The sequence below is a fragment of the Rattus norvegicus genome, chromosome 16 (assembly GCF_036323735.1).
Source record: "Rattus norvegicus strain BN/NHsdMcwi chromosome 16, GRCr8, whole genome shotgun sequence".
NCBI classification, from domain to species: domain Eukaryota; kingdom Metazoa; phylum Chordata; class Mammalia; order Rodentia; family Muridae; genus Rattus; species Rattus norvegicus.
Window position 1 is genome coordinate 13,156,593 of NC_086034.1, and position 72,089 is coordinate 13,228,681.

Sequence of the window (72,089 nt, forward strand, 5' to 3'; positions counted from 1 at the left end):
ACTGTTCTACTTCTAGTTGAGCACTCCACAGTCTTATTCCCTGCACATTGATTGTGGGTCTATGTCTTAATAGCCCTGTAGCATAAAAAAGAAGCTTCACTGCTAAGCTTTTAGAGATACAACAATGTATGAATATAAAAATAAGAACTTAGGATGGTTTATTTACTTTTATTTAGATAGTTCACTTTATGAACCTGGCTGTCATAGCACTCACTATGTAGACCAGGCTGGCCTTGAGTTCAAAGAGATCCACCTGTTTCTGCCTTCTGAGTGTTGAGATTAAAGCTATGCATACCATGCCTGCCTGTCAGTTTATTACATTGTGCATTTATGAAAGTAAACAGTATTAGGTTTGTCCCTATGGCCTATGACCTGGCTATCCATAAGTGTTTGTCCTAACTAGCATACCAGAAATGAGTTCCACCTTATGGAGTAAGCATTAATATAGTTTAAATAAAGTAGTTAGGTTACCCCATAACATTCTAGCCACTGGTGCATCAGAGGGAATATCGTTTCCAGGACACTTGTTATTGTAGCTTGCAGGGTTCACAGTTGGGTAAGACTGTAGATTACTATCCCCAGTATAAATAGAATCACCTAGCACCATGAAAGATAGCCAGTAGCAATGAAGCTTCTAAGTTGGTACCAGCATGATTTCTCTATGCCCTGTGATTCCACTCTGGGGTCTTTTCAGTAATAGTTTTTTGTATTTTATTTGTTTTAGATTCATTATATGTGTGAGTGTTTTATCTGCATCTCTCTATGTGGACTATTTGCATACCAGGTACCTGCAAAAGTCAGAAGAGATGCTGCATTTCCTGGGATTGGAGTTATAGACTTTTGTGAGGCACCACATGGGTGTTTGGAATTAAATATGGGTCTCCTAAAAGAACAAAATCTCTTAACCATTGAATCATCTCTCCAGCCCCAAGCAATAGGATTTTACCAGGAAGCTCTGGGGAATAACTAAAAGTAATGGCAATATCCTGTAATGTTTTAAAGGCAGATTGGTCTATGACATTGATCAACAATTGTAAAAGAGGTAAGCCATACCTGGAATTAGACTTTTCATTTAATAACCTGTGCCAGAGGCATTGTATTTCTGTTATAGGTAACTCCATTTAGAATTTGTGTGTGTGTGAGTGTGTGTGTGTGTGTGTGTGTGTGTGTGTGTGTGTATAAAATCTATCTATCTATCTATCTATCTATCTATCTATCTATCTATCTATCTAATCTATCTATAGAGACGTATATAAAAAGTTGCTTGAAACCCCATAAAAACAACAATGCCAACCAACCAGAGCTTCCAGGGATTAAACCACTACTGAAAGACTATACATGGACTGTCCCAGGGCTCCAACTGCATATGTAGCAGAGAATAGCCTTGTTGGGGCACCAGTGGAAGGGGAAGCCCTTGGTCCTGCCAACGTTGGACCTCCAGTGCAAGGGAATATGGGGGAGGACAATAAGGGGGATGTATAGGAGGAATACCCGTATGGTGGAGGGGGAGGGGAGGGAATTGGGGCTTATGGACAGAAAACCAGAAAGGGAAATAACCTTTGAAATGTAAGTAAAGAAATATATAATAAAAAATAAAAAAAAAAGAAGTTGCTTGAGATAGAACTGGAGTGTTGGCTCACCAGTTAAGAATGTCTGCTGGTGAATTTCACGAATCATTGTCTTTAATAGTCAAGTAGTCCTTCATTGTGTAAATAAACCACATTTTCTGTATCCATTCCTCCATTGAAGGACATCTGGGTTCTTCCAGCTTCTGGCTATTATAAATACGGCTGCTATGAACATAGTGGAGTATGTGTCCTCATTATATGCTGAAGCATCTTTTGAGTATATGCCCAGGAGTGGTATAGTTGGGCCCTTAGGTAGTACTATGTCCACTTTTTTGAGTAATGGCCAGAGAGGTTGTATGAGCCTGCAATCCCACCAACAGTGAAGGAGTGTTCCTCTTACTCCACATCCCAGCCAGCATCTGTTGTCACCTCAGTTTTTGATCTTAGCTATTCTGACTGGTGTGAGGTGGAATCTCAGGGTTGTTATGATTTGCATTTCCCTGATGACTAAGGATGTTAAACATTTCTCTATGTGCTTCTCAGTCATTTAATATTTCTCAGTTGAGAATTCTTTGTTTAGCTCTGTACCCCATTTTTAAATAAGGTTATTTGATTCTCTGAAGTCTACCTTCCTGAATTCTTTGCATATATTAGATATTAGCCCTCTATCGTAAAAATATTTTCCCAATCTGTTGGTTGCCATTTTGTCTTATTGACAGTCCTTTCTTTGCCTTATAGAAGCTTTGTAATTTTATGAGGTTCCATTTGTGGATTCTTGAGTATAAGCCATTGGTGTTCTGTTCAGGAAATTTTCCCCTATGTCCATGTGTTTGAGGCTCTTCCTCACTTTCTCTTCTATTAGTTTCAATGTATCTGGTTTTATGTAGAGGTCCTTGATCCACTTGGACTTGAGCTTTGTACAATGAGATAAGAATGGATTGATTTGCATTCTTTTCCATGCTGACCTCCAGTTGAATCAGCACCATTTGTTGAAAATGCTATCGTTTTTTCACTGGATGGTTTTAGCTTCTTTGTCAAAGATCAAGTGACCATAGATAAGTGAGTTCATTTCTGGGTCTTTAATTCTATTCCACTGATCTACTGCCTGTCTTTGTAACAATACCATATAATTTTTTATCACTAATGCTCTGTAATACAGCTTGAGATCAGGGATGGTCATTCCCCTAGAAGTTCTTTTACTGTTGAGGATAGTTTTCACTGTACTGGGTTTTTTGTTATTCCAAATGAATTTGAAAATTGCTCTTTCTCAGTCTATGAAGTATTGAGTTGGAATTTTGATGAGGATTGCATTGAATTCATAGATTGCTCTTGGTAAGATGGCCAATTTTACTATATTAATCCTGCCAGTCTATGAGCCTGGGGGATCTTTCCATCTTCTGAGATCTTCAATTTCTTTCTTCAGAGACTTGAAGTTCTCATCATACAGTTCTTTCACTTGCTTGGTTAGAGTCACACCACAGTATTTTAGGGAAATGAATGGAATTAGAAAATACCATCCTGAGTGAGGTAATCCAGTTACAAAAGAACACACATATTATACACTCAGGGATAAATGCATATTCTCCCCAAAACTCAGAATACCCAAGATACAATTCTGAGCCCACATGAAGCTCAAGAAGAAGAAAGACCAAAGTGTGGATGCTTCAGTCCTTCTTAGAAGGGAGAACAAAATACTCACAGGAGGGAATATGGAGCCACGATGTAAAACAGAGACTGAAGGAAAGGCCATTTGGAGACTGCCACACCTGAGTATTCATCACATTTGCAGTCCCCAAACGCAGTCACTATTGCTGATGCTAAGAAGTACTTGCTGACAGGAGCTTGTTATAGCTGTCTCCTAAGAGACTATGCCAGAGCTTTACCAATTCAGATGTGGATGCTTGCAGCCAACCATCAGACTGAGCATGGAGATCCCAATGGAGGAGTTAGGGGAAGGACTGAAGGAACTGAAGGGGTTTGCAGCCCATAGGAAGAACAATATCAACCAACCAGAACCCCCAGAGCTCCCAGGGACTAAACCACCAAGCAAAGAGTACACATGGAGGGACCCATGGCTCCATCTGCACCTGTAGCAGAGTTGGAGATCAATGGTAGTAGAGGTCCTTAGTCCTGGGACAGCTCGATACCCCAGGGTAGGGTAATGCCAGGGTGAACAAGCAGGTGTGAGTGGATGTGTGGGGGAGCACACTCGTAGAAGCAGGGGGAAGGAAGATGGGAAAGGGTGTTACTAGAGGGGAAACTGGAAAAGGAAATATTTTTGAAATGTAAATAAATAAAATATCCACCACCCAAATGTCTGCTGTTTTTATAGAGGATCTAAGTTTGATTTCCAGAACTCATTCCTGACTGTTTAGAAACATCTTTAATTCCAGCTTCTGGGGAGTTGCTATCTACTTCTGCCCTCTATGGTCATCGGTATGCTCATATACATATATCTTATCTTATACATAATTAAAAACTTAAAAGTAAATCTTTTAAAAAAATAAAATTTTGAGAGAAATGTAGGTAGCTAAGATAATGTTGAAGGGGAAGAGTAAATTGAAATTTGCACAACTCCTTTTTAAGAATTCACTGTAATCAAGAGTGATATTTGCCAGGAATTAGCTGAATAGAAGATCACCTAGAAAATATAGAAACAGGCCTTTACATTAATCTCTTCATGACACATGATAAATGAATGGCACCAAACAGGAAGCAGGTGATGTATCAATTAATCATTCTAGGACAAAAGGCTAATCATGTCTGATTTGTGGAGAAGGGAGAAGAGAAACTGTGTACTGTTTTTACAATTGTTTAAAAATAAAATCAGGGAATATAACTGAATTATGAAAGGAAAAACATCATTTTAGGACACAAGATATTAGAATGTTATCATGGGCCAAGTATGGTGGGAAATGCTTTTAATTCCAGCATATAGGAATCAAAGGAAGGTGGATCTCTGTGAATTTGAGGTTAATTTTTTCTGTATAGTCAGTTCCAGGACAGTCAGGGTTTCACACAGAGATTGAGAACATTGAGCATGGCTATGATTTTAAAACATGGAATATAACTTCCTCTAAAATTTAAAGCATACATACATTTTTAAAAATTAAAGAGAAGTCATGTAGGGATTCTTATGCAAAGTATGTTCATAAACCCAGGAAAAGATTAATGAGTAGAAGGAAAAATAGACCAAAGTATATGAACTAACACCTTACGGGGTGGGGGGGGGTAAAATAACAAAAGGAACAGCAACACAACAACAAAAAAGACAGCCTCCAATAACAAATGCTGAACCTCAGAGAAAATCAAGAAAATACATATTAATACAGAAAAATGAAATGTAACTTCCTAAAAAAATTGGCGAGTAACATGTTTGATTAACACTTACAGTAGAAGAATTCTGTACTGCTAGTGGAAATGCAGACTAGTATAAGTAGTTCAGAAAACAATTTTCTAATTCCCAAGGAACTTGAAAATACATGTATCCTAGGAGACAGCCATCTTCTTTCTTTCCCCCAAGACTCTGGAGGGAGTAAACAAATGGCACAAACCTGCATGTTCATTTTCGTGCTATAAATATCAAAGTAGGAAAATGGATAGATAACTAAATGAGTTATTCATCCAGTGGTATTCTATCACTACAAAGCCTTCGTCTTTATAAACAATAATGCAGAAGACATGGTCAAAGGTTTCAAACTGCAGTTTTCGAACAATATAGAAGTCAAGGCACCAAAGGTGGGGATTATGACATGCCTAAAAGTTAATATCAAAAACTAGTGCTGTGTGTGTGTGTGTGTGTGTGTGTGTGTGTGTGTGTGTGTGTACATGTACATACTTGCTAACATGTTTCTGTGGCAAGCAGTACTACTGTTTTAGGAATTTCTAAGAACATAGACACATCAAGAAGAAAAAACTCTAACTAAGAGAAGCTTGACATTTAACAATTGACTTGATCAATCCTATATAAAGTCATATTTCATATTGGCTGGTCATATCTATTGATTATTTTTTTGGAAGGGGAAAGCCAGTGAGAAATATTGAGTAATGTCTGTTCACTGAGCTAATATCTAAGAAACATTGTGTAAATTATAAAGTTCTATACACATCCCTGGAGAATTTGGTCTTTTAAAGCAAATAATCAGCCAGAATTTTCTCCTCAAAGAGAATAGGACGTTGGCAAACTTCCCCTCAGCTCTTGCCCCACAGACCCTGTGGAAAAGTGCCTTAACCCAGTGGGTTGGACAAGATTAACAATGCTGGTTCCTCTGTCAGAAGCTTAGCAAACAAGCATTGCTTTTCCCACTACGTTATTAATTGCCTGAGTAAAAGAACAAGGCCAATCTAGGTCCCCAATTTCACCAGGGAACCTTGAGGCTTTGCATGAGAGGCAAATGGCATAGGTTTCAATTCCAGGAGTTTGAAGTTGGCTCCCAGCTTACCACTGCTAATGGAAGGCAAGCGTCCCAAATCAGATTAATTAACGTGGTCCTGGGAGAGCTCCAGGGTGGTTAATGATTTTATTTCTTACATGAAAAAGAAAAAAAATAATCGAAAGAAAAAAGCAGTTTCTGCAGTGAAAGAGCAAGAGAAGAATCCGACTTCATTTTTCTCTCCTGTGCTGTGGATGTAGATATATTCTGAGAGACATTCTAAAGGCCAGTTTCCAACTCACCTGCATTTTGTACATTTGTAGACAGAAATAGGACATTTTCATTTTGACTGACTACCTCCCACCAACCCTTAGAAATAGCTTAAAAAGTCTCAGTCCTGGCTAGTAGTCCCAGGGAACTGTTGGAATTACATGGCTTAAAATAGAGCAATTCTCTTGCAAGTGATCTTCAGTATTACAGACCTCTGCTTGTGTTTTCTGGAGAAACAAGAGGATTCTTACAGTCAGGGAATGAGCCTCATAGCTGCTCTGCTGAAAAAAAATATGGCTAGTATCGTCTGGTGGATCTTAACATAAATATAAAGGATTTGATTGCTGTCAGTGCTGGCATCTGCACAGAACTAAGTAACCCGACGACTGCCTGTTTGTTTGTTTTAAATCTACCCCTTCTTAACAACTTAGAGCCCTTAGTGTCATTCTTTGCCACTAACACGTATTTTGAAGACAACCATGGTCTGAGCTCTGGAGTAACAATATATTTCTTATCTAACTTTCCCCACAAAGGGTAATAGGCACTGTCTTTGGGACCTAAATGAAGGCATCTTCAGGCAAGGGTACGTAAGTCTAGATCCCACTGAGTGAAAGCAGGAAGTACACATATTGATATCTTCTTCGCTGGAAGTGTGCAGTTTCTGAAATTTTTTTTCTTTCTTTTTTTTTTTTTTTTTTTCCGGAGCTGGGGACCGAACCCAGGGCCTTGCGCTTCCTAGGCAAGCGCTCTACCACTGAGCTAAATCCCCAACCCTCTGAAATTTTTAATATGAGAAAAGAAGGTGATGTCATAGGCAATCATGGCTGGGCTCCTTCAGGCATCTTCCTTTGTTTTTTGTTAGTAAAGTAATGGGAATAGTACATTGTGAATAGATTAGTCCTTTGAAAGGATCTAAAATGTTTTGCATCTTATGATGAGTACACGACTACATCATCTCTCTTGGACCCTAGTGAACTCTACATATATAAAATACATGTTATATAAATTATAGAAATAAAGAAAAATGATGTTTCCAAAGGTTTCCCGTATGGGAGTAGAGTGAAGGCATCATTAGGAGCCAGAGACTGCCGTATTGAATTATTTGTATTTCCATATCTGGGCACAATGAGACACATGCTAGTGCCCTTACATTGTTCATCAGTGGTCCATCAAACAACATCATGAATAGATTCTGAACAGAGTGTAAATAGTTGTAGCCTCATGAGAAGTGATCATCCAAAGAAGGAAAGGTAGACATTAGGTCTAAGTTTGGAGAGCCTGATACAGTAAAATAATCATACCAACTACAGATTTTCTCTCTAGTTATTTGCTAGCTTAAAAATCTGGAGGACAGAGCCAGGCAGGAAGGGCATGAAGATTTGAGAGGTTAGGAGACCACGGGAATGCAGACCTGAAAGAATGATGTAGTATACCTGTTCTGGCAACAAAAACAAACAGGCAGTCGTCGGGTTACTTAGTTCTGTGCAGATGCCAGCACTGACAGCAGTCACATCCTTTACATTTATGTTAAGATGCAGAGACGGCTCTGCATCCTCCATTTCCTCCCTCAGGATGTCCAAGCACCTCTGCACATAAGGCTGGAAGTAGAGGGGAGGGGATGTCTGAGGAAGACCTTCTCTGAGTATTTTAGTACAGTTTATTTTTTTAGAGCAAAGGCTATATATGAACCTTAGAAAGTGGGAAAGAGTTTTCAGAATGAATGTAAAATCATTTTCCTAGAGATTAAAGTATTGTGAATACCTCATTTGTATGGAGGGATATTCTAGGAATCTAAGGTACTTGCTGGGCAAATATTTATTGGGAAAGAAGAGGTCGAACTTGGATGTTGGCCAAGGACTATGTGAATTTCCTCAGGTAGAAGATTGGGGGTCTATCTCCCCAGATTAGGCAGAGAATAGGGAGCCTCGCTAGGGTAAGCGAGTCCTCCATTTTACACAGAGATGCTATCTGGACATGGCGGACTGCAACCTTAGTGAGGTGCAGCAGGGTTGTGCAGAACTGAGGGAGGAGGTAGAAGAGACCCTAAAAGAAGGAGTTGGGGGTATAGTTACTGATGGAGATAAGCAAAGGTGTGTGGGGGAAATAACAACCACCATGACTATAACTAAAAAAAAACCTGAAGAAAAGGATTGAAAGAGAAGAGAAAGGGAAGCAGAGTCTATAGTCCTTGGAACTCATGTGTTGTAGTGACAGGTTGCATCCTCCATGCTTGCAATGGCATCCCTCTTTCCTGATAAGTGTGAAGGTATCATTTCAGCTGGTGTTTGTAAGTCTCCAATAGCAGAAACTCATGGTAGAGAGTGAATGTAAATTCCAGTGGAAACTAATGCCAAATGAAGTCCATGTTCTGTCTCAGAAGGAAGGCGGTCCCAGGCAGCCTCTCTTGAAGGCCTATCCTTTCCAACCTGAGGCTAGTGCTCACCTGGCCATGTGTAAAGTAGGTGAGTTCCACATTGACTTGGCTGCCTAGAACATGACAGTGTATGCATTTTTCTACATCTTAGTACCTGTGGGCTATTACACTTGCAACTTGATGAGCTTGCTAGATGTCTGGCCTGAGTACCAGTCCATTTGTTAGGGTATTTCTCTACTGTTTGATGGTCCCTACCTCTTATTCTTGGCTGAGATTATCATACCAGTTTGTATGTGCCTTGGATCCAGAACCCTCTTGCTAGGAAACAACAGTGGTTGTTGACCTTCTTCTCATTAATGCTGTCTTTCACCCAAAGCCAATGCTCAGGGAAATATCCTTGCCAAGCTAGTCTCTTCCCTGTGGGTGAGCATTGGTATATAGAAGCCACCCATCTCTTTAGGGTAGTTTTATCACTGAATGAAAACTACCAAACCAACATGCAAAACCTCATCTTCTGTTAGCTCTGTTGGAAAGCTAGAAGGGTCTAATACAGGGTATTCTGAGAGAAGGAGGAGTGTAAAGTTCTACTTAGAATTTAAAATCACTTTCAGTGTTTACTGAAAGACTGTATGAAGGTATTTTCTGTGGTTGGAGTGCTTTTAAGAGCGTATCAGTTTCTCTAGACTAGAAAGCTGGCCATTGGGAGTGAGATGCGGTTGAAGACACTGTATAGGTTCCAAAGAGCTTTGGGACTTGTGTCACCTACTCCCAAACCCTCTTTAGCTGAGTGGACGTCAACAGTCAGTGTTCAGCCACTCACCTGCTGACTGCACTACAGTAGAGCACAGGCCCATTCAACCACTATTGCCTGGTAATTATACCCTTATAGACCCCCACAAAGACATACTGTACTAGGATTGGACTATGTTAGACACAATGGCCTAACATCTCAGCGATTAAGTTCTAAAAGAATAGACTCTATCCCTCCCCCTCTCTTCCCTTTCTCGCTCTTCATCTCTGTTCCATTTTTGTTCCTGGATTCATCACCTTGTGGAGGCATCAGTGGTCACTGCAACAGAAGTAAAACCCATCATTTCTCATTCGTTTCAGCATTGCACAAGGGGTGGAAACTACAGGTCCAAGCTCCATAGAGAGCTCCATAGCCTAGTGGCTCAGAATGGTAGCTTCTGCCTTTCTGACTGAATATGGAGCAGTTCCACTAGCTCTGACTTCTGCTGGATGAGAAGCTCCTCCTTCCTCCCATTCTTCCCTTGACTGCTTTCATTCTGAGCTGCCTCTTCTAATCCTATCAAGACCTCACCCGCATCTCTTGAAGGCATTTGTATGTTAATGAAAAACTTCTATAATTGAAGATCATTTTACTTTCTCTGTTTTGTTTTAACAGATGATTGTTTATCTTGTTTGGGCTTGAACAGAGAAAAGCACCAGCAAGGCTCTTGTTGAAAAAAGTAATCTTTTTGCTGGTGCCTCACTGCAAGAAGTAATTAGCTCAGCTGCTGGTGCTGTTCAAATGACAGCAGAAGCAGCAGCAACATCTCTCCCTCTCACTCTGGTTTTTTCTCTGTGCCCTTTGCGCAGCCCTCCATGAGACTGTTATGATTTATAACTGTTGAAGCCGACTTTAAAAATGTCATGTAACACCCCTCCCAGCCAGCGTAGTGAAGAATCACTCCCAAGATGTCAGAAGATGGAGTCAGAGTTCCAATCTTCTCTTCTTTGAGGTTTCTTTGGCCATTCAGATCCCAGTATCATTATTTTTGTCTTAAATTGTACATGGATCTTTCCTTTTTTGCTAGACATATACAGGCATGTTAAATTGGAACGAAGTTCTCCCTGCCTGTGACAAATCATTCTAGAGAGAATGGCAACTTCAAGTAATACTTCTTAATGATTTCTAATTGAAACTTTTCTTTAAAAAGATATTCCTGGGATCCATTGGACATTTTCACTATGATATCCACCTGCCGCCACCACCCAAATTAATTCCATAATAGGTCTTTGGTACATGTAGAAGAACACACATTATATTTTGATTCTCTGCTGACTCAAATAAACAGGACATACAGACTTCACATATCTTTGAGAGAGGGCCTAACTTCTCATTTTGAGCAAGGTGCCTCGCAAGAGTTTGTGTTCATTAAGTACTTTTCATATGTCTATGAGCTCTGAAAACTTTGAAAGTATGTCCTTTTGTTAGTTTTGATTTGACCCTTATCTGTCTCAAGAGTGGAATCTTGTAACATGTACTTTCTTTCCTGTCACTGGGGTTCTGTTTGTGACACCCTGTGTGATAGTTCAAATCAGTAAAGGTTCTATTTTCAATAAAAGGAAAAATATAAAACACCAAAAATTAGTTATTTGCTTCATATTGTGATATTAATCTCAATGTGCTACCTTGGGGATAAGTGAGAAAGAAACAGTTCTAATTGAAAAGTGAAGTGTTTGTATGTTAAGATGACCAGGGGTTAGTTGTGCTTCCTAATTTTATGTCAACTTGACACAATTTAGAATTGTTAGAGAGGAGGCAGCCTTAATTGAAAAATGTCTACAAAAGATACAGCTGTTGGCAAACCTGTAGAAGAATCCTTAATGGCTTCTGCATCATCTCCTGCCTTCAGTTTCAGTTCTGTTTGACTTCTTGTCCTGACTTCTTTTACTGGTGAACAGTGATGTAGAAGTCTAAACCAAATTAATCATTTTATTCCCAATTTTCTTTTGTTTATGCTGTTTTAACTCGGCAGAAATAAGTTTAACCAGGATAGAAAATGTTTGGTTGTTTCTGTAAAACAGGACATAGTTTGTTCTTTTCTGACTGGAGTCTAATATTTTAATATGAAGAATAAAATTGTTGCAGATATTGACTAGTTATGAACTAGTGGGAATAGTTACTTGAAATTTCACTGATGTCGACAATGGGAGCAAATGGAGGTCACTCATTTCTTCCTCTTCCTCTTCCTCTTCCTCCTCCTCCTCTTCTTCTTCTCCCTCCCCTCCCCCTCTTCTCAACACTATTATCATTTAGTTATCATTATCATCATCAATAGCTTTTATTGATTTCACTAAATCTTCTGTTAGTCTGTGTCTTTTTATTGAAAAATTGATACCATCGAGGTTGAGAGATATCAATGATGTATCATTGATGTGTCAGTGTTCTATTGCTGTAAAGAGACACCATGAACATGGTAACTCTTATAAAAAAGAGCACTTAATTGGAGCTTGCTTATAACCTTACGGATTTAGTACATTATCATCACGTGGGGAGTATGACAGCAGGCAGACAGACATGGTGTTAGAGAGATACCTGAGAGTTCTACGTGTAGATCTGTAGGCAGCAGGAAGAGAATAACTTGGGTTTGGAATGGGATTTTTGAAACCGCAAACTCCATTTCTAGTGAAACATGTCCTCCAACAGGGAATGATAACACTCTCTTTGACTGGCTATTTAAATCTATGAGCCTATGGGGACCATTCTTATTCAAACACCACCAGTGACTGTCAGTTCTTTTTATGTTGTTGTTGCTGCTGTTGTTGTGTGTGTGTTTGTGCATGCATGTGCTCCCTTTTTTGATTTTGCTGGTCTTAACATTATTTATTCCCTGTGTTTTCTTGGATTTAGTTAACTACCTTAGGTGTTCTACTAGAATCTGCTTGTTAGACCCCGGGGATGGGGGAAAATTGGGGAAGAGAATGTGTACAGGCTACAGAAGGTCTGGTCTGCTATAGACTTGGCAATGAGACTAGGAGATTGGACTTGGAGAAATGGAGAGAGAGGTAAAGACCTGAAGTTATTCTACTTGTTTTCCTATTCAGCTTGTGGGTTCCACGGGAGTGCCTGCTGTAGTTGGAGGCTGGGATGATGGAATGGGTATCATGGGTGGGGGTAACTCATTTAGAAGAGGAGATTTGTATAATCCGCTGGAGGTGGGGGAAGAGCAAGGAGAGACACCTCAGCACGTGGTTTGTGGTCTGATGCATAAGAATGAGACTGGAGGCAGCTATGCCTCCCTGTCCTCCACTCTTCTCAGGCATGGAATATCCACTCCTCCACACTCTCCCAGCATGGTGGATCTCCTTCTCCTCCCCTCTCTCCATGGCAAACCCTGGAAATTCACAAGGCTTTTCATCCAGCCTAGCTGTTGGCTGCTGACATCTTTATTTACCAATCAGAAGCAACAAGGGCAAGGTTCCCTCTGTCTTACAATCAGACACTGCTGTAAGCAGTTTGGAGGGAACGTAATTAGCATTCGTAATAGACGCAGTTATAAAGAACCAGGGCACTGGCATAATCAGATCAAAGGAAAACCAAACTCCAACTGGGTCAGTGACTCAGTGTCTAATGTCTGAGATCCAATCCCAACTTTCAGGGCTCTTCTAAAGCATTTGGATCACTTCTGTGCAGCACACACAGACTATCTTTTAGGCACTTGGTGGCTCCACTCTGTCAATGCTGGTGGTTGTCACACGGTTGTTTCATCTCCTGAATGCTGGGGTCTTCTGTTTAAATTGAACTGCATTTTTACCACTGCTTCTCTAGGGCCTTCTTCATGGTGCCAAGCTCAACTTTTCTGCCTGATACCTTTAATCTTGGGCCCTAAACTCCACTGAGCTGCATCTGTGCCAATGACCTGTCCTGGTCCCTCTCAGTGCCAAGCCTCAGCTGCTCTCCATGATCCTTCATGCTTCAAAACCAGTACCATCTGGGTAACTCTTACACTATCAAATTTGGCTATCACAGCAAGGTACAGATATAGCCTCTTCTGGAACACGGTTTCTGGGCATTACCTCGTGGTGAACGCGTCTCAGAAGATTTCATCTCAATGATGCTTGTCTCTTAATCACCATTAATTTTTCAATTCCAGCTAACTAGCAACAATTGTTCCGGGAAGGCAAAGGTTTCACTTGAATGGTGTTTATCTCTTGTTAATTACAATTGACTCTGAAGCCCTAGATGACCAGATGCTACAGATTCTTCACACAATGTCCCTGTAATCTTTACTTCTCTCTGAAACATTACAAGTGAGGCTGTCAATGTCTGCACTGAACTCAACATTTTTGCCTTCCATGTCCCTACAGAACATCTTACTGAGCTCTCAACACACAGTGGCTTTTCTAGACCAAAATTCTAGTCATTTCACAATCCTCTCTCATACACACATGCTCAGGTCTGTCTTAGCGAAACTCCATTGTCCTGGTACCAATTTCTGTCTTAGGGTTACTATTGCTGTTAATGAAACACCATGACTAAATCAACTTGTGAAGAAAAGGGTTTATTCAGTGTATCTTTCCATATCACAGTTAAAAAGAAGTCAGGACAAGAACTCAAGCAGGGCAGGGACCTGGAGCTGGAGGCTGATGGAGAGGCCATGGAGAGGCGCTGCTTACTAGCTTGCTCAGTTTGTTCAGACCACTTCCTCATAGAACCCGGGGTTAGCAGCCCATGGATCACGTACCACATGCACTAGCCTACATCAATCACTAATTTAGAAAAGTGCCTTAGAGTCTGATCTTACAGAGACATTTTCTTAAGTTCAGTTCCTTCCTTTTGAAAGACTCTAGATAGCTTTCAACCTTCCTAATGCTATGACCCTTTAATATAGTTCCTCAATTTATGGTGCCCCCAACCATAAAATTATTTTCATATAAGAACATATGAAGAAAAGTGTAATTTTGCTACGGTTATGAATTGTGATATAAACATCTACAAATTTCAATGGCTTTAGGTAACCCTTGTAAAATGGTCATTCAAACCCCAAGGAGTTGTAACCCACAGGATGAGGAACACTGCTCTAGATTGTGTCATGCTGACTATCCAGCACAGCATACAAGGTCAGACAGCCAAGCAGTATATTTAGCACAGCCAAGCATCAGTAGGTGAATACAGATATATCAAATGACTCCTTTTCCTCCAGTGCAGGTGTGAGGACACTGCCTTCATCATTTGATGTTCTCCTGTGGGAAAAAGCCCCCTTTGTCTCCTGCTTACATCATCCCAGTGCCACGTAGTGAGTGTAGGCCTAGAGATATTTCACGCTCTTGTCATCGTGACATTTCTTAAAACTTTTACAAGACTGAGTGAAATGTTGCTGAAGTGTGGATTGGGTGAGGACCATGATTCTCCTCTTCACATTTGCAGTTGATTTTTTTAAAACATACTTTAAGGGACGTAAAATAAAAACTTCAAGTATTGTAATATGACAAATAACCTAATTGAGTTTATATTAAAATGACAAACATGAGTTTGCTGCTTGTCAACAAGTTAAAAAAATAAAAATAAGAATTTGATATCACAAGCTGAGTGCTGAGCATTTAAACAATGAGTCTGTGTAGACATTTCAGATTTAAATCATAGCAGGTAATGAAAACTGGGCCAATAATGGCTACCCGTGGTTGTCAACTTGATGACACGCAGCTGGGTAGACTGTGAGGGATTTTCTTAATTTATCGGAAGTGGGAAGTGCCGCCTCCAGTCTGGCTGTTTTGAGGTGGACACATACACCTTAATGCTGAGCCACACCTTCTGGTGTCAGCTCATATAAAGGATATGGAAGAAGAAAGTGCTAGACTTTTGGCTGCATGCCGTACCTCTCACTGGCAAGTTAATTCCTTCCCTGGCTTTAGAGCATGCTTCTTTGTGATTCTGTTGTATACTGATGATGGGCTGAGACACTCAGTCTTGTGAACTGAACAACTACTGGATTCTTGGACTTTCTGTTGGTCAGCAGCCATTGCCGGCACAGTCTGTAAGCCAATCTAATAAATCCATATTTGTGTGTGTGTTTCTGTGTAAAAACACACACACACACACACACACACACACACACACACATATATATATATATATATATACACATATGTATATACATACATATGCATATATACACATAAACACACACACACACACACACACACACACACACACACACACACACACACACGCCCACACCAGTTCTGTTCCTCTGGAGCACTCTAACTAATACAGGGACGATGGTGCTACTATTATTCTCTGAGACTCTAGGGAGGCCCTTTTATGTTCTAGAAATATGAACAGTGTGAGTCAGGGAGAACACAATACATTGTGAATTAGCTTAGTAGACTCAGGAAATTGTAGCCAACAACATACCTGTTCTGAAAGCTTTTTTTTGTGAATATACTGTCTGACTTTGTTATTATACATACAAGTGTTTCTCCGGGCCTCCTCTTTCCTTGGATTTCTCTTCTACACAGTTGTGTTTGTGACCTTGAATTTCATTGTTGTCCTTGCTCCAGGCTTACTGTGATTGTCCTTTTTACCCTATGCGGCTTTCCCCCCACCCTCTTTATCAGAGAGCCCTGTGGGGAGGCTACCTGCTTCAGATACTGAAGCCACTTAAGTCCTGATTTTGGAGAGAGGGACTGCACCAATCCATCTCATGGTGATTTCAGCTCATTTGTTATTCCTTGTAAACTAGATGGTCACAGCATGGTCTCAACTCAATTCTCTACCTCCTGATTATTGAGATGCTTCACAAGGTACAGATTCCAGGAGTGCAGTTCAGTTTAAAGACATGTGCTCAGATGACCTAGAGTTTTACTCTAGATGGAATTCCAGGCTCATTTCACTTTTTGACTTTTGGTGACTTTGGGACCCTGCTATTAATTTGGTAAGGCTTATGGAAATTACTTTCTATATAGACTAAGGGCTTCAAGAGATATGAGCATTGGGAGGTACAAAGGGAAAGTCTTAGGAGGACTGGACAAAGAGGGAGCATTTAGTTTGGATTTCAGGTCAATTCCTAACTAGCTTGGTCAAAATAATTTGCATCCTTTAACATTTACTTGCTAAATAAGGGTATAAACTTCTTGAGCAAGTGCACTGATCTGCATTTAATAAGGAATCCTACAGGATGTAAGGATAGGTGGTAGATGAAATGTGCCTGGATCATGGCAAATGCTACACAAAAAGCCCAATCTTCTTCCTTTCTAAGCATACAATAGTGCTTTCCTGTGTTTGGACAGAAACATCAAATAATGGTGAATGTCATAGATTAATGGCCTCTGTTATAAACTCTGGCAGGGAAATGACAGAGACTCTGCTTATACCCAGAGCATTCGCTTCTACTGACACAGAACGTTAGCAGCATTCAAGTCCCTATGTCTGTCTGTTTGGACAAGATGCCTGCCAGCTGTTATGGTTCGATAACAGGGTCTTACAATGGTATGTGGCAAGCAGGAAGCAGATATTGTGGCATACAGAAGATACCCAATGAGTTATCATTCTTTCTGTTTTTATTGAGAGCTGGCATGACATGGGGCCAGGTAGACCTATAGGCATAACTAAGAGAGAAGCCAGAGGCTGCATTATGCCTCTGTGTACTTGTCCTATGGATCCCTGGGCAGAGGATGAGAGGATGGCTGTGGCATGCAGTTGTGGTGGGAGGCTAGTTCCAGCAGATGTCTCTCTGACACAGCCATCCTCTGGCACACATGCAGGCTTTCAAACTGCCCTGTGCATTCAGGGAGCACCAAGGCCAGCTGTGACATTTGGGCACATTGTCTGCCTAGGGGATGTTTACAGAGGCTGAGATAGGCTTTAGTACAATGAGTCCTGGAGTTTCAGTTATATTAAAGGACAATGAATAAAGAAAAAAGACAGTCTCTTTTTCTCCAGGAAATAGAGAAAATTTGTATCTCAAGAGCAGAGCTGGTGACTAGAAAAGAACACTTTTTAGAAGAGGCCATACTGATCCTGTCTCAGAGTCCATGAATGTGGAAAACATTCAAATGGACAGAGTTTTTGACAATAAACTTCACACCCTTTCGCCTATGATAGTAGTCTTTTTATTCCACCAGAAAAATCACACTGCATGTTTTGGTGCTTTGTCTTGGCTCTTTATAAAGAATTAAGTACAGCTGGGCTCAAGTGCTCTCTTTAAAAGAGGGAATTCTTTTTTAAAAAGGAGGGATGTGTGTTAAGAGTTCCAACATCTACTTGAATCTTAAATACCTCCTGGCACATAGACAGACTATTGGACATTGTAGGTGCTACAGTTAGGATATTTCCAGGTCAAGGCCACTGTGGGATGTCACTGTGGAAAAGACTAAAACTATGAAGAGAATCATGGAGATTTTGTGTCAGGGCCAACAGGATTTTGTTTCTATTTCTACCAGGGACGTGATAGATGCAGATTTGCGCACTTCTAACAAAGCATCTTGCCTAGTCCTTTGTCACCACCAACCAATCACTGAATCTTAGTGAGTCTTTGCCATAGGCTCAGAGCTGTGCAAGGCTAAAAGACATAAAGGAGAATGAGGCAGACTTCCTATACTTAATGTGCCACCATCTTATTAGCTTCTTGAAGTAATTAGTAAATGGATTGGCATGTGGTTAAAAACCCACTGAGGAGATCTAAGCTTCAGTTAAATTAGCTGTGAGAATCATCCATGCACTGGGGAGCTGGACATGGCCTGAAAAAAACTCTAAATGCCTGAAAGGAAAGCAAAACAAGGCTTAGGTTTCGAAAACTATTTGGGTTTGTAGGTGGAAAATAATGATGAAAGTTTTCACAGGTGGAGGCAGACTGTCTGAAAGAGGTAGGAAGCAGCCATGTGTGTGTGAACAAGCCCTAAAACAGCTCTGTAGAGCCACTGGGTGTGGGCTAGAGAATATAGTTTACATTAGTCATGAGTAAAACTAAGTTCCAAGTCCCAGATTGAAGCCAGCCATCATACTTTCAGAAAGTATGCAGTCACTGCTCTCCAGAATTGCTCTGTTATGTTTCCAGCACACCCAACAAAGTACTGATCAACACAAGAGGAGCATAGATTCCTGAGTCATTCTCCTCTCACTGACTTTAATCTGTACCAGTGACCAACTGTTGACTCCAAATGATACCAGGCAATGTGGGCAGGGCAAAGGGCAGATAATAAGAATTGAAGTGGAATCAAGGACACTGGCAGCAGGTTAGGTATTCGATGACTTAGACATGCACCAGAAGATTGAGATTGACTGTAAAGAACTAGTTTGGCTGCTGGTAACAGAAATCAGAACCATGTATAAGAAAAAGGACTGTATTATAGAGCTAATGCACTCTCATTGTCAGAAATATTATTTTCTCCATTTTATATATTTTATGGGCTACAGGAGATAGACTTTTGTTCATGAACTTGAGGACTATTGAGGGAAGGAAGGGGTGGTCTAAGACCAAACTGACTGGCTTGGTCCTTGGCTTCCTGAACAATGGGAACTGAAGGGCTACCAGTAGTCCTTCATGTAAAGAGAAAGACAGTGGGAAAACATTTGAGGTAAGGACAGTGTCTGATCAAAACTGTGAGATGGAAGTGAGCCCCTGTGTGGCTGGATTTGAGGGTCATGAAATAACTTTAGGGTACATCTACTACTCGCTAAGGCACTCATCTTCAGGCTCACACAAAACCTGTATAAGTATTCAGTATCAAGGAGATCCAGCTTCCTCCTTAAAAATGGGAAGTAATCAAATTACTGTACTCTTGGTTGCTTGAGTGCCTTAGGGAAGGTCTGGGTAGAACCTAAAATGATCCAACTTCTACTTTGATTGACATTGGACATCTGTTTGACAGTCTTTCCATGCTAAGTTAGAGAATTATGGAGCCTACACTTGCACATTACCATCAAGTTAAAGGGCTAGATGCACATATATCCTTTCATTTCCCACTGGGAGGGATCATGCAGCATGCAGAAGTCATCTGGTAACCAGCTTCTTGAGAGCAGGCTTTTGGAGGGTAAGGCTGGCTTAAAGCATGGTTACACCTTTCAGGGTAAACTGAGAGACTACTTCCTAGAAGACGGACAGCCTTATACTTAAAAGAGAAGCCATAGTCATATTCAGTAGGAAGAAAGGAGAGGGAAATAGCAGAGTGACTATAGGCTGACTAAGCAGAAGGGACAAATAGGTCTGCTTTGGTTGTTCCAGCACCAACTCTGAGAGAGGCCAGTGGCTGATTGACCCCTCTGGTCCTTGTTTTGACAATGGCACTTGTAAATACCATTGCCTTGTTCAGCTGGGTGAGCTCTGCTAAGCTCAAGCCTGGTGGCATCATTTTTACAGGATGACACACGAGCAGATATGTACACACTCCACCTTGTAGGATCTGCTCTATTTCCAACCTGTGCACTTGCAATGCGCTTTTCTTTTATAGTCTCAGCTCTCTGAGGTTTCTTTTACCTAAACTTATCTAACTTGCATTTACATTTCTCTCTGAACTTTCTAGACTAATCAGGGGGAAAGTTTTGCTAATGAGGAGGCTGTTGTCATCACGCCTCGGCTATGGTCAATACAGGTCATTAACAGCTTGAAGTAAAACCATGTCTTACCCTCCACATCACATTTGTGAACCTCTTCTCATTTTCTTTCTCCCCTTCTCTTTCCCTCTCCCCTCACTACCACTCCTCCTCCTCCTTCCTTTTTCTTTTTCTTTTTCTTTTTTTTTTTTTTTTGGACATGGTTTTACAGTGCAGCCCTGGCTAGTATGAAACCTGCTATGTAGAGCTCTGTTCTTGAGCTCACAGAGATCTTCTTGCCTCTGCCTTCTGACTGCTGAAATTAAAGGTATGTACCATGCCTGACCCATCCTCATTATTTTTGTTGTTTTTTGCATATGTATGGATTGCTGTCTATATGCAAGTGAAGGCAGGCACTAGATAAGGCCTGTGACTGGGCAGTGGAAAAAGTAGGCTGAGAGTTTTAGAGATGGGACAGAGAAGGACAGAAAAGACAGAAAGGAGAAAAGATGGAGGAAGGAAAGGACAAACCTGATCCACATGGCTTTAAATAGCCACATGTAGTTATGAATATCATAGAAGGGACGGAAAAATACTGGACAATTTCTCCAATCTATGTAGGTAGCTTATATCAATATCAATTGGCTCTGAGTTCATTGTGTGTGTGTTTTATGGATGGAGAATTTACTGATAAAATTTGACTGATAAATTGATTTCACTGGGTTATGGGCATTTGTGACAGCTAACTACAGGGCGGGTTGGTTGGGAATGAGAGAAGGTTACACAGCAAGCAAACTGTGAGTTCGCCAGCCGACACATGGGGACCGAGTTACTAGAGCATAGCTGGCAATAGTGTGGATTGTTTTTAAATGTCACATGCACCCCCCCCCCACACACACACCACATACATGTGTGTGGTGGTGGTGGTGGTGGTGGTGGTGGTGGTGGTGGTGGTGGTGTGTGTGTGTGTGTGTGTGTGTGTGTGTGTGTGTTGCTATTACATAAACTCTAAGACTGGGTACTTTAAAAACATGCACTCCAATCCCACTCTTCTCCTCATCCCCGCACACCTGCCCTACATCCTTGCAACCTCCCACCCCAACAGAGAAAAACAAATCTCATTGTGAGCTGTAGTGTGTCACAGTGTTTTCCACAGGATACCATTTTGTCCACACTTGTTTGCTTGCAAATGTTCATTGCAATGATTCATTCGTCTGGTACAAGGCTTCTGAGTTCTGTTACTCCATCAATATTGGAACCTCATTGGGATTCCTTTCAGATATTCTGCTGTTGCCCTGTGTCATAGCAATCCCATAATTTTAGACCTGTGGGACTATGCCTCTCATGCACTCCAGCAGTTCACTGATAGACTAGATGCTGGGGTGGGCCAATTCAAAGCCCTGGGTCTGGCCCTGAGAGCTATCTGAGATTGTCAGCCCACTTGTTCTCCTGTTTGCATGCCCTAGAGGAAGGCTTACCAGGAACTTTCTACCAGGGCCAAATCTACTTTGATGTCCAGGTGAGGTTCAGGGGCCATTCTCCTTAGGGTTGCAGCTAGTGAGAAGGGACATGGTCAGTTCTCTCACTCTCATAACCCCGGGTTCACCTGCCTGCCATAAATAGTGAGAACAAAAGGGAGGAGAAGGGATCTATCCCTTGCTGATGCCACTGCACAGCAGACAAGAGGCAGGGTCAACTCTCCCACACTCACACCTTTGGGCCCAGCTCATCCACAAACCCCACATCCAGTGTCAGCTCTACTGTGTTGCCCATGTGATGTGCAGGGCCTATCTTCTCAAGTGTTGCAGTTGATGAGGGGCAGGAACAGCTCTCCTCTCATGAACCCAGAGCCAGGTGTCCAGATTGATGCAGGTGGTGAGGGTCAAGGGGGACTGAAGATAGGAGGGTATCTCCCCCTTGTCCATGCCGTTGCACAGGAAATGAATAGCAGGGCCAGGTCTCCCATACTCATATCCTAGTGTGCTGGCCCACTCACAACTCCTGAAATGTGTCGTGCCACTCTCTGCAGGACTGTAGCTGGCTAGGGGTAGGGTCAGTTCTCCTACTCTTATGCAGCCAAGGCCAACTCTCCCACAATGCCATTGTGAGGGGTGGGACCAGTTCTACACAGCCTGTAGACATCCATATGGTTTTGGGCATCAGCACAGACCAGGGATATCTTCCTGGCCTCTTGTTGTAACATATCTCTGCTACTGCAGGACCACGAACCAAGATATGGGTCCTGGTGGTAGCCTAGGCTTGGATCCCACCATGGACCCAGGTGGCATCACCTGCTGCTTACATTAAGCACTACCTCACTACCCTCCGGTCTCCAGTTCTGCCTCTCTTCATTGCGCCCATATTCTTTTGTTTCTTTTTCTCTTCTATTTCTCCACCACTTACTTGATCCTCTCAGTGGTGCTTGGGGTCTCTGAGAGTCTGCGTTGTCTCAGACATGGTCTCAGGGGTGATATGCTTGATCATGCACAGGACAGGGGTCATCTCCAGCATGGTCTGTCTCTCCAGGCCCCCCGTGGGCCTGTGTGGTGCCAGAGTGGCGGTCACCTCAATGTCATTTTTTCCAGGGAATGCTATGCCACTAATTACTCAAATATTCATCTTCAGAACACCAAGCATAGACATGACCTCTGTACGCTCTGCCACCTGTTGACATACATGTGTCACAGCAGCCATATCTGCAATTCTTCTAGGGGTGGAGGTCTTATGCATTTTAACACAGAAAATTATCAAGAGAGCTTAAAGAGGTGACAATATATCTTTGCATTACAAAATCATTCCCATGGTAATCAACCCAGCCTCCTGATTATTCACAAGGAGGAGCCTATGTCACTTTATCAGATCCTATAGACCCCACCTTTCACTATCACAATGCATTTGGAAGTAACATACAACCTTCAAAAGACACAAAGGCTAAAGGCACCAGCGATCTCTAAAGCATTTCACAGCATCTTTGGATCTGGAATGAAAATTAACATCCTTGGCTGTAGCCAGTGATGGATGTCAGCAGTCACCTTCTTGATTCAATAGTAAATAAATAAAGGCAACTTTCTTATGGAAGTTTGTGGCCTGCTATGAATTTAATTTCATGTTAAATAATGATCCTCTAGGACTGGAAAGATGGTTCAGTGGTTAAAAGCACTGTTTTTCTAGAGGGCAGAGTTCAATTTTCAGCAACAACGAGGCAGCTCCCAGCCATCTGTAGCTCCAGTTCTAGGGATCCTGTGTACCAGACACATGCATGGTACCCAAATATCCATATAGGCAAAATGCCCATACACATAAAATAAAATAACAAATTTTGAAAACATTAAAAGAAATGATCTTGAGATGTTAGAATAAAGCATGCCATAGAAGGGCAAAGGATAATTTCTGATGCAGGAAGATGGGATATATATTAATTTAATACATGGTATCAGCCCAGGTGAGAATGAGGTATGGTCCACTGATTTGTCAATGATTCTTATAACTCTGTGGGATATAGTACAAGATCTCAATTTTATAACCCTTTACCCCACTTCCTCACTAAATAGCAGAGCTAGAATTTGAAACCAAGTCAGTTAATCCAAGCTTATGGTTTTCCCAATAAATCAAATTGCCTCATATCTATTTATTTATACACAGAGGTAATAAAATAAGAAAATATTTTTCATATGCGCTGTCTCTTGGAGTTAAAAAATTACACTCAAGTGTCACACATTTTAAGCCCTGGGTTCTTTTCATAAACATTCCTCAGTGACAGCCTGTGGCACCTGTCATCTTCCTACCTTAAAGATAGAGAAGATGGAAATTTCTAGGAAAGGTATATAGATTTATAGGCTGAAATGAAAAACAGTCAAAGTTCAAGCCCTAGTCCTCAAGGCCTCTTCAATTCTTTGTACCAAGAAATTCCCTAGCCCCACTTACAAGTCATGCTAATGATTTTCAACAGCTTAGCAGAGTTCACACACAGTTCCCTGTATCCTTTAGTCCGCATCTCTGTCTTCTGTGAGCTGGATCTGTGAAAGGCACTGACTTTGCAGAAGGTGGTAGGTGCCAAGTAGCAAGAATGAAGTGTAGGAGGATGATACACATCTCATTTTCACTATCAGTGAGAAGAAAGAATCATTGAGTGCTTTGGGCAGAAGTTAGTTGTGGATGAATCTGATTCAGTGTAATGAATCATGTGTCTATAGGGGTCTTTAGGAATGACAGGCAGAACCAGATCTTCCAGGGCTCCCTGAGGCAGGTGAGGGAGTGTGCAATTTATCATTTAGCAGTAGAGAACCACTGAGGGTCTGGCTTGGCTCAACCTTCCTGTCCTCTTATATTCTTGCATCTATTCCTTACTCATAGGCTCTGACATGGAGAAGGTTATCACTAAATTAAATCAGGAGATTCTCAGTCCAGTCTTGTAACTAGTTTTATTTGACCAGGTGTCTCATGGCTACAATCAGGGTGATTCCTAGCTGTGTATCTCCTGCTGTAATCTGCCTTTGTCTAGGAAAAGCTCTTGATTCCTAGGACCTAGAGGCTGGTCCCTGAACACCAGTCAACTCAGTGCCTACTCTTGTTAGTGATGCTTTTCAAGCTCAGTATCATGTGACCTTGATTCTTGGTGACTGTCTCATTAGGGAGGGTAGGAGGAGGTGGTACAAAATTACAATTAGACAGGAGTATTAAGTTTTAGTTTTCTGGAGCGCAGGAAGGTGACTGTAGTTGACAATAATTTACTATGTATGTCAAAATAGATAGAAGAGAGAATTTTGAATGTTTTTACCACAAAGATAAGAGGAGCGTATAAGGTGATGGATGTGCTAATTGCACTGATTGGATCATTCCACATGGTAAGCATGTATTAAAATATCAAACTTCCTTATGAATAGATATAATTATGTGTTAACTGAACATAAAAAAGGAAGAAAGGACGAAAACCAAGCAACGAATACAGTTGAGTGTGGCAGGAGCTGAACTAAAGGCAAAATAAAACAGAGGGGATGAAAATGAGAGTAGAATTGGAGTATGAGAGAGGGGGTAGGGAGGGAGGACGCATGTACACAGTCATATCTCTGGAAAGGTGAACTGAATGCTTACGAGTTTTTTCCTTTAATCTTGATGGGTGGTAGATATGAGAAGATGAAAGACTGCTCAGGATGCTTCAGAAGGCAAACATCTCACAGTCAGAAAGCTTCCAGATTCTTTTAGTTACAGTCTTGCCTTCCAAGGTCTGGGAACCCTATGATGTGAGAGAGATGCCATTGTACCTGCCATCAAACAGAGAAGGTAAACTGTTGTGTCCAACCTCTTTGGTTTTGTATTTGTGGACTCTCTTCTCCTGACATAGCTTCTTGTGTAGCTTTAAAACTGACTCTCTGTGGCTTGGATTTGAATTTTGATGTTTTTTCTGAGGCTGTTCATAGACACTTTTAGTGACAGTTGGGAAAGGTTGAGTCAGGGACTCCTTGCCAGATGCCACCTTAAGCCAGAGCCAACATATATCAGGCTACAGTAAGCACAGGTCTATGCTGTACATTCAGTGCTGACTGCTGGACTTAGGCACATCCATTCTCAGGTGACTTTGAGCCTCAGTTCTACTTGCTTTTGGACTCTTCCCCTCTCCCATCATGAATTTGAATTCACTTAAACCCACAATCTGTGTAGGTAAAGCCAACAATACTGTAATGTTTTCCAGAACATGGATCCTCTCCAATCTTTTCTATTCTTGAATCATTTCTGCTTTCCTCTGTTATTTCCCTTGCTACCCAGATCATGTTTATTATGGCTTTTGTTTTTTTGGAAAATACTTAGACATTAGCAATCAGTATTTAGTTATTAGTAGGATATTTGACATTTTATAATAAACATATTTGAAGGTGCTCTATAGATTTCTCAGTATTATTTTCCCTTTTGGTCATAAACTGATAAGACAGACTGTTTTTGGAGTGCAGCATCCTCATTAGTCAAGTCATGGTGTGCCTTCTCACTATCAAGGTGGGAGCTTGGCAGCCCCCTGCCTTTGTTCTGGAGAACCTGCCAAGACTGGGGTGTATATAATTGGTTCAAGTGCTCAGAGCCAAATCTGCCATCTCTGTGACTTCCTCATGGCTGTTGATATGCACCTGCCAAATAGTCAGTGCCAACAGGTGCACCTGATCTGGGCCCCGGTGCCAAGACCTGGAGAGCATGTAAATCAGCAGAACATCCAGGTGGAATGTGTGTGAAGAGGTTCTGGATGGGCCATTGTAAATTCTCCTTTTAAAAAGTTTTCTGGGGCATTTCACAAAGTGATAATTTATTTCTAGGACTTTAAATGTCTTCTCTGCACTGACAGTTTCAAATTTCTACTCCTAATTCAGAGCTATTTTAAATTCTAGACCAGTACATCCAATTTATTACTTTACTAGTTGACAATTCCATATAAATGCCCAGAAACAGATTTTCTTATCCTTGCCATCTCAGTCATAATTTCCTCTTTCCCCATCTTAGATATAGTAATCCACCCATCTTATCTGTTCCTTTATATTGAGATTATATTAAATTTCATTTTTACTTTACATCTACATCAAAACGTCAGATAATCTTTACTGACTCAACCTTCAAAGTACATTTCCGACTCAACTAGTAACTGTTTCTGTGCTTGAAATTCTAAATTTGTCATCTATGCTTTCCTGGATTACAAAAAAATTACTCTCACTTATTTCTGTCTACCTCTAACCTACTTTTTAATTTGTGATCTTGAGTTATCTTTCAAGGAATTATCTCAAAACATATTCTATCACTTGAGTCCTTTGTTCAAACTCTTACAGAACTGTTAGTATTTTCAGGAATAAAAGTCCCAATCTTCCACGATTCTTTGTTATTTACTTATGTTACCTCTCCTCTCCTTCTAGTCCCCACACCATTCCATAGACACAGAATTGTGATTTCCCCAACCTTTTAGCCATAAATCCTCTTGTAGGGCTTGTATTACTATGCCCACTCCACCATCTTCTCAAAGGTCTTCTAAATCTGCATCTTTATCTTGATAAGGTCTCTATTCACAATTACAACTCACAGTTGTCTATTGTGCTTTCTTTATCTTCCTTTCCTCTTTTAATCAAACCGACCAGTGCCTTCCAAATGATTATTCGGTGCACTTATTAATCATGTCTGTACCTTTATTTATATCCTCTTCACCCAAAAATGCTCTAAGGTGGCAAAGTCTGCTGTGTTTGATGTGTAGTTTAAGCTTTAGCAATGTTTCTTTTATGAGTGTGGGTACTCTTGCATTTGCAACACAGTTGTTCAGAATTAAGACATCTTGGTAGATATTTCCTTCGATGAACATGATATTTCCTTTAATGAACATGAAGTATTCTTCCCCATTTCTTTTGATTACATTTAGTTGAAAGTCTATTTTATTAGATATTAGAATGGCTTCTCCAGCTTGTTTCTTGCATCCTTTTTCTGAGAAAATTTTTTCCCAGGCCTTTGCTCTGAGGTAATCTGTATCTTTGTTGCTAGGGTGTGTTTCTGGTAAGCAGCAGAAGACTGGGTCCTGTTTTCACATCCAGTCTCTTAGCCAGTGTCACTTTATGGGTGAGTTGAGTCCATTGATTTTGAGAGCTATTATGACCAATGACTATTAATTCCTGTTATTTTGATGTTGTTGTTGTTGTTGTTGTTGTTGTTGTTGTTGTTGTTGTTGTTGTTGGTGGTGGTGGTGGTGGTGGTGTTTGTGTGTGTGTGTGTGTGTGTGTGTGTGTGTATGTGTTTGTGTGTTCTTTCCTTATGTTGTTTTGTGTTTTTGCTGGTTTGGAATTATTTATTTCCTGTGTATAGTTAACCTCCTTGTGTTGGAGAATTGCTTCAAGTATTTTCTGCATGGCTGAACTTGTGAACGGATACTGCTTAAATTTTGTTTTGTCTTACAGTATCTTGTTTTCTTCATTTATGGTGATTGAGAGTTTTGCTGTGTCAACGTTGTAGTAGTCAACGTTGGTAACTGGTTTCTTAGAGGCTGTAAGTTTACTGTCCAGGCCCTTCTAGCTTCAGAAGCTCTGTTGAGAAGTCGGGCATAATACTGGTAGGTCTGCCTCTGCCTTTGTATGTTACTTGTCCCCTTTCCCTTTAATATCTTTATTTGTTCTGTAAATTTAGGGTATTGATTATCATGTAGTGAAAGGATTTTCTTTTCTGCTCTAATGTAATTAGTGTTCTGTAAACTTTTTGGTTTCTTTATAGGCATCTCTTGCATTAGTTTGGGGAAATTTTCTTCAATGATTTTGAGAATATTTTCTGGTTCTTGGAACTGGGACTCTTCATCTTCTATTCTATTATTCTGAGGTTAGATCTTTTCATAGCATCACAGATTTTCTTTGGATATTTTGTGTCATGAATTTTTATTTTATATTTAACATTTTCTTTGTCTATTGTATCAATTTCTTCTATTGTATCTTTTATGCTTGACATTCTCTCTTCCATCTCTGGTATCCTGTTGGTGATGCTTGTTTCTTTTGTCCTTGGTCTCTTTCCTAGGTTTTCCATTTTCAGGATTCCCTCTGATAGTGTTTTATTTTCTTTTCTTTTTTTTTTCTTTTCTTTTTTTTTTATTAACTTGAGTATTTCTTATTTACATTTCGAGTGTTATTCCCTTGCCTGGTTTCCGGACAAACATCCCCTAATCCCTCCCACTCCCCTTCTTTATGGGTGTTCCCTCCCCATCCTCCCCCCAATTGCCACCCTCCCCCCCCAACAATCTAGTTCACTGGGGGTTCAGTCTTAGCAGGACGCAGGGCTTCCCCTTCCACTGGAGCTCTTACTAGGATATTCATTGCTTCCTATGAGGTCAGAGTCCAGGGTCAGTCCATGTATAGTCTTTAGGTAGTGGCTTAGTCCCGGGAAGCTCTGGTTGCTTGGCATTGTTGTTCATAAGGGGTCACGAGCCCCTTCGAGCTCTTCCAATTCTTTCTCTGATTCCTTCAATGGGGTCCTATTCTCAGTTCAGTGGTTTGCTGCTGGCATTCGCCTCTGAATTTGCTGTATTCTGGCTGTGTCTCTTAGGAGAGATCTACATCCAGTTCCTGTCAGCCTGCTTTTCTTTGCTTCATCCATCTTGTCTAATTGGATGGCTGTATATGTATGGGCCACATGTGGGGCAGGCTCTGAATGGGTGTTCCTTCTGCCTCTGTTTTAATCTTTTTCTCTGCCAAGGGTATTCTTGTTCCCCTTTTAAAGAAGGAGTGAAGCATTCACATTTTGATCATCCATCTTGAGTTTCATTTGTTCTAGGCATCTAGGGTAATTCAAGCATTTGGGCTAATACCCACTTATAAATGAGTGCATACCATGTGTGTTTTTCTGTGATTGGGTTACCTCACTCAGGATGATATTTTCCAGTTCCAACCATTTGCCTACGAATTTCATAAAGTCATTGTTTTTGATAGCTGAGTAATATTCCATTGTGTAGATGTACCACATTTTCTGTATCCATTCCTCTGTTGAAGGGCATCTGGGTTCTTTCCAGCTTCTGGCTATTATAAATAAGGCTGCGATGAACATAGTGGAGCACGTGTCTTTTTTTTATGTTGGGGCATCTTTTAGGTATATGCCCAAGAAAGGTATAGCTGGATCCTCAGGCAGTTCAATGTCCAATTTTCTGAGGAACCTCCAGACTGATTTCCAGAATGGTTGTACCAGTCTGCAATCCCACCGACAATGGAGGAGTGTTCCTCTTTCTCCACATCCTTGCCAGCATTTGCTGTCACCTGAGTTTTTGATCTTAGCCATTCTCACTGGTGTGAGGTGAAATCTCAGGGTTGTTTTGATTTGCATTTCCCTTATGACTAAAGATGTTGAACATTTCTTTAGGTGTTTCTCAGCTATTCGGCATTCCTCAGCTGTGAATTCTTTGTTTAGCTCTGAACCCCATTTTTTAATAGGGTTATTTGTCTCCCTGCGATCTAACTTCTTGAATTCTTTGTATATTTTGTATATAAGGCCTCTATCTGTTGTAGGATTGGTAAAGATCTTTTCCCAATCTGTTGGTTGCCATTTTGTCCTAACCACAGTGTCCTTTGCCTTACAGAAGCTTTGCAGTTTCATGAGATCCCATTTGTCGATTCTTGATCTTAGAGCATAAGCCATTGGTGTTTTGTTCAGGAAACTTTTTCCAGTGCCCATGTGTTCCAGATGCTTCCCTAGTTTTTCTTCTATTAGTATCTGGTTTGATGTGGAGGTCCTTGATCCACTTGGACTTAAGCTTTGTACAGGGTGATAAGCATGGATTGATCTGCATTGTTCTACATGTTGACCTCCAGTTGAACCAGCACCATTTGCTGAAAATGCTATCTTTTTCCATTTGATGGTTTTGGCTCCTTTGTCAAAAATCAAGTGCCCATAGGTGTGTGGGTTCATTTCTGGGTTTTCAATTCTGTTCCACTGGTCTATCTGTCTGTCTCTGTACCAATACCATGCAGTTTTTTTTATCACTATTGCTCTGTAATACTGCTTGAGTTCAGGGATAGTGATTTCCCCTGAAGTCCGTTTATTGTTGAGGGTAGTTTTAGCTATCCTGGGTTTTTTGTTATTCCAGATGAATTTGTAAATTGTTCTGTCTAACTCTTTGAAGAATTGGATTGGTATTTTGATGGGGATTGCATTGAATCTGTAGATCGCTTTTGGTAAAATGGCCATTTTTACTATATTGATCCTGTCAGTCCATGAGCATGGGAGATCTTTCCATCTTCTGAGGTCTTCTTCAATTTCTTTCTTCAGAGTCTTGAACTTCTTATTGTACAGATCTTTTACTTGCTTGGTTAAAGTCACACCGAGGTACTTTATATTATTTGGGTCTATTATGAAGGGTGTCATTTCCCTAATTTCTTTCTTGGCTTGTTTCTCTTTTGTGTAGAGGAAGGCTACTGATTTATTTGAGTTAATTTTATACCCAGCCACTTTGCTGAAGTTGTTTATCAGCTTTACTAGTTCTCTGGTGGAACTTTTGGGATCACTTAAATATACTATCATATCATCTGCAAATAGTGATATTTTGACTTCTTCTTTTCCGATCTGTATCCCCTTGACCTCCTTTTGTTGTGTGATTGCTCTGGCTAGAACTTCAAGAACTATATTGAATAAGTAGTGGAGAGTGGGCAACCCTGTCTATTCCCTGATTTTCGTGGGATTGCTTCAAGTTTCTCTCCATTTAGTTTAATGTTAGCAACTGGTTTGCTGTATATGGCTTTTACTTTTTTTTAGGTATGGGCCTTGAATTCCTATTCTTTCCAGGACTTTTATCATGAAGGGGTGTTGAATTTTGTCAAATGCTTTCTTAGCATCTAATGAAATGATCATGTGGTTTTGTTCTTTCAGTTTGTTTATATAATGGATCACGTTGATGGTTTTCCACATATTAAACCATCCCTGCATGCCTGGGATGAAGCCTACTTGATCATGGTAGATGATTGTTTTGATGTGTTCTTGGATTCGGTTTGCTAGAATTATATTGAGTATTTTTGCGTCAATATTCATAAGCGGAATTGGTCTGAAGTTCTCTTTCTTTGTTGGGTCTTTATGTGGTTTAGGTATAAGAGTAATTGTGGCTTCGTAGAAGGAATTCGGTAGGGCTCCATCTGTTTCACTTTTGTGGAATATTTTGGATAATATTGGTATGAGGTCTTCTATGAAGGTCTGATAGAATTCTGCACTAAACCCGTCTGGACCTGGGCTCTTTTTGGTTGGGAGACCTTTAATGACTGCTTCTATTTCCTTAGGCGCTATGGGGTTGTTTAACTGGTTTATCTGTTCCTGATTTAACTTTGGTACCCGATATCTGTCTAAGAAATTGTCCATTTCCTGCAGATTTTCAAGTTTTGTTGAATATAGGCTTTTATAGTAAGATCTGATGATTTTTTGAATTTCCTCTGAATCTGTAGTTATGTCTCCCTTTTCATTTCTGATTTTGTTAATTTCGACACACTCTCTGTGTCCTCTAATTAGTCTGCCTAAGGGTTTATCTATCTTGTTGATTTTCTCAAAGAACCAACTTTTGGTTCTGTTGATTCTTTCTATGGTCCTTTTTGTTTCTACTTGGTTGATTTCAGCTCTGAGTTTGATTATTTCCTGCCTTCTACTCCTCCTGGGTGTATTTGCTTCTTTTTGTTCTAGAGCTTTTAGGTGTGCTGTCAAGCTGCTGACATATGCTCTTTCCTGTTTTTTTCTGCAGGCACTCAGCACTATGAGCTTTCCTCTTAGCACAGCTTTCATTGTGTCCCATAAGTTTGGGTATGTTGTACCTTCATTTTCATTAAATTGTAAAAAGTCTTTAATTTCTTTCTTTATTTCTACCTTGACCAGGTTATCGTTGAGTAGAGCATTGTTCAACTTCCACGTATATGTGGGCATTCTTCCCTTATTGTTATTGAAGACCAGCTTTAGGCCGTTGTGGTCCGATAGCACGCATGGTATTATTTCTATCTTTCTGTACCTGTTGAGGCCCGTTTTTTGACCAATTATATGGTCAATTTTGGAGAAAGTACCATGAGGAGCTGAGAAGAAGGTATATCCTTTTGCTTTAGGATAGAATGTTCTATAAATATCCGTTAAGTCCATTTGGCTCATGACTTCTCTTAGTCTGTCTATGTCTCTGTTTAATTTCTGTTTCTATGATCTGTTCATTGATGAGAGTGGGGTGTTGAAATCTCCTACTATTATTGTGTGAGGTGCAATGTGTGTTTTGAGCTTTAGTAAGGTTTCTTTTACGTATGTAGGTGCCCTTGTATTTGGGGCATAGATATTTAGCATTGATACTTCATCTTGGTGAATTTTTCCTTTGATGAATATGAAGTGTCCTTCCTTATCTTTTTTGATATTATAATGTCTATTCCAGCTTGCCTCTTCCGACCATTTGCTTGGAAAGTTGTTTTCCAGCCTTTCACTCTGAGGTAGTGTCTGTCTTTGTCTCTGAGGTGTGTTTCCTGTAGGCAGCAGAATGCAGGGTCCTCGTTGCGTATCCAGTTTGTTAATCTATGTGTTTTTATTGGGGAGTTGAGGCCATTGATGTTGAGGGATATTAAGGAATAGTGATTATTGTTTCCTGTTATATTCATATTTGGATGTGAGGTTATGTTTGAGTGCTTTTCTTTTCTTTTTGTTTCCAAGACGATTAGTTTCTTGCTTCTTCTAGGGTATATCTTGCCTCCTTATGTTGGACTTAACCATTTATTATCCTTTGTAGTGCTGGATTTGTAGAAAGATATTGTGTAAATTTGGTTTTGTCATGGAACATCTTGGTTTCTCCATCTATGTTTATTGAGAGTTTTGCAGGATACAGTAACCTGGGCTGGCATTTGTGTTCTCTTAGGGTCTGTATGACATCTGTCCAGGATCTTCTGGCTTTCATAGTTTCTGGCGAAAAGTCTGGTGTGATTCTGAGAGGTCTGCCTTTATATGTTACTTGACCTTTTTCCCTTACTGCTTTTAATATTCTTTCTTTATTTTCTGCATTTTGTGTTTTGACTGTTATGTGACGGGAGGAGTTTCTTTTCTGGTCCAATCTATTTGGAGTTCTGTAGGCTTCTTGTATGCTTATGGGTATCTCTTTCTTTAGGTTAGGGAAGTTTTCTTCTATGATTTTGTTGAAGATATTTACTGGTCCTTTGAGCTGGGAGTCTTCACTCTCTTCTATACCTATTATCCTTAGGTTTGATCTTCTCATTGAGTCCCGGATTTCCTGTATATTTTGGACCAATAGCTTTTTCGCTTTACATTATCTTTGACAGTTGAGTCAATGATTTCTATGGAATCTTCTGCTCCTGAGATTCTCTCTTCCATCTCTTGTATTCTGTTGGTGAAGCTTGTATCTATAGCTCCTTGTCTCTTCTTTTGGTTTTCTATATCCAGGGTTCTTTCCATGTGTTCTTTCTTGATTGCTTCTATTTCCATTTTTAATTCCTTCAACCTTTTGATTGTGTTTTCCTGGAATTCTTTTAGGGATTTTTCAGATTCCTCTCTGTAGGCTTCTACTTGTTCTCTAAGGGAGTTCTTCACATCTTTCTTGAAGTCCTCCAGCATCATGATCAAATATGATTTTGAAGCTAGATCTTGCTTTTCTGATGTGTTTGGATATTCCGTGTTTGCTTTGGTGGGAGAATTGGGCTCTGATGATGCCATGTAATCTTGGTGTCTGTTGCTTGGGTTCCTGCGCTTGCCTCTCACCATCAGATTATCTCTAGTGTTACTTTGTTCTGCTATTTCTGACAGTGGCTAGACTGTCCTATAAGCCTGTGTGTCAGGAGTGCTGTAGACCTATTTTCCTGTTTTCTTTCATCCAGTTATGGGGACAGAGTGTTCTGCTTTTGGGCATGTAGTTTTTCCTATCTACAGGTCTTCAGCTGTTCCTGTGGTCCTGTGTCTTGAGTTCACCAGGCAGGTCGTTTGGAGCAGAAAAGTTGGTCTTACCTGTGGTCCCGAGGCTCAAGTTTGCTCGTGGCGTGTTGCTTATGAGCTCTCCTTGGCGACAGCCACCAGGAAGATCTGTGCTGTCCTTTCTGGGAGCTTCCGTGCACCAGGGTTCCAGATAGCGTTTGGTGTTTTCCTCTGGAATCAGTAATGTGTGCAGAGTGCAGTCTCTTCTGGTTTCCCAGGCATGTCTGCCTCTCTGAAGGTTTATCTCTCCCTCCCACGGGATTTGGGTGCAGAGAACTGTGTATGTGGTCGGTCCCTTCATGTTCTGGCGGTGTCTCAGAGGCAGCAGACCTGCTGCTCCTGGGCCCTCCTCTACGGCGAACCCAGAGTCCATATACAGTTTCCTCTTGGGCCAGGGATGTGGGCAGGGGTCAGCAGTGTTGGTGGTCTCTTATGATCTGCAGCCTCAGGAGTGCCCACCTGTCCAGGCGGTGAGGTCTCTCTCCCACAGGGTTTGGGAGCAGAGAGCCTGATTGTGTTTTCTTTACTGCTTCTATTCCCATTTTTAGGTCTTGAAGAGTTTTGTTTGTTTTCTTCACCAGTTTGATGGCATTTTCTTGGTTTTTTTTTATGCGATCAATTTCCTCCTTTGAAATGATAAAAGACTAAGCTTTCAGTAACTGCAAAAGTATCAGTCTGTAATCCATCAATATGATGAGAATGGAATGAGAAACAGTTGAAGTTGTTCTTCAAGTATAAGAGAACTAACTGCATTGTAAACAGAGTGATTTAATACAGGATGACACTAATAAAAGAGAGCAAATACTTAGTTAGATTTTGTGAAGGCATTATAAGAACCAAGAAAAAGCAGGTAATGGCAAAATTAATCAATTTGATAAAGATGAAGTATAACCAAACTTATTTTTTCCTTAAATACTTGCCTTTTTAGACATTTTTCTTTTAATACAAAAGGAAAAGATTTCCTTGTCAAATTGCTCATCATGTCAAAAGACAACAATACAGTGTTATACTTTATTTAAAAGATAGTCATCTACTATTATTTTATCTTAACAAGTGGTTTGAAGATATAATCCAACTTTTCCTGCTTTCTATTTCTGCACAAAAGGTAGGAAATTGGGGCTGGAAAGATGGCTCAGCGGTTAAGAGCACTGACTGCTTTTCCAGAGGTCCTGAGTTCAATTCCCAGCAACCACATGGTGGCTCACAACCATCTGTAAAGAGATCTGATGCCCTCTTCTGGTGTATCTGAAGACAGCTACAGTGTACTTATATATAATAAATGAATAAATCTAAAAAAAAAAGGTAGGAAATTATCAAAATATAGCAATATAAGGAATATAATCTACATATAGTGAAATTTTCTCTGTATTGTGTAGTTACAAATCTGCATCATAAAAGCTCAAGAAATAGCTGTAAGAACTTAATTTTATTTTAAATAAATTATACACCAATCATGTAGGTTCACATTCAGTAATAGATATATCCAGGAAGATGTGGGAATTAAATATTCACAATGGACACATGACTTCTTATTTGAATTGAAGAATATTAGCTGCTCATCAGGATGTCACATTGGGAAGAAGAAAGTTATGAACTTCTGGAAATGGGAGATTTGGATGAATCAAAATATGTGCATTGAAGTTCCTATTTCTGATCAGTAACAACTTGAAAGTTATTGTTTGTTTTCTGTTATAAAATTCAACTTAATTTATATGTTTATAAGATACTGATTGCTACTGTATTAATATCTGAATTTCTACCTTTTAAACATTGTACTAACTTGACAGTTATGTTTTCTGTTACTAAATTCAAGTTAACTTGTTTATAAGATCCTGATTGCTAGTGTATTAATATCAGAATCTCTACACTTTGAACACTGTACTATAAAAGTGCCATAATCTTTAAATAAAACATAAAGCATAATAGAAATGACAAAAAACTTAGAAAGTATATAATATAAAACAAAATTCAAAATCAGACTACACTTAATCAGTTTATATAATAAATATAAAAAATCCACTCCCCAATTAAAAACTCAAATTCTGTGACTTAAGTGAGGTCATAATCTAACTTCCTGAATATAAAATATGAAAAGTGTAAAAGAGTTGGTTTTTACCTGCAGCTGGAGCTGGCCCGGTCCTACCGTTTCCTGTATGCTGATCCCATGAGGAAGAGAGCTAGATTCTCAGAAGTGCAGACAATCCTGAGAGCACAAGGGAGACCCACACTTCTGCTCACATTCCTGGCCTTAGAAGAATCTGCCTGGAGCCCTCTGGGCACAGGAACCAAGAGCAGTCTCAGACAGGATACTCATGTTTCTGCCTGTACCCGGAGCTGAAAGAGTGACACAAGTCTTTGTACCCACATCCCTCTGGAAGAAAGCCAGTCTCCAGGAGTGCTGACATACAGGCTTATAGGAGGGTCAAGCCACTGTCAGAGATAGCAAGAACAACTAACACCAGAGACAACCAGATGGCAAGAGGCAAGCACGGGAACCTAAGCAATAGAAACCAAGACTATTTGGCATCATCAGAGCCTAGTTATCCTACCAAAGCAAATACTGTATATCTCAAAACACCAGAAAAGAAACATTTAAATTTAAAATCACATGTCATGATGATGATAGAGAACTTTAAATAGGACATAAGTAACTCTATTAATAAAATACAGGGCAACACAGGTAAAGAAGTAGAAGCCCTTAAAGAGGAAGCACAAAAATCCCTTATAGAAGTACAGGAAAACACAAACAGGTGAAGTAATTGAACAAAACCATCCACGATGTAAAAATGGAAATAGAAACAATAAAGAAATCACAAAAGGAGACAACCCTGGAGATAGAAAACCTAGGAAAGAGATCAGGCATCATAGATGCCAGCATCACCAACAAAATATAAGAGATAGAAGAGAGAATCTTAGGAGCAAAAGATACCATAGAAAACCTTGACACAACCATCAAAGAGAATGCAAAATGCAAAAACTGCCTAACCCAAACATCCAGGAAGTTCAGGATAAAACAAGAAGATCAAATCTAAGGATAATATAGATATAGAAGAGAGCAAAGATTCCCAGCTTAAAGGGTCAGGAAGTATCTTCAACAAAATTATAGAAGAAAACTTGCCTAAACTAAAGAATGAGATGCCCATAAACATACAAGAAGCCTATAGAACTCCAAATAGATTGGACTAGAAAAGAAATTCCTCCCCTGTCATAATAGTCAAAACACCAAATGCACAACAACAAAGAAAGAATATTAAAAGCAGTAAGGGAAAAAGGTCAAGTAACATATAAAAGCAAACCTATCAGAATTACATGAGACTTCTCACCAGAGACTATGAAAGCCAAAAGATTCTGGACATACGTCATACAGACCCTAACAGAATACAAATGTCAGCCCAGGCTACTATATCCAGCAAAACTCTCAAGTAACATTGAAGGGGAAACCAAGATATTCCATGACAAAACCGTATTTACACAATATCTTTGTAAATCAATCCAGTCCTACAAAAGATAATAAATGACAAAGCCCAATACATGGAGGGAAACTACACCCTAGAGAAAGCAAGAAAGTCACCTCCCTGCAACAAAACCAAAAGAAGAGAAGCACACAAACATAATCTCACCTCCAAACATGAAAATAACAGGAAGCAACAATCACTATTCCTTAATATCTCTCAACATCAATGGACTCAATTCCCAATAAAAAGACACAGATTAACAGATACATAAGGAGGATCGAGAATTTCACTGTCTACAGGAAACACACCTCAAAGACAAAGACAGACACCACCTCAGAGTAAAAGGCTGGAAAACCACTTTCCAATCAAATGGTTCAAAGAAGCAAGATGGAGTAGCCATTCTAATATCGAATAAAATCAACTTTCAGCCAAAAGTCATAAAAAAAGATAAGGAAGGACATTTCATATTCATCAAAGGAAAAATCCACCAAGATGAACTCTCAATGCTCCAAATACAAGCTCAATGCACCTACATACGTAAAAGAAACCTTACTAAAGCTCAAAGCAACATATTTCACCACACACAATAATAATAGGAGATTTCACCCCCCACTCTCATCAATGGACAGATCATGGAAACAGAAATTAAACAGAGACATAGAGAGACCAACAGAAGTTATGAACCAAATAAACTTTATGGATATTTATAGAACATTCCATCCTAAAACAAAAGAATATATCTTCTTCTCAACACTTCATGGAACCTTCCCCAAAATTGACCATATAATCTGTCACAAAACAGACAGACCTCAACAGATACAAAAAGATAGAAATAATTCAATGCATCCTATCAGACCTCCATGAACTAAGGCTGGTCTTCAGTAACAATAAGGAAAGAACACCCACATATACATGGAAGTTGAACAATGCTCTATTCAATGATAACTTGATGAAGGAAGAAAGAAAGAAAGAAAGAAAGAAACAAAGAAGTTAAAGACTTCTTAGAATTTAATGAAAATTAAGGTACAACATACTCAAACTTATGGGACACAATGAAAGCTGTACTAAGAGGAAAACTCATAGCTTTGAGTGCCTGCAGAAAGAAACAGGAGAGAGCATACATCAGCAGCTTGACAGGACACCTAAAAGCTCTAGAACAAAAAGAAGCAAATACACCCAGGAGGAGTAGAAGGCAGGAAATAATCAAACTCAGGGTGGAAGTCAACTAAGTAGAAATAAAAAGGACTAAACAAAGAATTAACAGAACCAAAAGCTGTTTCTTTAAGAAAATAGACAAGGTAGATAAAACCTTATCCAGACTAACCAGAAGGCACAGAGAATGTGTCCAAATTAACAAAATCAGAAATGGTAAGGCAGACATTACAATGGAATTAGAGGAACTTAAAAAAATCATCAGATCCTACCTCAAAGGCCTATATTCAACAAAACTCAAAAATCTGGAGGAAATGGGCAGTTTTTTAGACAAATACGAGGTATCGAAGTTAAATCAGGAAAAGATAAACCACAAGCATCAGTGGTTACTTGGGTAACCACTTGAAAGTCCCAGATGCCAGGGATGCAAGGGGCTCCCACAACCTTACAGGGATGACATTGGCCAAAATACCAAGCAACAGGGAATAGAGCGCAGAGGCTGCCTCCTGTAGGAGGATGTAGCAGCCCACCCTTCTCAAAACTTTAACCAGGAATTGTCCCCATCAAAAGGAGCCTGCAGCTGAAAGGCTGAACTTTTAAAGGAAACTTTGTATTTTTAGAGGGATTAGATATTTTAAAGAGATTGAAATTTTAATGTGCTTGAATTTGTAAAGTCTGGGACCTTTATGTTTATTTATGGTTTAAATTTGAGAACTGGAGATGAATAAGAAAGAAATGGTGTTTGGTCACAGAAAGAGTAACCCTAAGAGAGTAGGTGTAAATGTATAGATTTATCAAACATATATGTACTATGTAATTATAGTGCATATTTATATGTATGCTCAGACCTCTGAACTCCAGTCACTGTGACATGCTTGGACATAATGGGATTGAATGCTCCCATTATGTGGCAAAAAAAACCCACCAACCATTTGACTTTTTCAAAAAAAAATTTAAAATGGGATAGTAAAAATAATTTAAAAAAGAAAATCTAAGGACAAAAAAGGAACAGAGTCTGAAGGAAAGGCCTTCCAGAGACCACTCCAACATGAGAACTCTTCCACCTACAGACACCAAATCCTGGCACTATTCCTGATGCCAAGATGTGTTGCAGACAAGAGCCTGATATGAATATCCTCTGAGAGACTCTGCTAGCACCTGACTGAGACAGATGCACAAACAGCCAACCACTGGACTGAGCCTGGGGGCCATATGGAAGAGTTAGGGGAAAGCCTGAAAGAGCTGAAAGGGATTGGAGCCCAATATGAAAAACAACAGTATCAACTAACTGGAGCCCTCAGAGCTCCTAGCGACTAAACAACCAACTAAACAGTATATATGGGCCAGTTCATGGCTCCTGCTACAGACAACTGCTTCATCTGCAATCTCTGGGAAGGGAGGCAATTGGTTCTATGGAAAGTTGGTGTCCTAGAGAAGAGTGTTGTTAGAGGGGTGAAGTGGAAGTGGGTCGGTAGATGGAGGGGTACCCTATTTGAAACAAGGAGGATCCAGATGGCATGGAGGTGTGTTCAAGGAAGAAATGATATATATATGAATATATTATATATGAATATATTATATATGATTATATATTATATATTCATATAACATATATAATTATATATAATATATACATATATATATATATATATATATATGATTTCAACAGAGATGTTCACATATGTCTCCATAAGGACTAGATCACAGAGGTTCATTGAAAGTTAAAATCCATAACTATTGTGACTTACTCTTGAAATTTCATATACACAAACTCAATCGATATTTTATCTTCTGTCCTTATACCTATAATAAATCATTCATTCCCTTAATAAAAAAAATAGTGTTTCTACTCCATTAGGTTTCCATACAATGCTTCAAATATTCCTCAATTTTGGCTGTCACTCTCTATATTCCCTCCATTGTTGCCCTCTTCCCTGTCTCTTCACATTTGACGTTCCTGTTCCTGACACTGTCCCTCATCAATCCATTAGTACTCCCCAAAATTAGGGCAGTTGGCCCCACTTCCCTCATCTCTTACAGTATACTAAACATATAGTTACACAGGTTGAAGAATTAACAGCTAGCATCCACACTTAAGTGAATATCTATCCCATTTGTCTTTTCTTTTTTTTTTTCTTTTTTCTTTTTTTCTGGAGCTGGGGACCAAACCCAGGACCTTGCACTTGCTAGGCAAGTGCTCTACCACTGAGCTAAATCCCCAACCTCATTTGTCTTTTTTGGTCTGCATTACCTCTTTTCTAGCTCCATTCGTTTTCCTAGAAAATCATGTTTCCTTTTTTCCTTTTGTAGCTGTTAAGCAGCAATTCAATCTGTAAATGCACCACATTTCTTTATGCATTCATCTGTTAAGGGATTACTTGGAAATTTCCAAATTCCGAGTATTATAATGGAGATTCAGTGAACATGGTTCAGCAAGGGTCTCTATACTAGGATGAATCGACATCTGGACATAGGCCCTGGAGTTGTACCTTAAGATATACCAATTCCCACTCTCCTGAGGAGCCATAATACTGATTTCCAAAGTTGCTGTAGAAGTTTGCATTCCCACTAGGAGAATATGAATGTTTCCCTGCTTCATAACCCAGTAAGTTGTCACATGAGTTATTAACCTTAGCCATTCTGACAAGTGTGAAAAGCGATCTCAGAGTAATTTTGATTTGCATCCCTGTGATGAACAAGGATGTTGAATATTTTTTATGAGTTCCTCAGTCATTTGAGTTTCTTCTATTGTGAATTAGTTTTGTTTAGATACTTAGCTCATTTTAATTATTTTTTCTTGATATATAATGTTTTAGTTTTTGGAATATATTTTTATATTAGCCCATTGTTGCATGTGTACCTGGAAATAATGTTTTACTAGTTTTGTAAATGGGAACTTTAAAAATGTATTAATGACAAATTAGATAGTACTCTATCATTGATCTCACAGAATTGGCAGACATTTTGTAGTTAACAAATTTCATTAAAGTCACTTAATAAAGCAACCCTATATAATGAAGCATTTTCTATATCCATAATATTGATGAATATACTTTATATTTTTTGTTTGAGAATTTTCACCAATATATTTTGATGTTATTCCTCCCAATTTCCACCCACATTACTTTCTATTTCTTTGAATCCTACATTTGTATCTCTACTACATTAAATTATTGTTTAATAGCCCCATGATAAGCCCTTACAGAGAATTGTTCAACCCTCCACCAGAAGACACTAACTGTCCACAGTATGTCAGTTAGGAGTAGGAGCTCTTGGGCCTTCCTTCTTGACTGTTGACTGGCTTGAAGCTCTGCAGGGAACCACAGCTGCTATGTGGCATGAGGGCAGCACTCCTGTCATATCCAGAAGACACTATTTTCCTATCATCCTTCCTGACTTGGGGCACCTACAGTCTCTTTGCCCCATCTTTCATGATGGCCTTTGAGCCTTGTGTGAGGAATCTAGCATAGATATCCAATTCATCAGGTTGAAAGCAGTAAAACAGGAACAAAAATATAAAGCATAAATGAAAGGAAGAGTTGGTTCTTTTAAAATTTTAACAAGATTGTTACACCTTCCGGCCAAGTTAGGCAAAAGAAAGAAAAGAATGAAATTAATAAAATTAAAGAGAAGAAAGGGACACTGAAAAAACATGAGACCTTTAAAATTTACATTCCACCAAACTAGAATATTCTTCTAAAGTATTGATGATTTATTGGATGTATATGATATACCAATATTAAATCAACACAATGTGCATACTTTAAATTCTGTCATACTAACCAATGACATAGAGGCAGGTATTTAAAATCTCACACCTAAAGGATCATAGGACCCCATGGATTCAGCTTTATACTTTGATGAGACATTTATAGAGCATTTAACCTTCTTTAGATTATTCCATAAAATAGAAAAAAAGATTGCATACATTAAAACTCTTTTGTGAATCTGGTATTACCCTAAGATAATTGGCAGAGAGAGAGAGAGAGAGAGAGAGAGAGAGAGAGAGAGAGAGAGAGAGAGAGAGAGAGAGGAGAGAGAGAATTATAGATGATTGACAGTGAAAGAGAGGAAGATAGAGAGAATTACAGACCAATTTCCACCTATACACACATATTCTCAATAAAATCCTTGTGAACAAATTTCAGATCACACTAAAAAAAATAATCTTCAACCAGGTAAGTTTTCTTCAACCCAGACATACAAGTTTGATTTAACATAGATAAATCAACAAATGTATTCTACTACATAAAATCACAAAAGGCACAAAAGACACCATCATCTTATTAAGTGCAAAAAAATGGCCTCTGAGAAAATCCAACATTCATTCATGACAGAGGTCCTGGAGAAGCTGTGGATATCGAGGATATATTTCAACATAATACAGGTAATGTAAAACAAGCACACAGCTAGCATCATGCTAAGGAGAGAAAAATTCAAAGCGATTCCACTACAATCACGAACAAGACAAGAATATGCATTGTTTTCATACCTATTCAGTAAAGCATTTGAAGTCTTAGAACAATAAGACAACTGAAGAAGATCAAAGGAATACAAATGGAAAAGGGAGAGTGAAAATGTTCTCATCTGCAGATGATATGATGCTATTTTACAAATTCTAAAAATGTATCACATCTCTTAAGTCTGATAAATGCATGCATAAAAGCAGTAGAATGCAAAGTGAACATACCTGAGTCAGTGGCCTTCCTTTGAACCAATAAAATACTGAGAAAAAAATCTGAGAAAACATTCCCCTCATAGTAGTCTGAAAATATATAGTAAAATATTGTGGATTAAAATATTTAAAGTGCATAAGAACAACTATGAAGTACCCAGAAGTGATCCTAAATAGAGACAGGACTATTGAAGCTGATGTTATGAAAAACTCAAAGGCTTAAATAAATAGAAGCTTTGTTGTTCCTGTTTCCTAGTATTGCTGCCCCCAACCCTGCTTCTCTGACACAAGGAGAAACTTCAAACCATAAAATAAAGCAATTTTGCTTTGAAAGTAATCGGATGCTTCTAGTTGTTATTTACAAACAAGTGCATATAGTGGTCTTCTGTGTATTCTCCTGTTTAAAGGGAGGAAGGTTTTTCCATCTCACAATGCATGGATGGACCAAGAAGTGATCTGAAGAAGTTCAAGACCAAAATTAAATGGCCTGGGAAAAACTCTTTCTGTCAGTTCCAATGTGTTTCCTGTATTAGGCCCCTTTCCCACTTTGTTTAAAGACCACTCATTTACCATCTCTTATATTCATTTCAGAAACAACTACTATTATACATAATTATTTGAAATTTGATTTCCACTTTTAGAGAAAGAACAGATTTTTTGAAATTGGTTTCTTACTCCTCCCCATGTCTCTCAAAAAGTGAGAGACAAGTTATTTAGTCATATTTGAGAAATCTATGGTCCTAAAGAGCCCCTTAAAAGTCATCATGACCTTGAGGTCTAGAGATAACTAGATGTATCTTTTCATTATAGTCATCTCTTCCTTTCGATCTTTCAGTGTAATAATTGCTCAAGAATATTATTGAAGTGGGGAATATGATTATGATTGCTATTTTTAGTTTTTAACTTGGACTTCATCTGGGATTAACTAAAACCAAAAATAGGGGAAACATCTGTGAGGGATTTCTGCTTAATTCAGTCTATATCTTTGAGGAAGAAGATTACACTTTAACCCAAAAATTTAATCCAGATATAACCCGAACCCTATTCTCCATTTTTTAATCAGTCGTTGTTGAATTAGTTGGTTCATAGCTTATAATCATTCTAATAAATCACTTTTATGTTGACTGAGAGGTTCATCATATAAATTCTGTTAGGTATTACTGACTACTACCCAAGATATCTAGTGAGGACCACTTAGAGCACTGCTTGTCTCATAAGAGTCTCAATTCCTTAAAAGCAATGACTTCAGGAAATTCTTAGGCAAATGCAAGGAACTTGAAAATATCATCCTGAGTGAAGCAACTCTATCACAAAAGACCAGACTCAGTATGTCCTCACTGATAAGTGGATATTAGCCCAAAGCTTGGAATAACCAAGATACAATTCACAAACCACATGAAGCTCAAGAAGAAGGAAGACCAAACTGTGGGTGCTTCAGAACCTCTTAGAAGTGGGAACAAAAATATTCACAGGAGGAAATATGGAGACAACCTGTGGATCAAAGCCTGAAGGAAAGGCCATCCAGAGACTGCCCCATATACAGACACCAAACCCAGACAATATTATGGAATGCCAAGAAGTGCATGCTGACAGGAACGTGATATAGCTGTCTCTTGAGAGGCTCTGCCAGAGCTTGAAAAATACAGAGGCAGGTGCTTGCAGCCAACCATTGAACTGAGAATGGAATCCCCAGTGGAAGAGTCAGAGAAAGGTCTGAGTAGCTGAAGGGGTTTGCAACCCCATAAGAACAACAACAATATCAACCAACCAGATTCCCCAGAGCTCTCAGGGACTAAATGACCATCCCAAGAATACACAGGGATGGACCTGTAGCTCTAAGCGCATGTGTAGCAGAGGATGACCTTGTTGGACATCAGTGGTAGGAGATACCCTTGGTCCTGCCAAGGCTTGATGCCCCAGTGTAGGGGAATATCAGGGTGGGGAGGTGGGAGGGAGTTGTGTGAGGGACCATTCTCATAGATGCAAGGAAGGGTATGGGATAGCAGGTTTCTGGAAGGGAAACCGGAAAAAGGATAATATTTAAAATGTAAATAAAAAAAACCAAAAAATGAAATAAAATAAAAGTCTCACCTTAGTTACAAATTCCCAATGGCCACATTCCCTTTGGACATTTTTCATGAGATGAGATGATCTGGTATCATCCTTCTTATTTTCTTTATCTTCTCGGCAACAAAATTAAAATAGCCAAAAAATCCTCTCACTTCAAACACACACTAATATATCTTCATGAGTACATCAGATGGAGAGATTATAGCATAAGCAAGAAATATTAACTAGATATCTTAGTTTCTGTAAGACCTTGCACCTCCAACAACATTAAAATCAGAGGACAGTATGTGGCAGGTTTGTTCATTCCTTAAACCATGTGGGTCCTAGGGAAGGAGCTCAGGTTTGGAGAGTTGGAGGCAAGTTCCTGGACTTGCTGAGACAACTCACACTCTGGTCACCTCAGTCATGGAACTGAAGTACCTCTGTATCTACAATGAGGTTCTCTCTGTCATTCATAAAGAATAGATTTGTTTTGACCTTGGTTTGACAGCATAAATCTGGAGACACATGGGATTCCTTCTTCCTCTGACACATAGTCTTAGAAGTCACATGATTCAGGGGAAATTCACAAGAATCATTTACTCATCGGGAAGAAATACTTCCTATATATAGTGAGATCTACTGAGGTAAAAGAGCAGCATCTATCCTCCCTTTCCCTTCCTAGTCTTGGAAGGAAACATTCTCCACCAGAGGTGTGTTGTCTCTGCTGCATGTTTCATACTCCCAGTCTAGTCTGAAGTTTGCCCTTAACACTGCTTTGATTGTTCATCAACATGTTTTACTTGCCAGCTCCACTCACAGGATAATTTCTCAATTCTGCATTTCATCTGATGGGCCTCATGTGCATTGCCCTCAGGATGAGATGTGAGAGATCTGTTCCAACCCTGAAAATGCTGAGATAGTGAGTTATGATCCTGAACCCACGAATGCCTTACATGGAGGCCTGGCAGTTTGGAACATTAGTATGACTACCTCTGTAAGTGTCCCTAGAGGTCTCAAGAAACTTCTCCCTTTGTTTGGGTGTGATCCAGTCCAACTAATGCACCACATAAAGAAGGACAAAAATCCAGTACAGGGACTGGAGACATGGTTCATCATCAGTTTGAGAATTTGAATCCCAGAGGACCTAAATAAAAGGCAGATTATAATCTTGTCACTTCAGGTCCAGGTAAAATCCAGTGACCTCTGCTGGACTCTGGCTGAATTGCATGTGAACAAACACTGGGAGGCTAGAGGGAATGGGTGAAGGGAAGCACCCTCATGGAGGCAGGGATTATGGGAAGGAGGATAATATTTGAAATGTAGGTAAAGAAAATATCCAATATAAAATGGAAAAAAGAAACAATTCAAAAAACCTAAGTAAACCCCTTCCCCCCAAACCAAGACACTATCAAACATATTGACAAGGCCTCAGGAAAAATTATCATTATCAAGAACAACAACAAACAAATAATAACCAATAATAATAATAATATTCGTCTGTCCAAAGGTCTTGGAATTCAGTATCTCTGTTCTGCATTTATACCTGATGCTATATTTCAAGGAAACCAGAGGCATACAGATCTCTGTTTTCTGATCTCTTTTATACTCCCTTACTGAATGTTTTTATTTCCTGAAATGTATTAGAGAAATACTGCTGTGATTCTCCTTTGTTTGTCCAACATGATTATCTACATAGTAGCACATTATAAGGGTAACTAAATTTATGAGCAAGGATACATTTGTTTCATGATGTTGGGATCCACAGATTATGACACATTATCCACATCGAGAGAACAGTTTCCTGTGCAGCTCTGGTTGGCTACAAACTGATTATGAAGCATAAGCTGCATGAGACTTGCAAAAAACCGTTGTTGCCTGGTACTTGTGCTGTTATAGGACAGAGAACCACACATGACTCAGGAGTTTCGTATGAGTGGAGGGGTAGAGGTCACATTTTTATTTATAAGGATACATTAATTCATTCAACAGCATCTATAAGTGGGAAGTCAATGAGCAAAATGTATAGCCTTAGGAAAATAGCAAATTAAAGTAGCGACAAAAAGATAACAAATAACAAAATTCTAATGAAGACAAAGAAAACCATATATATAAAGCAACCAAACCTCAAACCAAAACCCAAGCACAGCAATTAACCTAAGCAGCATTCTTTTGTTGCAGCTTTTACAGCACAGACCTATAGCCTGTTACTGGCCTTATAAACAGTGCAGAAAGGCAGTCAGGATGGTAACAATCTCTTCAGGATGAATGTAGACGTGCCTCATTGGGGGTATTTGGTTGTTGATGGACAAGTCTTCCTAAGCATGAGACATGTTACAGGCAATATCTCAATGTCTTTAAAATTAGCCTGACTGGTGTCCATGAAATTATACTTGATGACCTATCAGGACAAGCAAAAATTTTCTCTCTAAGACTCCTCTTGGAAGCCCAGAAGTTCTTGATGTCCCTCAGAACTTCTCTGAAGCCCTCCAAAGTGATTCTTACCGGACCAGATACTAGACAAAATAAATCCCTCTTCCCACATAGGAAACCAAAGTAAAGGAAGAAACTGTAGCCCAAGACTGCCATGGTTATTAGGGTTAAGATGGGGGAGTTGTTGACTTTATTTGCACACTCAGTGCTCCTGGTGGACAGTTCTGTCTGAGGGAGCTCTTGTCCTGTTTTGTGTACTGTTCAAGCTTCCAGTGGAGTATTTCAGGCCTAGGAGAGGAAGAGATAAAAGCCTGGTGAGGACCTGCCATGTCAGTTATCTAACCCATGGCATCGCTGTTCAGCAGGGTTATCCTTTATGACCTTTCAGCTGAGGTCATTCTCTCATCCCTCAGTGAGAAGGGTAAGAGATCCCATGGGCCAACATATTTTCTCAGCTTTTAAAAACGGTAGAAAATGAAATGTGAACACCACATTACTCCAATAGTCCATATATATTATATTTTAAAAATCATGTTGCAATGTCTGTCAGTTCAGGAGAGAAAACCATATGGAGGCCTTCTCCATATGGAGAAGCCCGGCCACCACCGAAGTAAAGGCTATTATTATGCCCATTGCTGGGGTCATGACCCTGTTAGTCACTCACCAGTAGGATTGATTTTCATTTGTCAGTTGCTTGGACTTGTTCAAGGCTTTACTAATCTGCTGGGGCATTTTTTTCAGGTTAGTCACCACTTGCTGGCGTTGCATCATGAGCATCTTGAACTCAAAGTTGATCCTGTGGTAGGACATGGTCCGAGGAGCAAATAACTTTCTGAACTAAGAATTCAAGGATTATATGAATTTAGGCTGAATCCTAGCCAACCCAACCTAGGACATGCCACACCCTTGTTCCTTGATGCTGGGTCCTTTTGGTGCTTAGTAAGCTCATTATTATGGACCCGGGGCAGCACAGCGAGCAAACCAAAAAGAGGGAACTGATCGCTTGAGCTCCATGAGGGGGCTCGATGGAATAGACTAGCTTCTTGAGAACTTTCCAGGACCCTGTGGCATAGGCCAGGCTCCAACTTGAACTTGTGATGACTATTCTCCTGTTTTCAGATAAGAATTCCCAATCCTAGAATCTATTGCTACATGAAAACCCAAAGGACATAATCAGTGTTTACAGGGAAAAGAATATATAACACATATTAGGAGAGTCCAATGTACCTCCAAGGTGAGCAGAGGTCAAGTGTTGTGCTGCTCAAAGTGAGGCTCACTGGCCTCATCACTATCCTACCCTGGAAACTCAGGCTAATTCTCAGATCAAATCAAGGCCACAGAATCCTCAGATCTTAAGTGATACACACAAACATACTCACACAGACATTCAAATAAAGTTAGAATGCTAAATAAATACAATGAGATGGAATTATCTCCAAGTACAATAAAGTCAGAGAAAAGCAGTGGTGACCTGGAGACAATCCAATCACACACCGAGAGGCAGCAAGTGGGACCAGGCTCCTCCAGCTGTTGACAGAACCACTGGAATCCAAAGCACCTCCAGGTCAATTAAACAATTATTGGTCATAAATAAACAGCACCTAGAAATTTCTATGAGCCAACACCTGTCCAGGCTTCTTAAAGCACATAATGAGTGTTCACATACTACTACCCTTGTTCCCAGACTGTGATTCAGGCCAAAGGCTATGATTTTCTTTCAGAGGAATCAAAATAGCCTGTGCCTCCATCTCACTCCTATCAGAAGGTCACATTCTCTGTCTAAGATGCAATCAGGAAAATGATTTTGACCATGATGACATCCTGAAGTTGTAGCCTCCTGTGATGTGGTGAAATATGGGCTTAACAGAGAGCTTAAGACAGTCAACAAAGAACTTGCATAATGACTATCTGTTGTTTAAATCCTTGTTAGTATAATTGGATAGGATTCCCCTGAGTTTATCTCTCTCATTTTTCATCTTCTGAAGATCAATTTTCAACTTCCCCAACCTCTTCATCCTTTCTTCCTGATCAGGGGTAGTGGAGGGTTGGGATGATGCCTTCTGAGCAGACCCTTTAGGTAGATAAACATAAGTAAACTGGCATATATGAGGGCATATGGCCAGGAAAAACCCTGCTTAATCCCAAATAGAAGTCTGAGGATGAAGGGTTTCTAGAGACACAGTGAATTTCGGAAAGAGCACGAATGCTATCTTTAAACTGGACTCCTCAGATATGTCCCTGTTCCCAACCATCATAGTTAGACATATCATAGTTAGACTCACTACTGTCATCCCCCTGGCCATGACATGCATATGGTTGCCCAAACTAGAAGAATTAGAGGACATTCTCAGCTCATGTTGGATGTAATGCAGGTAAGTCCTGGAATCCTTACAGCTTAGCACTCAGAATCCCTAATCATGTGTGTTCAAGTTCAAAGTAACTAATACGTGACCAGGAGACTATCCCTCTTTGCTCTTGGCATCAAATACTCAAGTAACCTAAAGGACTCTTATAAGAATGAAGTGCCTCAACAGACTATCCTGAGAGGGACACTTTGGTATTCTCACAGAGGTTCCTCATGGTATTCTTTGACACTCAGCATGAAATTAAAGAGCGCCAAGGAAAGCAGCTCAAATATATCAATTCCTGGCTCTTAACCAAACTAATCATCAGAAATTGTTGAATCTGGTCTGCCATGTAGGAGGACTGAAGCTCTAAATCATAAGTCCTCCTGGAAGGACTAGCTCAGTTGAACCTTCTCCAGGAAGCTCCCCAACTCTTGCCTAAGACTCACTGGGTCTTCCCCAGGGCCATTTGTTTCTTCTTGTTCTACAATACAATAGAAGGCTGATCTTCTTCTGCCTTGATTTGTTCTCTCCTTGTTTTCCATTCTCACTTCAAAAATCCCTGAGCAGCCTGGACAACATGCCTTCTTGTGAAACTAATAGGCTCTGAAGAGACAACACTGGTGACATCACAGATGATTCTAGGGTTCTCCTGGATGCAAGAGAATGTCCAGGGAAGAGACTACTGATGATGTCACTGGGAAATGCCATAGACTACTTTCTAACTGCCTCTCCTTAGATTGATCAGTTTCTGAGGTGCCCTTTTCTTGGAGTCCCTCTTTTGACTCAGGGGACAGCCCTTGGTACACTATCCTTCTAAAGATAGAGAGTTCTCTCTACTTCATTACTATTCAAGTACTTACGATAAGGAGAGTTGGTTATGGTCTTGATATGGGTAGAAGATCTTTGTTAAGACCTAAATTGTAATCTTTGTGTTTATTCTTCAAATATAAAGGCCCACATCTTCCCATTCTCCAATACAACCAGACAATTAAAGTAGACATCAGTGAGCAATGTTCAACAGGAACTGTAGATGCTGCTTTGTGGTCTCATAAACTACCACTTCTCCAATATCTACTTTCCTGAATTCCCAGGTCCAGGCCCAAAGTAGTTGGGACTTGCTATTTGTGGGTTAGACCATGATCCTGTATTCATAATATACCTAATACTAACAAGGATAGATAGAGAATGAAAGGCCTCAGATCTAATGAAACCTCAATTTTCATGGGTTCATAATTTCCTGAGGGAGTCCCTGAGAGACTGTCATCTGTGGCTTCTGCCTTTTTGATGTGGGTCTCCAGAAGCCATGATAAAGTGCCACCTAACCACAAAGGTGTAGGAGCATGAAAATCATGTAAATCCTTTCCAATTGATTTAAATGCCTTTGCCTGTCCCTTTGAGTAGGCAGTATCACAATGACAAGGCTCAAAATGGGACCTGGTGGGATGTTGGGGAAGTCAGAAGTCCACTGTGTCTCTCAGGTTGTTCAATGATTAGGCTTTATGGAGAATTAGAGTGCCTGTATAAAGAAAAAGGATTTGTGAGAGATTTTGGCCAGCTGACAGTCTCTGAGCCTAAGAAACCATGAAGGAGGTATTCCAACCATAATATTATAGGCATGAATCCCTCCATGTATGGGGTACCATAAGCCCAAGGAAAATAGGAGGCCTATTCACCCTTTCTTGGACAATAATGAGAGTTTTGTACTATTTCCTATAATGTCCTTCTCTTTATTTGCATGTGACCAAGAACTCTGAAGTGTGCATGCACAATCAAGGTTATAATCTATGCATTTATCGTTCACCTTTAATTGACAAATCTTGACTATGAAAGCTCAGAGATTGTTTGAAATAATCTGGAGGTAGTGGTAAAATTGTTGGTCCAGTACCTACAGAAACTTTTAGCTGTTTCTTGAACATTTTCAGTCTGGTTGAAAAAGCATCTTCCCATCTGGAAAAGGTTTCATTAAATACAAGCATGTACTCTTATCCTCCTCTAGCAGGCAGATATCAGTGAATTCTGTTTCCCAGACTTGAACATAGTTTTGGCCCTTCATATATGCCCACTTCCGAAAGAAGGATCACTGTTTTATATTTACATTACTACAAACCTGACACATTGCTTAAATATCCAGGCTGTCGAGTCTACTTACAACATATCTTGGTCTGAGCTACTCAGAAAGTATTGTGAATCCCAGACAGGGAGCCTGGTTAAGGTTAGTTACCAAAATCCTGCCAATATTTTCTGGAAGAGCAATCCTTCCCATCCCATCAACCTTTGGGCTCAAGCTCTCCTTTTGTTCTTTTTACATCCTCAATTTTCTCTTGAGAAACCATGGAGTCTCAAGCAGCAGTGAGTCACAGTGTGTCACCAAAATGTCAGTAGGTCCCAATGTTCTTAAGGCCACTTTGGGACAGTCAGGTCGGTACCCTTTTAACCTCTGGCCTCAAGGTAGACATTAAGTTGATATCCTCAACATTGAAACCAAGGAACTCATAGAGGAAGGCAAATATTCACCAGGAGAGCCAAGAATTCCCCTTTGTCTTTTAATGAACTTTCTGAAAGCTGTGAGACCTCTTTCCCTATAGGTCATACCCTGCACATGTGCAGTAACATCAAAATCATATTGACGTTCCTGGTACATGATTGCTGGCCTTTATTTTCACCATGTATTCTGGTTCTAAGTCTTGGGTCTAATAATTTCATTTGCATTAACTGTCAAAGCCCCTTTGTACCTGGTTCCATGTTTAATGAAGATGTTACCATCCGTGTAGAGCATTGCATCAGAACCTTTCATAGGATGTAGAGGTGTCCAATAGGTCTAGGCTGATTACTTAGACCATGTTGGTTTCCTCATATAATCATTTATGAGCATGTTGGGTCAACATCAGGTAAGAGAGTAGCAGCATTGATGGCAGTGGGTTTTTCAAACAAGACTCTGGGATGGTTCAGGAGTAGAACCTGCTACTGTTTCACACATGCAATAAAGTCTATAGTTCTGGTTTTCCTTTGAGGAAAGCCTCAACTGCATGGGTTTATGTGAGTTTAAGTTCCTGACTTAGAGTTAACTTATCTACTTCTTTCACTAATAGTGGCAGCAACCATAGCTCTTAGCCAAGTGGGATAGCCTGAGGGTTCAGGGTTCAATAGTTTGGACAGGCATACTACACAGTGATTGCGTTTAACTACAGCAAGTGTTTACACACCCTTTGCAGTAAATTTTCATTCATGGACCTGTGAATGAAAATGTTTGGAGATACCTGGAAGTGCTAGGATTTGGATCTAAGTCTCCCGTCTTTAAGGTCGCAAACATGTTTTGTACAGTCTCCTTCCAGATTAGAGACTTAGTGCCCTCATATGTGCTGGGCGTTTTCGGTTGTGAGGGTTTTAATGGCTACTGCTATTTCCTTAGATGTTTTGGGAGAGGTTAGATAGTTTACCTGACTTGATTTAACTTTGGTTCATGGTATCTGTTTATAAGATCATATTTTTTCCTAGATTTTCCAGTTCTGTTGAGTATAAGCTTTTTATTAAGACATGAGCTTTTTAATTTCCGCATTTTCTGTTGTTATTTCTCTTTTCTTTACTGATTTTGTTACTTTGAATACCATCTCTATGCCTTTTAGTTAGTTTGGCTTAGGTTTGTCTATCCTGTTGATTTTCTCAAAGAACCAGTTCTTGGTTTTGTTGATTCTTTGTATCTTTTTCTGTGTTGCAATTTGGATGATTTTAGCACTGAGTATGAATATTTCCTCTTTTCTTGTCTTCTTGGGTGTGTTTTGCTTTTTTTGGTCCTCTTGCAGCAGTTCCTCCCAGGCCCCTTTAGAATAAAGTTCAGGATTAAAGATAGTGGTTCATACATATACAGCCACCAAACTAGATAAGATGGATGAAGCAAAGAAGTGCAGGCTGACAGGTACCGGATGTAGATCTCTCCTGAGAGACACAGCCAGAATACAGCAAATACATAGGTGAATGCCAGCAGCAAACCACTGAACTGAGAACGGGACCTCCGTTGAAGGTATTAGAGAAAGGACTGGAAGAGCTTGAAGTGGCTCGAGACCCCATATGAACAACAATGCCAACCAACCAGAGCTTCCAGGGACTAAACCACTACCCAAAGACTATACATGGACTGACCCTGGGCTCCAAACTCATAGATAGCAATGAATAACCTAGTAAGAGCACCAGTGGAAGGGGAAGCCCTTGGTCCTGCCAAGACTGAACACCTAGTGAACGTGATTGTTGGGGGGAGGGTAGTAATGGGGGGAGGATTGGGAGGGGAAGCCCATATAATTTAATAAAGATAAAAATATAATAAAATAAAATAAATTTCAAAAGAAGATAGGAGTAGATCATGCACATACTGTAAGAGATGGTTCATAAGAAACCTATGATAAGAGGACAGGAGGTCTGCACTTAGTGTCTCATCAAACAGGGTTGGAGAAATTTTAAATCCTTAGGAAAATTGGTCCTAACTAAATTGCTCACTTTAATCACCCTCTGATCCTGTCGTTCAAAATGTAATATAATTACCTTTGCCTAAGGGTAGCTTGGAGTAGGATTTTTTGGATGTGTCATGTAATGCAGAGGCATGGTTTTTTTTCTTAGTCAGAACCATGTGCTCTTTTGCTGAGGCCAGCCTCTGGGGAGAATGTGTTTTATGTTTTGGAGAAAGTATAAATAGGTCTCATGGACATTAATGGGGTGCTTACATAACTAGATTGGAAAAGCTTCCTTGGTCTTTATCTTCACTGTTTTCACTTTTTTTGAGAGAGGCAAGGCAGAACACTTCTCCTGGTGTCTCCCCTCATTCTGTTGCTCACAATGACTGGTGCAGATTCAAACCCTGACTGTTTCTACTGGAACATGCCACTGCTACTGAGTCTGTTTGAATCCTGACTCTACTGAACTGGTATCATGACAATGGAGACTGGAATTGCCCCCAAAGGACTACTTCTAAACACGTCCACATCCCCTTGTCCTATTTACCTGTTTTTACTCTCCTATCCTTAGATGGTGGGCTAGAAGGTGGCTCAAAGCCATTGAGAATACTTAAGAAAATTAGGTCTTGAATAATTTAAGCCTGCACAGACTGAACAATGCATGTTTCTGGTCCAAAACAGACTATCCCTATTTCTCTTGAGGACTCAAACTCATGAGAATGTGTAGGTTTGGATCTGTGAGGTGGATGGTCTCAGTCTTCTTATATACTTTTCTGAGCTCTTGGACAGATCGATAATCAGAGGTCCTAAGCTAATTCACAAATAAGAGTTTTTCATTACAGAGAGGCTCTCAGGGCATCAGTATACCTATCTCTCTGAGTAGGGCAATTAGAACTCTAATAACCCCCTTTGCTTGTAGAATCATTGAATATTTCATTAATCTGGACAAGGATAGCAAGACTCAGTCATTGAATAATTATAGCAATGTGGCTTATGTCCAGTCCTGGAGTGTTATTTTCTACACAAACCTCAGGGAATCTTTACCCCAAGTCTCAGAAATACTCCAACTGTATCTTCTGACTGGTGGCAGAAGTTTCAGCTAGACAACACCTTTTATTGTTACTGGATTTTACCCATGCCTCATTAGATGATGAGTGTTGCTTTCAGTTTAAGCAAGAGTTCTCATGCGGGGCAATCAGACTTGATAAAGAAGTGGTGGGATATTGTCTTGATATGTAGGTCCACGCAATGTTTAGTGGTCCAGGGGTAATAAGGAAGTTTTCCTCTTGCCATTTGGACTGCAATGTTTTGATCAGTCAATTACCCTCAACATTCTAAAGCAACCAGTAGGTCACCCTGGTGCTTGCTTTAGCAAAACATCCTTTCTCATGGGTCTGCTCCAGCAAAGTGTTGCTTCATAAGTCTGCTTTCTGAAAGACACAACCAGAGAATGTCAAATACAGAGGTGAATACTAGCAGCAAACCACTGAACTGAAAATGGGACCCCCTTTTGGGGAATTGGAGGAAGGATTGAAAGAGCTGAAGGGGCTTGCAACCTCATAGAAACAACAATGCCAACCAACCAGTTCTTCCAGGGACCAAGCCACTGCCCAAAGACTATACATGGACTGACCCAGGGCCCCACCTGCATATGTAGCAGAGAAATAGCCTTGTTGGGGCACTAGTGGAAAAGGAAGCCCTTGGTCCTGCCAAGGTTGGACCCCCAGTGCAGCGGAATGTTGGAAGGGGTGATGGTAAGGAGGGGTGGATGGGAGGGAACACCCTTATGGGAGAGGGGGAGGGGATAGGGGACAGGAAACCAGGAAAGGGAATAACATTTGAAATATAAATAAAGAAATATATAAAAAAAGTCTGCCTTCCTCTTTTGCCTGTGTTCACTTCGAGAAAACACTCCTTCATGATTCTGCCTTAGTCTTTCACCTGTGTCTACTTCAGGAAAACATTAATTCATGTGTTTGTCTCAGTAAGCATTGTCAGACAACTGACTTTCCAAGAACTCTGAACTTACACTTCAGAAAGTAGCACTGAGTCCTAACAATAACTCTGTTATACTCATAGATCAATGCCTTCCTCAAATCAACAGAGAAGCTTCCTCTTGCAGTAGATGGCAGCAAATACAGAGACCCTCTGAGAGTCAATATACAGAGAGAAATAAACTTTGTGTTTGCTATCCCAACTCTACCGTACTAGAATGCTGACTTATCCATGAAATGTTCACATGTGGATCAAGCTGCCACTGCTGACTCCTGTGAATTGAACTGCTTATTTACTGACAATGCATGTAGGAATTTTTTTAAAGAATCCTTTTTAAACAGATCCACTTCCCCCTTATCATATCTTCTCTACTATATCTGATGGGTGGTGGACTAAAATGAAGGTTAAAGCATTTAAGAAACACCATTAAAAGAAGCTTTTGAAAAAAACTAATGTAACATTTTTCCTTAGGCAGAACAGGAGTGTGAGGTTTTCCTCTTGGTCCCAGGCCTATCCAGTTTCAGGTTCACGATTACCCAAGCAGCATTATGTATGGGTTCCATCTCATGGAGTGAGAATCTAATCAAGTCGGATATTGGTTAGTTACTTCCATGAAGTTGGTTTCACAATTGCACCAACATATATCTTGGTCACCATTGTAGGTTGAAAGGTTTTTGGCTGGGTTGGTGTTCAACTTTCTGCTTTGGTAGGGGGCAGATTACCTTCTGGTACCATGAATACTAGTCCCATCATGGTGAAAGCTGTAGGAAGGCATGCACTTGACTTCTCTATGTTATATGAGTGATTCAATGCCATATCAAGTAATGAGTCCTTCCTGTCAGTTTATGAAGCACAACCATAGGCTTCCAATGGGTTGGGGTTTTGGGAGCTTTCCCATGGCACCCCTTTAATGAAAAACTTGATTAGATGCAATGCATTGACATTATTAAATGTTTCATTTGGTGACAAGTTATGACCAGGTGGGAGACTCTGTCTGTTTGGTTTTGGGGGCAATGTCATTTAGGCCTCATTAATCTATCTGTACATTTTAGAATGGTTGTAAGCAATAAGCAGAAGTCATAAACCAAATGGATTTAACATACCTACAGAACATTTAACCCTAAAACAAAAGAATATAACTTCTCATCACCTCCTTTTCCAAAAATAAACATATAATTTGATACAGTACAAGACTCGAAAGATACAAAAAAAAAATTGAAATACTCTAATACATTCTATGTAATCTCCACAAAATTTTGCTGGCATTCAATAACAACAAAAAGCAGAAACCCCACATAATCATGGAAACTGAGTAAAACAGCACTCAATGATAACTTGGTTAGGGAAGAAATCAAGAAATAATTAAAGACGTTAAAAATTTTAATAAAAATTAAGGGATAACATACCGAAACTTAGGAGGCATAATGAAATCAGTGCTAAGAGGAAATTCATAGCACTGAGTACCTTCATAAAGATATCAGGGAGACCCTACACTATCATCTTAACAGTACATTGGATACTTCTAGAACAAAAAGAAGCCAACACACACAAGAGGAGGAGAGGGCAGGAAACAGGTCAACACAGAGCTAAAATCAATCAACTAGAACCAAAGAAAACTATACAAAGAATCAATAAGCCAAGACCATTTTTTCTTTGAGAAAATCAACAAGATATATAAATATCTAGCAAAACTAACTAATGGGACTAAGTAAGTATACAAAATGTTTTAAAAATGAGAAATAAAAAGGGAGACATAACAGAAAAGCGCAAGGAAGTACAAAAAATCATCACAATCTACTACACTAAGTATACTCAACCGAACTGGAAAATCTAGATGAAATGGATGAGCTTCTAGATGTAGATAGATGCCAGGTACTAAAGTTAAATCAATATAGTACTTGAAGTCCTAGCTTGAGCCAAAGGAAGTTAAAGGGATAGAAATTGGAAAGGAAGCAGTCAAAATATCACTATTTGCAGATGATATGGTAGTATAGTTAAGTGACCCAATAAAGTTCCACCAGAGAACTACTAAGCCTGATAAACAACTTCAGCAAAGTGGCTGGATATAAAATTAACTCAAACAAACCAGTAGCCTTCCTTTACTCAAAGGATAAACAATCCGAGAAAGAAATTAGGGAAATGACACCCTTCAAAATAGTCACAAATAACATAAAATACCCTGGGGTGACTCTAACCAAGCAAGTGAAAGATCTGTATGACAAGAACTTCAAGTCTCTGAAGAAAGAAATTGAAGATCAGAAGTTGGAAAGATCTCCCATGCTCACAGATTGGCAGGATTAATATTGGAAAAATGCCCATTTTGGCAAAAGCAATCTACAGATTCAATGAAATCCCCATTAAAATTTCAAGTCAGCTCTTCACAGAGTAACAAAGAGCAATTTGCAAATTCATTTGGAATAACAAGAAAACCCAGGTTAGTGAAAACTATCCTCAACAATAAAAGAACTTCTGAGGGAATCACCATCCCTGATTTCAAGCTGTATTACAGAGCATTAGTGATAATAATTGTATGGTATTGGTACAAAGACAGGCAGATGATCAGTGGAATAGAATTGAAGACCAAGAAATGAACCCATACACCTATGGTCACTTGACCTTTGACAAAGGAGCTAAAACCATCTAGTGGAAAAAAGATAGCATTTTCAAGAAATGGTACTGGTTCTACTGGAGGTCAGCATGTAAAACAATGCAAAGCAATCCATTCTTATCACCCTGTACAAAGCTCAAATCTAAGTGAATCAAGGACTTCCATATAAAACCAGATACACTCAAGGTAACAGAATAAAAAGTGGGAAGAGCCTTGAACACATGAACACTTTGGAAAATTTCCTGAACAGAGCACCAATGGCTCATCCTCTAAGATCAAGAATCGACAAATGGGACTTCATAAAATTGCAAAGCTTCTATAAGGCGAAGGACACTGTCATTAGGACAAAACAGCAACCAACAGATTGGGAAAAGATTTTTTACCAATCCTATATCCCATAGAAGACTAATATCCAATATATACAAAGAACTCTAGAAGTTACTCTCCAGAGAGTCAAATAACCCTATTAAAAATGGGGTACAGAACTGAACTAAGAATTCTCAGCTGAGGAATAGTGAATGGCTGAGAAGTACTTGAAGAAATGTTCAACATCATTAGTTATCATGGAAATGCAAATCAAAACAACCCTCAGATTCTGTCTCATACCTATCGGAATGGCTAAGATAAAGACCTTAGGTGACAACAGATGTTGGTGAGGATGTGGAGAAAGAGGAACACTCCCCCATTGTTTTTGGGATTGCATGCTGGTACAACCACTCTGTAAAGCAGTCTGAAGGTTCCTCAGAAAATTTAACATAGTACTACCTGAGGAGTCAGCTATACCACTCCTGGGTATATATCCAAAAAATGTTCCAACAGATAACAAGGACACATGCTATTTCCATAGCTTCCTTATTTATAATAGTCAGAAGCTGGAAAGAAGCCAGATTTCCTTCAACATAGGAATGAATACAAAAAAATGTGGTACATTTACACAGTGGAGTACTACTCAACTATTATAAACAATGACTTTAAGAAATTCATAGACAAATGGATGGAACTAGAAAATATCATCCTGAGAGAGCCAAGTCAATCACAAAAAACCACTCACTGATAGGTGGATATTAGCTAAAAAGTTCCTATTACCCAAGATACAATACACAGACCACAGGAAGCTCAAGAAGAAAGACAAAATGAGGATGCTTTAGTCCTTCTTAGAAGGGTGAACAAAAATTTTCATAGGAGAAAAAAATGGAGACAAAGTTTAGAGTAGAGACTGAAGGAACAGCCATTTCAGATCTTGCCTTACCTGTGGATGCAGCCCATATACATACAGCCACCAAACCTAGACCATATTGCTAATGCCAAGAAGTACATGTTGACAGGAGCCTCATATCGTTGTCTCCTGAGAGGCTCTGCCAAAGCAAGACAAATGCAGAGATGAATGCTCACAGCCATTTAACTGAGAACAGGGCTCCCATTAGAGGAGTTAAATAAAAGATTGAAAGAGCTGAAGCAGTTTGAAACCCCATAAGAACAACAATACCAACCAACCAGAGCTCCAGGGACTAAACACCACCCAAAGAGAGTAAACATGGACAGACCCATGGCTCTATATGCATATGTAGCAGAGGATGAACTTGTTGGGCATCAACGGGAGGAGTAGCCGTTGTCCTGTCAATGCAGGATCCCCCGTTGTAGGGGAATGTTAGGGAAGGGAGGCAGGAAGGGGTGGGTTAATGGGTGGGGAAGATCTTCAAAGAAGGCGAGTTGATAGGATAGGGGTTTATGGACAGGAAACTGGGACAGAGATAACATTTGAAATGTAAATTAAACAAATTCAATAAAAAATAAAATAAAAAAGTGAAAAAAATGGTTCTTCCATGGAGAAATTGCCAGGCCTTTTATTGTAACTATAGTCAGAACTTAGAACTTCTAAAAACAAATTTAACATATGTGTATCAAACTTTGCATTATAATGTAAAAGACCTGCATGTCAGCTTATTCATAGACATGGGTAGTTTACTGTACATGATCTATTAGATTATATAATGTAAAAGTACATAAAGAGTAACATCTTTATGTGGATAAAATCTGGGACAATGGCTCAATTGATCTAAGTCCTGTGCATGCATGAGATCTGAGTTAAAATCTAAGCACACACATAAAAACCTGTTATGATTATATGGCCTAAAACCCTAGCACTGTGGGGGTAGAGACTAAAGGATTGCTGGGGTTTTCTGTTCATTAGCTGAGCTCCACATTTAGTGAGAAAAATCTGCCTCAAGTGAGTGAGGCAGGTGGGATGGAACAAAACAATGTTGCGGTTTGATCTTTTGATTTGTACTGCAATGATAAGTACTGGCTACCAAGGCTTGGTAACTCCCAGGGACAAAAGAGTCTACACTTACCCATGTGATACTACCCAGCAAACTTGGCACCTACATTATCCCTCATTGGTGAATAATGATGCCTACAGCCAATAGTTAGGCACAAGAGAGATAGGTGTGGTTTTGGGTTTGTAGTCTTGTGGGTTGGAGGGACCAGAAGGAGGGAAAGAAGTTGGAAGAGAAGAAAGATGCCATGGGTTCGGTGTCAAAAAAGCATGGCCATGAGTGCTGGCCAATTGGAATTAAGAGCAGCCCAGATGAAACACAGTAATAACATGTTTTTTATATAGGAAATAGATTTTAATAGCATACAGGGTAGATATCTGTCAAGTATTTGTGGGAATAAAGGTGTATTATAAATATAAATGCCATGTGTGTCTTTTATTTGGGAGAGTTTAAAAGGTGGGGTAGAAAGAAATCCAAGATTGAGATTAAATATTTCCTACAGCAACTTAATGTTCTTCTTACCTCTATTTTCTCACAAATACATCACACAGACATACACACACATATATGTAGACAAATACAAAACACACCTATCCAATTCACACACATATACAGTATACACATACTCCACACACGTACATATACAATACTGAAACAAACAAATCCAACATACCCATATATAGCACACACACACACACACACATGCAAAAAGAATAAAGTTTTTTACCTGATTTCATTTTTCCTACTATATGTTTCATGTTATATATACTACATCCATTTTATCCATTTTATATGTACATGTATATATTCATAAATATGTATATATCAAACATACATTGAACAATTATAAACAGTTGACTATATGCTTTGTCATTTACAAACTTACAAAAGAACCATTATAAGAACAAACTTTGAAAAAGCACAAATTGAATAAGAATGCAATAACATAAAACTAAATACTTTCTATGCATTCTATACTACTGAGAAAAGAATTGCCAATTAAAAACTGATGTTTTACTTTTTTGTGATTGAAACTATGACAGAGGTTTGATATTCTCTACATATAAGAATCCCATTGCATAAAGAACTTCTCACCAGAAATACAAGATAATCCATGTAAGAAATATATGGCTGAATTTCTAATAACAAAAACACACAATAAAGTCACAAACTATTTTCATTTCTCAGGTTTCAAAGAATTAAAATACAATACTGAATGTTGACAAGAATGAGATGAATTTTATATTCTCATAAGGATCTGACACTCCTGCAAATTGCTAGCTTCCCTGGAAACAAATTTGTTAGTATATGTTTCAAGACAACAATTTCCCTCTGAAGAATGTTTCTAAGAAAACTTATCAGAGATATATATGAATAATTTCATATTAGCTCATTACTCTCCTAGGTTTAACAATGAAACAGTAAGAAAAGAATGCTCAGCATTGAATGGTCAGCTATCTTCTGTGTAATCTCTAAAATGGATGTTGTAAACACTGAAATAGGGATTTTAAATAGTGTATACGGGTCGGGTACAAGGTCTAGGTAAAAGTGGACATTCACCACTCTTATTTTCTACATATATAACAGACTGGGTGTAGCTGACAAGAAAGGAATGAGATAAACTGTGCAGAGAATTCTTTTATAATGTAGCTCATGGGTAGAAAACAAAGAAAAGAAATAGCAATTGAGACAAAAGAATAAGCCTAGAACCAAATAAGAGAGTATTAGGAGGAAATCTGATAAAGAAAAGACTGGCTTTAAGCTTGCAGTGTGTAGAAGACCTCCAGATCTCTTCTCATCCTGTATGAGAAAAATGAGATTCACCTGAGTACCTGCTTCTAGTTTCTGACTTCACCCCCCAGCCTCCACCATTACATTGTCATGCTTCTGTGAGCTTTGCTATTGCCTGAGTCAGTCTCTCACTTAGGAAGTGCACAGCACTTTTCTTGTATGTTTGACCTATTTCTCTCAGCACAGTACCCTTGAGACTCTTTCATGATCAGTCCCATGGTGGGCTCTGCTTCCTTAAGGCTGCATGGAAATACGTCATGCCATATTCCAAGTATCCATTCGTGAACATCTAGATAACTGTCATGAATCAAGTGGGAAGAATCACAAGGATGGAAACACCTTGCAAGCCTTGATTTCAGTTCTTCTGGATAAGTAGTGGGGTTCCTTTTGCCCATGGTAGGTTACTCTATTTTTAACTTTTTTGGGATAATTCCCTTCTGATTCCTAAATGTCTTAGTTAGGGTGTCCATTACTGTGCAGAGACACTGAGACTATGACAACTTTTATAAAGGAAAACACTTAGTTGAGGCCGGCTTATAGTTTCAGAGGTTTAGTCCATTATTGTAATGATGGGAAACGTGGCAGTGTGCTGGCAGGGACGGTGCTGGAGAAAGAGCTGAGTGTTCTACAGTTCTATAGTGTGACTGTGTCACACTGGTTATAGCTTAAGCATATCTGACCTCACAAGACCACCTCCACAGTGACACACAGGCAACAGAAGTGCAGTCATACTCCCTGTGGCCAAGCTTTCAAACATTTGAGTCCATTGGGGGCATTCCTATCAAATCACCATATCAAGTAATTATTATTTTATATTTTTTCAGTCATATGCATGTATGGGTGTGGGGACAACTTTTGGGAGTCATATCTCTCCTATGGTGTGGGTTCCAGGGATATAACTCAGATTGTTAGTTTTGGTTGCAAGTACCCCAACTCCCTGGTGTATCTCACTGATCTAGTTTATATAGGTTAGCATTCCTTCTAGGCTCCGTCCCACAGTTACCTGGCAACAACCAGGTATGCCTGACTCACTATAAAAGGGTCTGCTTGACCCCTCCTCTTTTCCCTTGTTCTCTTGCTCTCTTTCCTTCTTCCCCTCTCCCCCCTTCTTGTCCCTTCTTTCCCCATTCCCCTCCCCACTCTCTCCAGCCGTTCATGGCTGGCCTCTACTCCTCTACACTCTCTCTCTCTCTCTCTCTCTCTCTCTCTCTCTCTCATTCTTGCTCTCTCTTGCTGTCTTGATCTCTTTCTCTCCATCTCTACACCCCCTCAACTCCCCTCCCCATCCCCCAAGTAAACAATTTCATAAATATCCATCATATGTCTTGTACCTCAGGGGGAAGGGATGCCTAAGCATGGGCCCACAGAGGCACCCCCTTCCACCTCACCATACCCTACTCTACCAAACATACCCTTGAGTTCCTTTTTTATAAAACACAAAAATATTACTTTAAGACATGCTTTCAATATTTAAAATTTGTGCTAAAGTTCTGGTTCTATTGTAGGATGAGACTATGGTTCAATAACGCAAATGTTCCTTAAGTATTTTTTTAAAAGATACAAAATGTGGCAAACAATCTGAAAAGAAGCTATGGAAGGACGAAGTTCTTTTGGCAAAGGTATGATAGACACCTAGGAGGGTGTTCAGAGTGCCCAGGCATGCCGCACTGTTCTAACCATGACCAGCTAGCACTGATGGTTCAAGATCTTCCTAGCAAAACTCGCTCAGGGAAATTCTCACTCCCTTTCAGTTTGTCTCATTGGATCTGAAGCACTAGACCGACAAAAGTACCTTCTTGGAAGAATCCCAGTTCTTTTCCAGTCACCTGAATTAGGAAAATAAATCCTCCCAGGCAAGCCAGAAAACTAACAAATCTGTATAGCATTTGGGGCTATTTTAACTTACTTCTATATCCAAAGAGATAGGCAATGTTTTGGGCAGAAGCCTGCTTTGGGATTATCATATTACTGTCCTCTGTTTTGCCTAGGGATTCATTAGGAGGATTTGAAGTAAGCTGCGGGTCCTGTCTGAGTTTTCCTGGAATTACTGCAGAATGTCAATAAAGACTGCCTCCTCTTAAAGCCATATGCAAAACGCCAAGGAGGACCCCGGAGCTGCTCTTCACATATTTCTGTCTTTTAAAACTGACATTTTAGATCTTATGCTCACGAGAAGATTTGCTTCTGAGAACTACATCGACACTTCCCCGGATGTTTCTCTGCTAATCAAACGCATAAACAGGAGACTGAATTTCTCTGGGGTCTGTGTGGTGGCTCATATATACACGAAGACAAACCATTTGCATTCTGCTAGTTGTTTGGTAATAGCGACATCATTAGCGTCTGACTTGAGCTCTAATCTCTTCAAAGGCAGAGGCATCAACAGATGTGAGTGGGCTTCAGATTTCTTTGATGACTGATTTCATTAGGGAGGCAGGGAATACAGGAAGCAATTAGTAGGCACTTACGATCCTGGGCACCTAGTTACAGGACACTTCGTAGAAGGGGATCCGTAGGTTTACTGCTCAGATTCACTAAGTTCCGGGGAAAACAACTCATATAGGTAGTCTAGGCATGTCTATGGAAGCTTCTTTTCTATGCAGAGTTCCAGAAGTCACCATGAAAGATCAAATGTGTGGACTAGCTTTAGACTTTCAGTGGCTAGTGGTGGCAAAAGGCTCAGATCATAATACTGTTCCTATGGAGAAAATTCCCTGGGCCCTCGCAGTCTCAAGTTGACAAGCAGTTTCTTTCTGATGCCCGTTAGACAATGGCCATCAGCATGGTGACTGGCACCTAGAGCCGTTATAAGGCCTCCTCTATGTAGACGCTCTTTCAAGTTATACCTGCACATACATGGCTTAAATCTTGCAGCTGTCCCAAATTTCCTAGAGAGTGTTGAGATAATCAAGCTGGAAAGGTATTGAATTTGGTTTTCCCCACTGTACGGCCTGTCTGTTCTGATTTGGGCTAAGGTCCTCTTCTGACTGCTTCTTAGCATGTCCTTAATTCTAGGATGCGTGTTTGGCCTTTTCTGTGCAAGAATACACTGTCCTCTGAGGTTTCACAGAGAGTCATTTCTCTTTAATATTAAAATGTGTCAGCCTAGCGTCTTAGAGGGCACTAGTTGAATTACAAGTGGGTGCTATTCCTAGTCACAAGCCCAGATTCACTTAGTTTGTGTTTGCGCTTCAGTGGCTTCTAGATATTGTTGAACTCAGAAGCAAATTCAGAGAAAGTATAGTAAAATATTTTTTATTATTACACAGTCTGATGAAATGGGATCTGCTTAAATAAAACCAGCATCCCTCAGGAGAGAGCGCCATCTATCTGAAGGAGATGGCTGCTGGGAAGTCCCATGCAACATTTTCCATTTTTGCTTTGTTGCTTGTCAGAGTGGCGGCACGAAGAACTTTCTTAAGCCCCCAGATTTTGAAACTGCATGATTCTCTATTTGAAATTCTGGTATGTTTTCAATGTAAGAACAATTTCTTCTCATTCTTTTTTTTTATTTTTTATTAAGTTGAGTATTTCTTATATACATTTCGAGTGTTATTCCCTTTCCCGGTTGCCGAGCAAACATCCCTCTCCCCCATCCCCTTCTTTATGGGTGTTCGCCTCCTCATCCTCCCCCTTGCTGCCCTCCCCCCAACAATCTAGCTCACTGAGGGTTCAGTCTTAGCAGGACCCAGGGCTTCCCCTTCCACTGATGCTCTTACTAGGATATTCATTGCTACCTATGAGGTCAGAGTCCAGGGTCAGTCCATGTATAGTCTTTAGGTAGTGTCTTAGTCCCTGGAAGCTCTGGTTGCTTGGCATTGTTGTACATATGGGGTCTCGAGCCCCTTCAAGCTCTTCCAGTTCTTTCTCTGATTCCTTCAACGGGGGTCCAATTCTCAGTTCAGTGGTTTGCTGCTGGCATACGCCTCTGTGTTTGCTGTATTCTGGCTGTGTCTCTCGGGAGAGATCTGCATCCGGGCTCCTGTCGGCCTGCACAACTTTGCTTCATCCATCTTGTCTAATTGGGTGGCTGTATATGTATGGGCCACATGTGGGGCAGGCTCTGAATGGGTGTTCCTTCTGTCTCTATTTTAATCTTTGCCTCTCTATTCCCTGCCAAGGGTATTCTTGTTCCCCTTTTAAAGATGGAGTGAAGCATTCACATTTTGATCATCCGTCTTGAGTTTCATTTGTTCTAGGCATCTAGGGTAATTCAAGCATTTGGGCTAATAGCCACTTATTAATGAGTGCATACCATGTGTGTTTTTCTGTGATTGGGTTACCGCACCCAGGATGATATTTCCCAGTTCCAACCATTTGCCTACGAATTTCATAAAGTCGTTGTATTTGATAGCTGAGTAATATTCCATTGTGTAGATGTACCACATTTTCTGTATCCATTCCTCTGTTGAAGGGCATCTGGGTTCTTTCCAGCTTCTGGCTATTATAAATAAGGCTGCGATGAACATAGTGGAGCACGTGTCTTTTTTCTATGTTGGGGCATCTTTTGGGTATATGCCCAAGAGAGGTATAGCTGGATCCTCAGGCAGTTCAATGTCCAATTTTCTGAGGAACCTCCAGACTGATTTCCAGAATGGTTGTACCAGTTTGCAATCCCACCAACAATGGAGGAGTGTTCCTCTTTCTCCACATCCTCGCCAGCATCTGCTGTCACCTGAGTTTTTGATCTTAGCCATTCTCACTGGTGTGAGGTGAAATCTCAGGGTAGTTTTGATTTGCATTTCCCTTATGACTAAAGATGTTGAACATTTCTTTAGGTGTTTCTCAGCTATTCGGCATTCCTCAGCTGTGAATTCTTTGTTTAACTCTGAACCCCATTTTTTAATAGGGTTATTTGTCTCCCTGCGATCTAACTTCTTGAGTTCTTTGTATATTTTGGATATAAGGCCTCTATCTGTTGTAGGATTGGTAAAGATCTTTTCCCAATCTGTTGGTTGCCGTTTTGTCCTAACCACAGTGTCCTTTGCCTTACAGGAGCTTTGCAGTTTTATGAGATCCCATTTGTTGATTCTTGAATTTAGAGCATAAGCCATTGGTGTTTTGTTCAGTAAATTTTTTCCAGTGCCCATGTGTTCCAGATGCTTCCCTAGTTTTTCTTCTATTAGTTTGAGTGTGTCTGGTTTGATGTGGAGGTCCTTGATCCACTTGGACTTAAGCTTTGTACAGGGTGATAAGCATGGATTGATCTGCATTATTCTACATATTGACTTCCAGTTGAACCAGCACCATTTGCTGAAAATGCTATCTTTTTTCCACTGGATGGTTTTGGCTCCTTTGTCAAAAATCAAGTGACCATAGGTGTGTGGGTTCATTTCTGGGTCTTCAATTCTATTCCATTGGTCTATCTGTCTGTCTCTGTACCAATACCATGCAGTTTTTGTCACTATTGCTCTGTAATACTGCTTGAGCTCAGGGATAGTGATTCCCCCTGAAGTCCTTTTGTCTTTGAGGATAGTTTTAGCTATCCTGGGTTTTTTGTTATTCCAGATGAATTTGCAAATTGTTCTGTCTAACTCTTTGAAGAATTGGATTGGTATTTTGATGGGGATTGCATTGAATCTGTAGATTGCTTTTGGTAAAATGGCCATTTTTACTATATTAATCCTGCCAATCCATGAGCATGGGAGATCTTTCCATCTTCTAAGGTCTTCTTCAATTTCTTTCTTCAGTGTCTTGAAGTTCTTATTGTACAGATCTTTTACTTGCTTGGTTAAAGTCACACCGAGTTACTTTATATTATTTGGGTCTATTATGAAGGGTGTCGTTTCCCTAATTTCTTTCTCGGCTTGTTTCTCTTTTGTGTAGAGGAAGGCTACTGATTTATTTGAGTTAATTTTATACCCAGCCACTTTGCTGAAGTTGTTTATCAGCTTTAGTAGTTCTCTGGTGGAACTTTTGGGATCACTTAAGTATACTATCATATCATCTGCAAATAGTGATATTTTGACTTCTTCTTTTTCGATCTGCATCCCCTTGACTTCCTTTTGTTGTCTGATTGCTCTGGCTAGAATTTCAAGAACTATATTGAATAAGTAGGGAGAGAGTGGGCAGCCTTGTCTAGTCCCTGATTTTAGTGGGATTGCTTCAAGTTTCTCTCCATTTAGTTTAATGTTAGCAACTGGTTTGCTGTATATGGCTTTTACTATGTTTAGGTATGGGCCTTGAATTCCTATTCTTTCCAGGACTTTTATCATGAAGGGGTGTTGAATTTTGTCAAATGCTTTCTCAGCATCTAATGAAATGATCATGTGGTTTTGTTCTTTCAGTTTGTTTATGTAATGGATCACGTTGATGGCTTTCTGTATATTAAACCATCCCTGCATGCCTGGGATGACGCCTACCTGATCATGGTGAATGATTGTTTTGACGTGCTCTTGGATTCGGTTTGCCAGGATTTTATTGAGTATTTTTGCGTCGATATTCATAAGGGAAATTGGTCTGAAGTTCTCTTTCTTTGTTGGGTCTTTGTGTGGTTTAGGTGTAAGAGTAATTGTGGCTTCGTAGAAGGAATTCGGTAGTGCTCCATCTGTTTCAATTTTGTGGAATAGTTTGGATAACATTGGTATGAGGTCTTCTATGAAGGTTTGATAGCATTCTGCACTAAACCCGTCTGGACCTGGGCTCTTTTTGGTTGGGAGACCTTTAATGACTGCTTCTATTTCCTTAGGAGTTATGGGGTTGTTTAACTGGTTTATGTGTTCCAGATTTAACTTCGGTACCTGGTATCTGTCTAGGAAATTGTCCATTTCCCTCAGATTTTCAAGTTTTGTTGAATATAGGCTTTTATAGTAAGATCTGATGACTTTTTTAATTTCCTCTGAATCTGTAGTTGTGTCTCCCTTTTCATTTCTGATTTTGTTAATTTGGACACAGTCTCTGTGTCCTCTCGTTAGTCAGGCTATGGGTTTATCTATCTTGTTGATTTTCTCAAAGAACCAACTTTTGGTGCTGTGAATTCTTTCTATGGTCCTTTTTGTTTCTACTTGGTTGATTTCAGCTCTGAGTTTGATTATTTCCTGCCTTCTACTCCTCCTGGGTGTATTTGCTTCTTTTTGTTCTAGCGATTTTAGGTGTGCTGTCAAGCTGCTGACATATGCTCTTTCCTGTTTCTTTCTGCAGGCACTCAGCGCTATGAGTTTTCATCTTAGCACAGCTTTCGTTGTGTCCCATAAGTTTGGGTATGTTGTACCTTCATTTTCTTTAAATTCTTTTTTTTTTTATTAACTTGAGTATTTCTTATATACATTTCGAGTGTTATTCCCTTTCCCGGTTTCCGGGCAAAAATCCCCTCCCCCCTCCCCCCTCCCCTTCCTTATAGGTATTCCCCTCCCAACCCTCCCCCCATTGCCGCCCTCCCCCCAACAGTCAAGTTCACTGGGGGTTCAGTCTTAGCAGGACCCAGGGCTTCCCCTTCCACTGGTGCTCTTACTAGGATATTCATTGATACCTATGAGGTCAGAGTCCAGGGTCAGTCCATGTATAGTCTTTAGGTAGTGTCTTAGTCCCTGGAAGCTCTGGTTGCTTGACATTGTTGTACATATGGGGTCTCGAGCCCCTTCAAGTTCTTCCAGTTCTTTCTCTGATTCCTTCAACGGGGGTTCTATTCTCAGTTCAGTGGTTTGCTGCTGGCATTGCCTCTTTATTTGCTGTATTCTGGCTGTGTCTCTCAGGAGCGATCTACATCTGGCTCCTGTCGGTCTGCACTTCTTTGCTTCATCCATCTTGTCTAATTGGGTGGCTGTACATGTATGGGCCACATGTGGGGCAGGCTCTGAATGGGTGTTACTTCAGTCTCTGTTTTAATCTTTGCCTCTCTATTCCCTGCCAAGGGTATTCTTGTTCCTCTTTTAAAGAAGGCGTGAAACATTCACATTTTGATCATCCGTCTTGAGTTTCATATGTTCTAGGCATCTAGGGTAATTCAAGCATTTGGGCTAATAGCCACTTATCAATGAGTGCATACCATGTTGTCTTTCTGTGATTGGGTTAGCTCACTCAGAATGATATTTTCCAGTTCCAACCATTTGCCTACGAATTTCATAAAGTCGTTGTTTTTGATAGCTGAGTAATATTCCATTGTGTAGATGTACCACATTTTCTGTATCCATTCCTCTGTTGAAGGGCATCTGGGTTCTTTCCAGCTTCTGGCTATTATAAATAAGGCTGCGATGAACATAGTGGAGCACGTGTCTTTTTTCTATGTTGGGGCATTTTTGGATATATGCCCAAGAGAGGTATAGCTGGATCCTCAGGCAGTTCAATGTCCAATTTTCTGAGGAACCTCCAGACTGATTTCCAGAATGGTTGTACCAGTTTGCAATCCCACCAACAATGGAGGAGTGTTCCTCTTTCTCCACATCCTCGCCAGCATCTGCTGTCACCTGAGTTTTTGATCTTAGCCATTCTCACTGGTGTGAGGTGAAATCTCAGGGTTGTTTTGATTTGCATTTCCCTTATGACTAAAAATGTTCAACATTTCTTTAGGTGTTTCTCAGCCATTCGGCATTCCTCAGCTGTGAATTCTTTGTTTAGCTCTGAACCCCATTTTTTAATAGGGTTATTTGTCTCCCTGCGGTCTAACTTCTTGAGTTCTTTGTAT

The 72,089-nt window shown here is 39.9% G+C and overlaps 1 non-coding gene across 1 annotated transcript; it reads right to left on the reverse strand.

Annotated features, from left to right (window-relative positions):
• Positions 1 to 22,429: 22,429 nt before the first annotated feature.
• LOC120097616 (small nucleolar RNA SNORA17) lies at positions 22,430 to 22,560 on the reverse strand. The gene has a single exon (XR_005495179.1). It is a non-coding gene; the product is annotated as a small nucleolar RNA SNORA17 (small nucleolar RNA).
• Positions 22,561 to 72,089: the final 49,529 nt, after the last annotated feature.